General features: G+C 57.6%; 1 protein-coding gene across 1 annotated transcript; it reads left to right on the forward strand.

Annotated features, from left to right (window-relative positions):
- The first annotated feature begins 4,811 nt into the window (after window positions 1–4,811).
- Window positions 4,812–58,594, forward strand: TSPAN11 (tetraspanin 11). The gene is made up of 8 exons (XM_062195463.1): window positions 4,812–4,855; window positions 28,113–28,207; window positions 38,349–38,540; window positions 50,101–50,175; window positions 50,990–51,094; window positions 52,084–52,242; window positions 52,528–52,614; window positions 58,100–58,594. The coding sequence occupies exons 2-8, from the start codon at window positions 28,124–28,126 to the stop codon at window positions 58,157–58,159; spliced, it is 762 nt and encodes a 253-aa protein (XP_062051447.1). The 5' UTR covers window positions 4,812–4,855; window positions 28,113–28,123; the 3' UTR covers window positions 58,160–58,594.
- The last annotated feature ends 9,381 nt before the right edge of the window (window positions 58,595–67,975 follow it).

The raw sequence follows: 67,975 nt of genomic DNA on the forward strand, positions 1-67,975 counted from the left end.
CCAAGTGCTTGGGCCCCTGCACCCATGTGGGAGACCCAGAAGAAGCTCCTGGCTCCTGGCTTCAGATTGGTCCAGCTCTGGCTGTTGCAGCCATTTGGGAAGTGAACCAGTGGATGGAAGACCTCTCTCTGTGCCTCTCCCTCTCTTTTTGTCTCTCTCTGTAAAATAACAAAATAAATAGTTAATGTCTAGTCATTCCCTGGTCCTTCTGGAAGAGGGAAAGGTGCTGACCCGAGGCCAGTCTGCTTTATTTCTCACATGCATGAGAAAAACAAGTCCAGTTCCCACTTTCCGAGAGCATAGAAAAGAAAAACTCACTGGGCGTTTCTCCCTATTTGGGAATCCTGAGGGCCGTATCTCCTACCTGGGTGTTTCCACCTCCAAGACCACAGGTGCTTTTCCAGGAATGGCCCCAGGGAGCATCTACAAAGAGTGTCTGTTAGGCCACATCAGGCTGGGACTTACCCGAGCACAGAGGGCAGGGAGGCCGGGGTTGAGATTGTGGAGAGAGACAAGCATTGGAAGGGCAGACTTGGGCTCTGGGAGTGGAGAGCCCCACGTGTCACAGTTCCTGACCTGTGCGGATTATGGCACAACCAGCATGCTGAGCCAATGTGCCACCTGTCCTAGGGATGCCAGCAACAACAGGCCACACCCTTCATCTCCTGTGTGTGACCATGCACAGTGCAAAAACACCGCGGGGACTTCTGGGATCCCACTTCCAGGACCGGATGCAGAAGACACTGCAGGACTCCAGGCCCTGTGCCGTCCACCCTGTCCGCACCAGTAGCAGCAGATCAAAGGAAGGGAGCCTCAGCATTATTACCATGATTCTTACATCTCTGAGGCCCCACAACTTCCTCCCCACTCCCTGTGAGGATCTCAAGGTTTCAGAGCCTGGCTTGAGAGCAGAAGCTTCGCGCTTCCAGCCAGGGACGGACGAGGAGCTGTAGGCCCGGGGAAGAGGCACAGGCGTCCAGAGCTGGGGTTCATGCTCCTGTCTCATCGGCCCTCCCAGCTCTTTCCAAATAAGGGACTGCTCTCCACATTTCGCCCACACTCGGCAGCCACACCCCCGTGCCCATGACTCAGCCAGCATTCAGAGCCCAAGAAGAACTACCAAAATGGGCAACGGTGCTCCTCCCAGTGGCACAGGGCACCCCCAGACCTGAAGGACCCAGCCTGGCCGGTCTTCCCAGGAGCCCGGAACAGCCATCAGAGTGGAACGCCCCCGCGGTGTCTCATTCCCCTCACTCCTTTGCCAGTCCCAGTCTGCCTGCCACCTCCCTTTCCTGCGACGTTGGTTTCTCACTTTCTCCCTCATCGTCTTCAGGTGTGTCTGGGAGTTTAGATGGAACAGACAAGGCTCCTGTGCTGGTGCAGCCTGGGAGAGGGGTCCCACTCCCTCACAGTAGTGGCAGGGGGACAAAGCAAACACCAAAGTCCAAGAAACTCCGGGAGCCATTGGCCCTGTGCGGCTTTTGAGCACTGGAAATGCACTAAATGCACCTGCACGGCTGAGTTTTGCAATGTCACTCCTTTTTAACTAGTTTGACGTTCAGTGTAAAACTGACCATTTGGTGTAGCAGTTAGGATCTCTGTATCCTGGATCAGAGTGCCTGGGTTCAAGTCCTGGCTGCTCTTGTACACCCCAGGAGTAGCACATGATGGGTCTCTGTTACCCACGCAGGGGACTTGGACTGAGTTCCGGGCTCCTGGCTTTGGCCTTGCCCAGACCTAGCTGTTGTCGGCATTTGGGGAAATGAAGCAGTGGATGGAAGATTCTCTCTCTCTTTCTCTCTCTCTCTGCTTTCCAAATAATTTTTTTTAAACTGACCATTTGATTCAGTTATCAGAAAGCTTAATTATATGTCATATGACTTGGGTTTGTTAATCTCTGAGAAATCTTCAAAAAGTTCATGAACATGCATATTATGAAAAAATACACAGAAATTTTCAAGTATTTTTGCACCAAAATAAGCTTCTCATTTGGTTCCATTTTTTATGGGCTTCTTGAAGTACACTTATAGTTCCTCAAACAGTTCCTGTAACTGTTGTGAAATCTAAACATGGATCAGGTGTTTCTAATGAGAGTTCAGAGTCTGAAATTAGTTGTGCTCTACACGTACGGTAGAGTTGGGAGACTTAGTAGGGAAAGTATAAAATATATCACTAACAATTTTTATACTGCACATGTTGAAATGATATTTTAGGTATATTTTATTAAATAAAATATATCATTAAAATATTTCCCATTTCTTTTTTATATTTTTATTCATGAATTACATATTTATAAAGTATAGTTGTATATAATTACAGGATAGTGTTGGACCTCTCAGTTGTAGAGATGCCCACTTGCTCGAGAGGACGCCCAAAAATCCAGACTCCAGACCAGTTGATGCAAAAAGCATGAGGTATTTATTGTACGTTTGCGCAAACGGGCCCCCACCTAAGGCGGTGAGGAGCCCTGAGCGGCAGTTTCACACAGGTTATATAGTCAACAAATTAGCATATGGGATTGGCCGGTTCGGAGGGACAATTAGCATACCGGAGAATGCTGAGGAGAGTGCTGAGGGAACCAGCTGAGGAGAATGCTGAGGAGAGTGCTGAGGGAACCAGCTGAAGAGAATGCTGAGGAGAGTGCTGAGGGAACCAGCTGAAGAGAATGCTGAGGAGAGTACTGAGACTCTCCGAAGGGGGAGTGGCAGCTCTGCTCTGGGCATGCCTAGAGGTTCTCTAAAGGGGATAGACTTTTCCTTCCCAGAGAACGTGCCCGCTGGACCCTGGGGAACATCTAACCTCTTAAGAAGCCCCCGATATCTGCCCAGGCATAGTTTCTTGTCCCTCTCCCCCATAAGGGTCCTTCAATAGCAAATGAAGCAATGCTATGGTTTTTAAATACAATGTGATATGATAAAAATCAAGCTAATAAACCTATCCATCACTTCAAATTCGTGACATTCTTGTGATGAGACCATTTGAGATTTATATATCAAAATGCACATTCACGTGGCTCTGCAACAGATCTCCAGCAAAATAAATCAAAGTTTTTGTTCCCCTCTGGTGCTTCGTTCCCTTGGGCTGACCTTTCCCGGTTCTCCCACCCTCCACTGTCACCTTTTTCAGCGTGGCTCCTGGAACACTGCTAACCACATGTTGCAGTCCTGCTGGTTCCCACTCTGTGCACTGACTGTCCCCGGGGATAGTGCTGGAGAGGGACCACGGCCGTCCAAGGCTCCTCTGTCACTCACCCTCTGCTTTGCTTCCATGCCTTCCTCTCCAGCACACCCGGCAAGCTCAGCGACTGTCTTCAGCTGCACCTCCTAGCTCAAGTCTTCCTCTCCCAGGGACTGTGGCAATTTTCTTCCAAAGTCCTCACCTTAGGGCCCTTTGTTAACCCTTTCTCAGCAGTCAGCCAGGGCACATGGAACCCTGGGGCTCCAGTAGCCAGTGGCTCTGTCAGCTGCCTCCAACAGCTCCCCTGCCTAGCGACTTGGTAAATGGGTAACCTTGCTCTTTCCACGCAAAGGAACATGGTTGGATGAGCACAGAGCCGTTGCTGCTTTAGCAAATCGAGATATAGGCTGCTTGGCACCTCCACTGGGCCTGGTTGGGGCGGGGAGGCAGGGGACGGGGTGGTTGGGGCAGGGGGTACAGGGGAGATGGGCACCAGGGTCTCCTCTTCCTTTTTGCCCCAGTCTGCCTGGAGACTTGGATTCACCCTGGGCCTGGGGAATGCAAGAGAGCGACAAGGCAGCTATATGCATCCTCTACGAGCAGACTTCAGAAAGTTCGCGGAAGCTTGCAATGAAAAGTTTATTTGGGTTGAAAAAAAATTATGAAGTCCACGCATATGCAGGGTCTTCAAAAAGTTCATGGAAAATGCTTGTTATCAAAACACTCTGCATGGATTTCAAACTTGTTTTGCTCCAAAGTAAACATACAAGTTCATTTTTAAACAAAGATTTATTTATTTATTTGAAAGGCAGTTACAGAGAGGCAGAGGCAGAGAGAGGTCTTCCATCTGATGGTTCACTCCCCAGATGACCACAAGGGCTGGATCTGAGCCTATCCAGAGCCGGGAGCTTCTTCCAAGTCTCCCATGCAAGTGCAGGGGCCCAAAGACTTGGGCCATCTTCCACTGCTTTCCCAGGCCATAGCAGAGAGCTGGATCGGAAGTGGAGCACCAGGGCCTCGAACTCACTAAGCCACAGCAGCAGCGCCTACAAATGCATTTTCCCACGAATGTTTTGAACCCCCTCCAGGTGTCTGAGTTGGTGGGGGGAATGGTGTGGAGGGGTTCTTTGTCATCAGACAGGACCATCCCTGTGCCCCCTGGGAGCCCCCAAGGGCCAACTTCTCCCAGGACCCCCTGGCTTCTCCCATTGAAGATCCGAGAAGGAGGGTCAGGGCTGCAGACCGGCAGGTTTGAAAGCAGCTCCACCCCACCCCCAGTCCACCCCTTTCACCCACCCCGCCCCCGCAGGTTCCCCCAGGCAACCGCACAGCTGTCCCCAAGTCCGATTTAATTCAATGTGTGTGCTCTGAATCCCAGAAAGGCAAACTCCCAAACAAAGAGCCGCTGCCCGCGCCCCGCTGCCCGCCCCCACGGGGCTCTGGGGCCAGTAGCGCTGGCCTGTCTAGGAGAGAAGGCGCCGGGGACGCGGAGCTGGCCTCGGAGCGCAGGAAGCGCGGGGCGCGGGGCTGGGAGCCGGCTGCCCGCGCGCTGACCCTGCCTGGGCGGGCGGGACGAGCCGGGTGCGCGCCGTGGGCGGCGGGCGGCCCCGCCAGCGCCTCTCCGCGCCGCTCCAGGCTCCGGCTCCAGTCGCTGCGTCCGGAGGAGCCCCGCACACGGGTAAGTGAGGGTGGCGGCGGGGAACAGGGAAGGCAGAGGGGGTCCTGGGCGAGGCGTCCCTGCCTGTGCCACCCTGCGCCCCGCGCTCCCAAAGCCGGACCGGCCCGGGGCCGGGAGGGCCGGACGGGGGCAAGGGGAAGCCGACTTGCAGAGAGGCGCGCGGCAGGCGACCTCCAGGACACTCACGTGGTTGTGTGTCTGCAAGGCGTGTGCAGCGGCTGTAACGCTAACTACGTGTCCGCACTTGGGTCTTGGGAGAGAGCCCTGGGCCTCTGAAGGCCTTGTACTGTCCAGCGTCCCCGGGTGCCCGTCTGCCTCGCTTCCTGGTGGCATTCATTTGTCCACTCTGAATTCCAGGGTGCATAAACCCGGGTGACAGGTCCAGAGTCGTGCTAGCTGGACGTGTACCCCAGGCAACCCAGGTTTTGCTCAGTGCAGGGCTGTGCGTGCATTGGGTGGGCATTTGTGGGAGCGTGACTGGGTGGGCCCTGTCACCTGCCTCTGCGTGCCCGAGCCTGCATGTGCAGCTTGCTGGCTCCACATGGAGAACCCTGATGGGACTTTGTGGGAAGTGTGTGTGTGTGTGTGTGTAACCAGCATTGTGTGCAGAGTGGATATGTGAAAGTTGCCTGGAAGAAGAGGCAGGGAGGAGGGCTCCCCTGGACTGGACAGGGTAGCATGTTCACTGGGGCAGAAGCTGCACAGGGCACAGGAGTGAATGCTGCAGGGGTCCCCAGTAGGCGGCACATGTTAGGAGTCAGGGGTGGCCTGGCGGGATGCCTGATGCTCTCTAGGGAACCAGCTGGGGCAGAGAGCGAGGGTGGTATCTGTAGTCTGTGTTTAATTTGTGGCCAGCTGGGATGTGGTGGAAAGCAGCTGTTGACATCTGAAGAGCTGGGTTAGTATCAGAACTTAGCAGTTGTTTGTCAGTGGCACTGGTGCCTGGAGCCACCCTCTGGGTCTCTGTGGCTTTGTGTGCACAGTGGGACCCACAGCCCCTGTCCTGCCTGTCTCCCGAGGTGGCTGGCGTCTGAAATGAGTGAGCACGTGGGAAGTGCCAAGACAGCAGCGCAGCCCCTGGAGCAAGGTCGCTGCCGGCCCCCACGTGCAGCCGGGCTGGTTTCGGGAGCGCGCGGGTGGCCCGGAGTTGTTCCATCTGGGGTGGTAAGGGGAGACATTGGCAAGCTGCTCCATGTGATACTGAGCGAAATGGGAGTGCCTGCCCAGAGCCAGCTTTTTTGGCCTCTGGATGTGGAAAGTCTGTATAGGCCTGTGCTTTCCCACAGTTACTGCATGAGTGCCTTCTGCGGCCTGGCTTTGAGGATCTTTAGAAATATTTTTATATTCAACAGAGAGAGACAAGAGCTCCTTTGGCCAGGTTTACTCCCTAGACACCCACAGGGCTAGGCCAAAGCTTGGAACTCCTCAGTCAGTCCAGGTCTCCCATGTGAGTGACAGGAATGTAATTACTTGAGCGGTCACCAGTGCCTCACCAGAGAGTGCATTGACAGGAAGCTGGAGTCAAGGGGCCAGAGCCGGACACTGAAGCCAGCCGCTCCCAGTATGGGACGCAGGTGTCTTTTTTTTTTTTTTTTTTGACAGAGTTAGACAGTGAGAGAGAGAGAGACAGAGACAGAGAGAAAGGTCTTCCTTTCCGTTGGTTCGCTCCCCCTAAATGGTTGCCACGGCCAGCGCGCTTCTGCCGGCACTGCGCTGATCCGAAGCCAGGAGCCAGGTGCTTCTCCTGGTCTCCCATGGGGGTGCAGGGCCATCCTCCACTGCCTTCCCAGTCCTCAGCAGAGAGCTGGCTTGGAAGAGGAGCAACCGGGACAGAATCCAGCGCCCATATGGGATGCTGGTGTCGCAGGCGGAGGATTAGCCAAGTGAGCCGTGGCGCCGGCCTGATGCAGGTATCTTAACTGCTAGGCTGTTACAGAAACCTGGGCTGGGAAAACTCCCTCCATTCAAACAGGCACCAGAGACAGTGGAGGACCCAAGCAGTTTACTACAGCAGCGGGCTCAGCTGGAATCAGTTCTTGAGAACTGAGCAACATCCCAAATTTCTTATAATATTTACAGGTTCATCAGCATCACACCTCAGCTGTTACAGCATTGGTGGGTTTAAATTGCAGCCTACGTGACTTAGGACCACACTTCCAATGGTCGGTGGGCCCGGTATGTTTGTAAAAAGAGATACCAGGGGCAGTTTTATTAGGACAGATTTATGACTGGAGTTTATAGAAGCAGAACTTAGGACGTCTTCCCTCCCTAGACCAGATAAGAGTGGGCAGCTGCTTCGCTAGTTAATTGCGAGCAGCGACTTAAAGTTTGTGTTGGGAGGAGGGGTCCGCGTTTCTTTCTTTGTCTCTGGTTGTGCCATGTTTCCTCTACAAGGCCACACACTGGCCCCTGTCGCTGTTTAAATGGCCTTGCAGCACCTGACTCTCCAGAGAGCCTCCCTCCAGATGAACCCAGCAGGCTGTCTTGCTTTTATCCTGATGCCGACGATGAAGCAGGAGGAGCACTGGGCACAGTTGGCAGCCAGAGAGATAGGAGATGAAGCAGTTTTCCCCACCAGGGCCCCAGGTCTGGATTGTCAGCTGTAGAGCTCCTTGGGGTTATGGAGCCGTCAGTCCCGGGGCCAACCCTGAAAAGGGCTAGGAAGGGCGGGAGGGAGAATCACGCACAGACAGCATTGCGCATTGGGATGCAATTAGGTGGTTGGTCCACCCCTGGTTGCAGAGACGTCTTTGCACCTAGAAGCTGTTTAGTGACTGTTTGTGAAAGGCAGGCGCTCTGGCAGGAGATCCTGGAAACCCCGGGTCAGGCAGTGGCTTGGCTCTCTGCCCATTACGTGCTGGGCAGAGTCACGGGACGCCTCTGGGTCAGCTTCTGCACTGGTCACGGTCGGCTGTCATTCCAGATTATCCTTCTGACCTCAGCTTAAGCTCCGCTTCACTTGCTCAGAGGCCTTTCCTAATCCCCCATCTAAAGTGGCCACCTCCCGGCCACCACGATGTGGCCCTCCACTGCTCTGAACTCTGTGTCCTCTTACCGTGTGAATGCTGGGGGGGCTCGGGGCTGCCTTTACCCTGTCACCTGCCACGGACACCTGCCACGGACACCAGCCCACGGACACCTAGAATGCAGGAGGTGCTTGAAGCAGTGTTGTGATGTGAGCGAGCGAGCAGATAAATGGATACGGAAGGGGTGCACCTGTGGTTTCTACCTAGTGCCCTTCAAGAGGGAGCAAAGTGCCACAGGCTGGGCCCCGACAGCTCAGACTTAATCTGAGTCGCAGGCTGGCTTCCCAGTGGGATTTCCTTTGGAGGAAAGGCTTCCCCACTAAAACAATGCTAGGACACCACTGAGACTCACAGAGTCAACGCCAAGGTGAAATAACAGTCCTGGGGTGGAAGCTATGGACACTTGGCCTCCAGCCGGGATGGAGGCACTGATTCCGACACCCCGAAGACCTTATGCCACAGATCACTGCTGCTTGGCCCGTGGAATTCATCCACTGATTCTTTTTCTGCAGCTGATTTAATTTCCTGACTTTCTGGTTTAGGTTAATATGAAAGTGATTTGTGGGAGCTCTGCTCTCTGTGAGACAAGCTCTAGGCAGGGAGAGGACATCAAACTCTACAAGGTGCGCAGGCCACATGCACACACACCAATCTTGGAGAGCCTACCCATTTAAAAATATTTATTTATTTGAAAGTCAGAGTTACAGAGAGAGACAGAAAGAGATTTTTCCATCTGCTGGTTCACTCCCCAAGTGGTTGCAATAGTCAGGACTAAGCTGGGTCGAAGCTGGGAGCCAGGAGCTTCATCCAGGTCTCCCAGATGGGTTCACGGACCCAAGCACTTGGGCCATTTTCCTCTGCTTTTCCTAGGCCATTAGTAGGGAGCTAGATTGGAAGTGGAGCAATCAGGACCTGAACCTGTGCCCACATGGGAGTCGGACATAACAGGCAGCGGCTTTACCTGCTACGCCACAGTGCCAGCCCCGAGAGCTACCTATTGAGGGCACCGTGTCTGTCATTGACCTCTCTTGGGTGTGTTACCAGGCAGACTGCCCAGATGTGCTGCACACCGGCAGGTGCCCACTGAGATGGTTTTCCTGGAGTAGTTGGCGTTGGAGAAGAGCCCTTGTGCCGAGAGCAGAGCCGAGTGCCGGGACGGCTGTGTCCTGTTTGGCAGCCAAGCTCCCTGCGGCTTCCAAGCGCGCCTCCGTCCAGCACACTCCCTCATCTCGTCTCTTCCTGTAAATGCAGCTGCAGACAGCAGTGGGACTGCTCTGCCCGGCACCGGGTCTGCATTTGGGGCACAGACCACAGGCTTGCCACCACCTTTCCTAAACCCCGTGGGAGGAGCGCTCGTGGCCAGCCTGGGTGGGGATGGAGGCTTTGTGGCTTTGGCTGGTTACCGAGGGCAGGTTGTTGAGGAGGGAGCCCGTGGGGGAAGGAAGGGCCGTGTACCGGAAGCTGGGATCCTCTCTTAATTCCTCTGGACTGCTGACCTGGCTTCTCGTGCGAGTCTCAGCTCTTGCTGACTCACGTGGGTTCTGCTTCCGGGACAGCGTAGAGCAGTGCAGAGGGGGAGGTGGGTGATCCTGTATACAATGTGCATATCTGAGGGGGCTTCAGGAACATCCTGGAAAGATGGAATTAAAAGTTTCAGGCCGGCACCACAGCTCACTAGGCTAATTTTCCGCCTGCGGCGCCGGCACACGGAGTTCTAGTCCTGGTTGGGGCGCCAGATTCTGTCCCGGTTGCTCTTCTTCCAGGCCAGCTCTCTGCTATGGCCCGGGAAGGCAGTGGAGGATGGCCCAGGTGCTTGGGCCCTGTACCCGCATGGGAGACCAGGAGGAAGCACCTGGCTCCTGGCTTCGAATCAGCACAGCACGCCGGCCATAGTGGCCATTTGGGGGGTGAACCAATGGAAAGGAAGACCTTTCTCTCTGTCTCTCTCACTGTCTAACTCTGTCTGTCAAAAAAAAAAAAGTTTCAGTTTATTTTGATGCAAAAATGAGTTTAAAATCCATGCATAGTTTTTTCATAATATACATTTTCCGTGTACTATGACAAAATGTTTTCAAAAAAAGTTCGAAAAACTTTTGCACCCAAATAAACTCATACTTAACACAAAAGTTCTTTTTAATTTTTAATTTATTTGACAGAGAGCTCCCATCTACTGGGTCACTCCCCCAAATGCCCACAACAACAGCCAGGACTGGGCCAGGTTGAAGCCAGGAGCTAGGAACTCTGTCTGGGTCACCCAAGTGGGTGGCAAGGACCCGACTACTTGAACCATCACCATTGGCTTCCAAGGTGCACATAGCAGGGAGATGGGGCCAGGAGCAGGATGTGGGGATTGAACCTAGGCAGTCTGATGTGGGACGGTATCATAACCCTAAGCCAACATCCCACCTCCCATTAGAACTCCTCCTGGGTCTCCCACACGCATGGCAGGGCCCAGGCACTTGCGCCGTCTTCTGCTTTCCCAGGCGCATTAGCAGGGAGCTGGATTGGGAGGAGGAGGAGCCAGGACTCACACCAGCACTGCCACAGGGGATGTGGGCGTCCCAAGCTGTGGCTTAATTGGCTCTGCCACAGTGCCCACCCCAACTCGTACTTTTTTTTTTTTTTTTTTGACAGGCAGAGTGGATAGTGAGAGAGAGAGACAGAGAAAAAGGTCTTCCTTTTTGCCGTTGGTTCACCCTCCAATGGCCGCTGCGGCCGGCACATCTCGCTGATCCAAAGCTAGGAGCCAGGTGCTTCTCCTGGTCTCCCATGCGGGTGCAGGGCCCAAGCACTTGGGCCATCCTCCACTGCATTCCCTGGCCACAGCAGAGAGCTGGCCTGGAAGAGGGGCAACTGGGATAGAATCCAGCGCCCCAACCAGGACTAGAACCTGGTGTGCCGGCGCCGCAAGGCGGAGGATTAGCCTGTTAAGCCACGGCGCCGACCCCCAACTCGTACTTTTAATTCCATTTGCCACCAACTTTTTGACCTCCCTGTATTCACCAGATACCTGGCTATGAACCTTGAACCACCAGGCCCTGAGAAACACGTAAGGACCTAACCCCCGACCTCAGCGCTTTAGTTGTTGAGCGTAATAAACCTCCCAGGAAGAGATGAGGAAGCAGCTGAGTGCAGACTGTGGCACCCGCCCAGGCCACAGCCCCAGCTCCGAGCAAAGGGGAGCTAGTGCAGAGTAGAGCAGGCGTGGGCCTGGTCCTGCCCCTCCCTGTGCGCGTGACCATCCATGTGTTGTGTGACCTGGCTGGGCTTCAGCTTCCGCATCTGTAGGCGAGGAAATGACCGCTACCTCCTAGCAGCCATTCAGTTCAGCCTGGACAGCTCAGCTTCCCAGAGGGCCACGGAGTGTCTGCTGACCTCACTACCGCAGTTTGGAAAGGGCTCCTGGCGAGGAGGGGCTGGCGGCCTTGTGTCTACTGTGCCATTGCCTTTAACACTGATCCGATCCTCCCTGTCGGTAGTTAGTGGTGGAGGGGCTCTATGACCTCCTGCTGGGTTGCCTGAGACCAACCCAGCACCCCTCTTTCCTGGGGTACCTTCCCAACTGGCCACGGCTGCTCCCCACACAGCTACGAGGAGGTCCTGTGAGCCTGCGCAGCTCCACACACAGGGAGTCAGCTGTTGGCCTCCCTTTTTGGATGGGGACCCAGTTAGGGCAGAATCAATCCTTTCCACAAGGGGACCATCTGAGTGCCCCAAGGTGCAAGTTGGTCGTTGGTTTCTTTGGAAATTAGGGAGGCTTCTGTTTCATATCCAGGTCCCTGCCTTTCTGATGACATCATTTATGTTATTTAAGAGTTGCTTTAGGTTGTTTACTACCTGGATGTGTTTAAAAGGCTCAGGAGAATAGAACAAAGGGTCGGAGTAGAGATGGGCATTGTCGCTTTTGTCTGAGGTCTGGCACTAATTGAAAAACAATAATCCTATAGGACTCACTCCCCATTCTGCCTTTATTAAAAAAAAATTGTTTGTTGGTTTGTTTGTAAGACAGAGTGACAGAAAGGAGTGAGATCTTCCATTCTGCTGGGTCACTCCCCACATGGCCGCAACAGCCAGGGCTGGGCCAGGCCAAAGCCAGGAACTTGGCAGGGGCCTTATCACTTGAGCCATCTTCCACTGCCTTCCCAGGCACATTAGCAGAGAACTAGATCAGAAGTGGAATAGGGGCCGGTGCTGTGGCATAGCAGGTAAAGCTGCCGCCTGCAGCGCCAGCATCCCATATGGGCACCGGTTGAGTCCCGGCTGCTCCACTTCCGATTCAGCTCTCTGCTATGGCCTGGGAAAGCAGTGGGAGATAGGTCAAGTTCTTGGGCCTCTGCACCCTTGTGGGATTCCCGGAAGAAACTCCTGGCTCCTGGCTTCAGATCAGCCCAGCCATTGTAGCCATTTGGGGAGTGACCCAGCGGATGGAAGATCTTTCTCTCTCTGCCTCTGCCTCTCTGTAACTCTGCCTTTCAAATAAACAAATAAATCTTAAAAAAAAAAAAAAAAGTGGAGCAACCAGGTCTCGAACCAACACTCCATTACGGGATGCTGGTCACAGGTAGCAGCTTCACCTGCTGTGCCACACTGGTCAGTGTTCCTCTAATGGAGAAGTGGAGCAGTTAGGCTGGGCTGGAGGAGGGAGGAGTGACTTGGTCATCTCTGGGTTGGAGCAAGGCACAGAGAAGGAACACGAAGGTGGCATGCAGCTATCACTGCCCACTCAGAGGCGTAGGGCAGCCAGGCCTTTCTCTCTGAGAGGGCCAAGTGAGGCAGGAAGTTAGTGCTGGAAGCAGTCCCAGAGAATGGAAACAGTAGGTAGATTAACCTGTAGGATAGCGCTCAGCAGAGGGAAGACTTCTGCTCAGCTGGAAACCTGCCCAGTCCCGGTGTGGGGTGCATGAGAAAGGTGTGGGGAAGTGGAATTACAAGACAAGCTTGTTTTCGGGTAGCATCTGGCACAGTGGTTAAAGAGCTGCTTGAGATGCCCGCATCCTGTATCCCAGGGCCTATGTCTTCTTCCCATCCAGCAGTGTCCTAACGCTGGCTTTGGGAGGCAGTAGATGATGGCTCAAGTGTTTGGATCCCTGCTACCCATCTGAGAGACCTGGATGGAGTTCAGGGCTCCTGCCTTTGGCCTAGCTCAGCCTTGGCCATTGCGGCCACTTGAGTGAACCAGCAGGTGGAAGAACTCTCTCTCTCTCACTCTGCTTTTCAAATATAATGAAAATCAATAAATTTTAAAGTTTCTTAAACTATGGAAATATGCAACTGTTTAAACAAGTGATAAGAGAGGCCCAGAAGTTTCTTTCAAAAAAAAAAAAAGGAGGGAGGGAGAGGATAGATTTATTTTGGTGTGAAACAATCCATGAAATCTATGTTTTTCTGTAAAATGCATTGTCCATGAACTCTGGAGAACTCTTTGTATGCACGAATTTCCAAAGTTGTCGCACCAGAATAAGCTCAATTCCATTTTCTATGAACCTTTTAAAGGTTTATTATTTATTTGAAAGTCAGAGTTGGAGAAAGAGAGAAAGAGAGAGATGGAGATCGATCTTCCGTCTGTTGGTTTACTCCCCAAGTAGCCACAACGGCCAGGGCTATACCAGCTCGAAGGCAGGAGCCCAGAGCTTCCTCCGGGTCTCCCACGTGGGTGCAGGGACCCAAGCACTTGAGCCGTCTTCTGCTGCTTTCCCAGGTCATTAGCAGGGAGCTGGATCAGAAGCAGAACACAGACCAGCGCCCGTATGGGCTGCGGACATCACAGGGGGCAGCTTTAGCCGCCGTGCCACAGTGCTGGCCACGATTTTCCATGCACTTTTTGAAGTGCCCTTATCTTGTACACTGGAAATGGACAGGGGGCAGGAGGAACTTCCCTTCTCCCTTTTGTGAGTGTAAGAAGGAGAACTAGGTTAGAAAAAGCAGTGATCAATAACAACAGTACAAACTTGGCAAGGAGAATCCGCATTCATCCCTCTGAGCTGGTCTGTACTCTACCCTGGTTTTAATTTACTGTCTACAGATACGCTTGGGTAGAGCCACTGCGTTTATTGTTAAATTCACTAGATGCGTGACCAGATGACGTGGGTTCCCCAGGGGTCTTCAGACTGTTTTTGTAGGACCTGCAAGCTAAAGCTGATTTTTACGTATGGCGGAGATCGAAACAAACAGGGGAAAAACAAAGAATATGCTGCAAGGACCATATGTGGCCTGCAGGTTCTGCACTGCTTACTAACTCCTCTTCCTGCAAAAATATTGGCTGAGCCTGAATCTCTCCAACCTCAGCATGGGATGGCCAGCTGCCAAGTGATCCTGTGGTACTGAGCACCGTGTCCCTGGGTACACTCTCTGAGGTGGCCATGAATTCCTCTGGGCTGCAGCCTGGCAAGCCAGCACCACCATCATCATCATTATTGTTGTTTTTGCACTCTCCAGGTCCTCCTAGTACACGTCCAAGGTTGAAATGCCCTGCCCCAAGGCCCCCGTTCCCAGGGTGGGGTCAGGAACCAGCAGCATCCGTATCCCATAGCTTGTTAGAAATGCAGGATGCCAGGCCACACCGCACACTTGCAAACTCGGAAACTCATGGCTAGGGGCCAGCTGCCTGCTCCCCACGTGATGCCAATGCACGTTCAAGCCGGAGAACTCCAAGCCTCGCCAGACCTGCTCATTGCAGGCAAACCTCACCAAGGGGTGAGGTTGAGAGAGGGGGACCCTCAGGGCCTCAGCTGTGAGCCTGGAAGCAGCCCTGGTCGTTACCTTAGACACAGCCCCGCCGGAGGCCAGAGGCAGCGAAGGGAGCTGCGGGCGCCAGGACTTGGTGCTGGAATCATGTCCCAGTAACAACAGAATCATTCCCCAGTAGCAGCCGTGGACTCCTGCCTACAGCGTTATCAGTTACAGGAACTTCCGCCTGGGGCTCTGTTCTTGTGACGGCAGGTATGCTTACCTTTTAGTAAATTAACTTATAGAGGGGCCCCAGTTGGTGGCTATTTGAACATGACCACTGAGCTGTCTCGGAATAACGTACAGGCAGCAGTTTAGCCCACTTTGCCAGAGCGCCGGCCCCCCAAAATAAGCCAGCTCTTTTCATACCTGGTCAATTTGAGAATGGAGGCGTGACATGGCCTTTCTGGCCAAATGTGGGAGGAGGCTGACTTCGAAGCTTCTTTGGCCACCTGGGACGTGCAGTGGCTTCCCGAACCTCAGAAGCAATGCTGTGGCAATGGTGTGGGTGGTGCCTGATTAGGGAGTCAATCCGGGTAACACCGAGAGAGTTCTGGTCCAAGTCCGTAACGTCTTCCCTCCGGTGGTTGTGGGTTCATTGCCATGTGCACGTGCTGTTGCCTTGTCTGAAAGGTCAGGTTCCTTTAGACAAGAATCTGTGTGCCTGGCCCGCCTGCATTGAGAAGATTCTACTGCTTTCCAGAGGGGTTCTTAAGCCCCTAGAAACTATGTCTTACAGACTGGGATGAAGAAAGGTAGTTTATTTATCGGGGAGCTCAGCAGCTTCCAACCCTTCTTCAGTAAATGACATCACCTTGTAGACTTCAGACCCACCAGATTTACACCCAGGTCCCAAAGTGAACTCTGGAATTTAAATTTGGATGCATAAGTGTTCTCTCCCTCGGTCATGCACAGCGACACATGGATTTATGGATCTCTGTGGTGTAGGGGGAAGCCAGCTAAGTGGGGCCTGGAGAACGGGGAGACCTGGCTTCATTGCCAGCTCGGCCTCTGGAGGCATCCCTGGGGCCCGTGGAGTCTCTGAGCTTGTGTTTGAGACACGGCGCTTCTCCTGGGCACTGGTAGTTGAAGGCTTGTGTGTGCCTACCCAGTGACGGGAATGTTGAGAACCAGTGGGCCCCTCTGCGAGCTTTAGAACCCCAGTCATCAGTGGTCAAAGCCTTCCCTCCAGTTTCAGGGCCCCTAAGTTACAGCTCCCTGGGAAGCTGCTCTTTTAGGCCAGCAGCTGAGCCACGGTGTCTTGTCCCAGAGACGAGACAGGCACTGTTTAAAAGCCAATGGGAACTATACAGTTTCAGCTCCTGCCGCCCGGAAGGGGTTGTCTGTCTGCTCCCGGTTCCCGGAGAACAGGTTGTGCGTGTACTTGAGCACGGAGCGCTGTAGGCCGTGATGAAGGCTTTTATAGGGAAAACCCCAACCCCTCCCCAGAGCAAACTCTCCTCCAGCCCAGCTGAGCCCTGCCGGAGCCACAGAAGCCCGGGCACCCGCCATTCCTCTTGTTGCTGCTGCTGGCGTGTGGAGGAGGCGGCTGCTGCCCATTCAGCCAGCCTTTGTGGAATCCAGGCCTCGGCTCGGGCCATCAGGGTCACCGCCTCAGCCACCTGCGCTGTCTTACCTCCTCCAGGGAGAGGAGGCAGTGGGGCGTGATGGCTGTGCTGCGCTGGTGACCGACCCAAGGTCTCACTGCCAGTTAGGGCGACGTTGGTTTTCCATCCGTGTGTGTGCCAGCCCAGTCCCCCAGCCAAACAGCAGAAGACCAGGCTCAAGGTCAGTGTCGCCCTCCAGCCCCCTCCTCCTGGCACCAGAAAGGGTGGCGGGGGAGGGGAAGGCCGCCTCCTGCCTGGACTCAGGATGCCCACAGGAGCCTCTTCCTGTGAGCTCCTGGGTGTCCTCTGCAGATCCCAGACAGGGTGCTTGCCCACCCAGCCCTCAGAAATGGTTTGATCCCTCAGCAGTGGCTGCACGGTGGACGGTGAGGGGCTGCCTGGGGAACTTGCACTCAGCTGGGCATACCTCCCTGGGGGAGGGGTGGCTGTTTCCACCAGCCATGGGCAGGCCCTCTTGCCATCTCCTGGTATGATGGGGCCCACTTGCCGGTGGCAGGTGCCATATTTTAAAAATGGAATGAGGGGCCATGGAGCACAGTTGGGACCCAGCAATTCTGCTCCCCAGTGTTACCCCAAGGCATTGAAAACAGGTGTTGCAAACAGCGACATGTGCCTGAATGTTCACGCAGCCCTGTCTGCTGTGGCCAGGAGGTGGAAACAACCCCAGTGTCCATCACAGACGAACAAATAAGCCGAGCATGGCAGCAGCACGCATGGAATATTATTCAGCTAAGAAAAGTAGTAGCATCCTGATACATGCAACAGCACGGAGGAACCTTGAGATAGCTGTGTTCACCGAGAGAAGCCGGATGCTGAAGGCCGGCCATGGTGTGATTCCATTGCCATGCGCTATTAAGAATGGGCCATGGCCGGCGCCACGGCTCAATAGGCTAATCCTCTGCCTGCGACCCTGGCACCCCAGGGTTCTAGTCCCGGTCGGGGCGCCGGATTCTATCCCGGTTGCCCCTCTTCCAGGCCAGCTCTCTGCTATGGCCCGGGAAGGCAGTGGAGGATGGCCCAAGTGCTTGGACCCTGCACCCGCATGGGAGACCAGGAGAAGCACCTGGCTCCTGGCTTCGGATCAGCGCGCTAGCCATTGGAGGGTGAACCAACGGCAAAAGGAAGACCTTTCTCTCTCTGTCTCTCTCTCTCTCTCTCTCACTGTCCACTCTGCCTGTCAAAAAATAAAAAAAAATTAAAAATGGGCCAGTCTACAGGGATAGCGGCAGATGTGTGGTGTCCAGGGGGCGGGAGGAATGGACATGGGGTCTCCATTTGGCTGTGGGAATGTTCTGGAAGTAGATGTCACACAGCATTGTGGCTGTAATGTCGCTGGCGTGTACACTCTGAAATAGTTACCGTGGTAGATGTTGTGTGTGGTTCATTCCAAGAAAACAGAAAATCGGGGTGGGTTGGGGCCAGGTGGAGATCAGCAGAAGCAAAACCATCCAGAACGTGGAGGGTTTTTTGGATCATCTCAGGGGCCACTTCCAGCTGTAAACCCATCTCCTGGGGTGCCATACTGTCCCAGCTCTCCCCCGGCTCGTTTCGGCCATGGGCTTATAATACGCCATGGAGGAATGAAAAGCCGACGGCTGGTGGGGACTGTGTCCAGTGCTAGAGTTGGGTTCCTTTGCAGTCCCAGCTTTGGAGGTGGTAGGAGGTGAGGAGATGTGATCAGAGGAGTATAAGGTTGGCGGAGGGGTGGGGGCTTTAACACACCCCATCAACCAGAGAAGCTGTACTTGATATATTGAGGGCTTCATGAAAGTTTGCTTGAAAGAATCTTCCAGAATGCCAGTTTTCTCATCACACACAGGAAGAAACTGTGGCTCCAACAGGAGCGGTGACTCCCCAAAGGTCAGTGCTTGGCTATCTACTCAAAACCACACAATACACCTGTTGCTAGTGTCACTTTGCAAGCCCCTTTCTTTGGGGATCATGGGAAAAAAGAACGTCCCTCCCCTCGCCACTCCTCTCCTGGGATCCAGGAGCACACACTTCTCCCCCATGCTCAGCACCAGCCTTTCCTGGGAGGTGGTGGGCATGTAGTGCCTGCCTGGCTATGGCCTCGTGCACCTGCCTCCTGCCCAGGCAGATTTCGGTGGGAATCATACACGCATTCATCCAAGGAGACAAGCAAATTAGAGACCCTCCTCTGAGTTTGGAGAAAAGGATGGGCTGTATCCTTCTCTGTGATTCAGCTGGTGTTAGTGAGAGCGGAAACACTTTCTTTGTGAAAGTCATCTTTGAAACCCAGTGTGTCCAGATGCAAACCATGTGTGCCTGGTGCCCAGGGACAGGGATGGTCCTGTGCGGGAGGGGCTGTTAGGGTTTGATGTCTCGCCATCAGCCTCCTCTGCTCCTCCAGCTGAGACCACCCATGCAGTTAGGCAGCCTGGGCCAGCTGCCCAGCGTGGGGGCTGCTGGGAGGAGGCTGGACCGGCCAGCCCTCGCTCATCCCAGGCAGCCCAGCCTGGTCTCTGCCGTGGTCTTCCAGAGTCACGGGAAATTGACTAACACATGCCTGCTACTTCTGCCAGAGAACTGGGCCCCTGGGTGTTGTTTTAGAATCCACTTAAATGAGTGCTCATTCCTTAACCCCAGACTCGGGTTTATAACCTGCGAGACCGTTTGGGTTTATTTAATTTAACCTCCTAAGTGATGACTCTCATTCGCTGCAACAGGAAATCCAGTTCCCCGTTGCTTTGCAAATTAAACCCAAGACTCTCTCCTGGCGTATTCCTTCCTGGTCACCTCCTCACCTAATCCCTGCTCATCCTCTAAAACTCCTACCCAGAGCTTCCTTGTCCACACCCCTGAACTTCAGACTTGTGCTAAAGTGACCTTGATGTGTCTCTCTCCCCAGCTGTGAGCTCTTTGAGGTCAGGCACGGTTTCATTCATTCTCTTCTCTTCATCCTTTGGGGGTTTACGTCTCCAGCACGTAGCACATTGTACGCCACGCAGATGTCCCACGAGTTAATAGATTAATTATTGTGATTAATTCATCCCAGAGGGAAACAGATACATGAGCAACCAGACCGCTGCTCTGATGAATGGGGGGGGTGGGGCGTGAGGCAGGCAGGCTTCCCGAGGATTGGCACGGGTAGAGGCAGGAGATGTTGACTGCGGGGGGGGTCAGGGAGGGGGCAAACTGGTAAAGCATTCTGTGCTGGGGTGGGAAATGGTGACGCGAGAAGGGGGCGGAGTGTGGCCAAGATGAGGGCCACAGCGTGGAGGGGTGCGGGGAAGGAGGTGGACTCAGTGTTGGACGCGCTGTGTGGGAGAGACCTGGCCCTTGTGAGTGACCCCAGAGCTCCGTGGACATTTCTGGGGCAGCAGCTGTGACCCGTTCCCCACCCACGCTGGGCAGAGGGCCAGCCCGGAAGAGATGAGCTGTGAAGACAGTCTCATCAGTGAGACGAGGGACAGGGGACAGGAGTCGGAGACTGGGTGGCCATGCTGTGTGGTGTCACAGTCCACTTTGTTCTGCTGGCACAGAACACCACGGACTGGGTCATTTATCATGAACGGGAACGTGTCTGGCTCCTGGTTCTTAAGTCCAAGAGCATGGTGCCGGCATCTGGCGGGGACCCCGGTGTTGCATCATTCCATGGTGGAGGGCGGAAGGGCAAGAGACAGTGAGAAAGAGCAGACAAGTGGGGGCCACGCTCACTTCTCTAACAAATGCACCCACAGTAGCTAAACTACGCCTGAGAAGACAACAGGAATCCAGGGCCTCGTGAGCCAGACGCCGTGTAACTAGGCGCCCACCGCCCAACCCTGTTCCCCTGGGATCACGTTTCCAGCACTTGAATTTGGGGGACACAAGCAAATCACAGCATTCAGACTGGGGCAGGCGGGAGACAGGGGAGAAAAATCCAGAAAGAACAGTGCCGTGCAGCCAGTGGCGGAGAGAGCGCTTCAAAGGGGACGTGTGATCCACGCTTCAGACTGAGAGCAGAGAAAGCGCCTTTGCTTTGGCCATCAGCAGTGACCTGGGAATGAGTGGAATGGAGTCAACCAGTGCGGGGCAGACTGACCAGAGTGGGAGTGGAGCCCAGGGCCTTGGTGGAGAAGAGGACAAGAGAAGCCTGGTGGTGACTGATGAGGGATACAGACCCAGGAAAACGTGGGAGACTGGAGACACAGAATATGTATGTGTCCTGAATCTGTAGGCTGGGACTCCTGCTCCTCACCCGTATCCTGGCTCCGTATCCTGCCCTGATAAAGGACTGATTGGCTGGAACTGCAGTTGCATTTTTCCTTCCTTTTGGAGAGGGACTTTCTACCGAGAAGGTCAGAGCCTGAAACACGAGGAGTCTTCATAAGGTTGATGCATGAAAGAACTGTGTATGGATTGCAACTGTTTTTGCACCAAAATAAACTCATCCTTTACAATATATTTTTTAATCTGCAAGGCAGACAGATGGGTGTGAGGGGGAAAGAAAGAGACTCCCATTCACTGGTTCCCTCCCAAAATGCCTGTGGCGGCCAAGGCCAGGGGCCGGGAACTCAGCCCAGGTCTCTCACATGGGTTCCACTCTCTAAGGCATCGCTGCTGCCTCCCAGGGTCTGCACCGGCAGGTGGCTGGAATCAGGAGCGGGAGCCAGAGTGCAGACCCTGGCAGTCCACTGAGAGATGCAGCACTTTAGCTGATGTCTTGCCTGCAGGACGAGATGCCATGAGCTTTTTGAAGGACCCCTGTGTGGAGAGAAGGCTGAGCTGTTCTAGCAGAAAACCAACAGGATAGCGGCTTAGAGACCAGGGAAATGTCTTGTTCGCTCATGGATCAGTCCAGGAGATACGCGCTCTTCTGCTCCACACAGTCACGCAGGGATCCAGGCTCCGGCCTCCCATGTCCCTGCCACCACCGCCAAGGGCAGCTGTGGTCTCAGAGTGGAATGGCCAGACGGCAGCATCCGTGTCGCCTGGAAGCTTGAGGGCAGTGCGGTTTCTCAGCCACACTCCAGGTTCCTGCATCAGAATCTCAGGGAGGGGGAGGCCAGGCCCTCTGCTTTCGGAAGTCTTCCCGTGATTTCAACACAGCCTGAATTTGTCCTTGCCTGTGTGATTGGAGCTGGGTTTCAGGCTTGTCTGTGGCTGCCGTTCTCAGGAAGGGGAAAGAATGGGGAAGAGTGCAGAGGCAGTGGCTTAAGGTCCAGGCAGCGAGTGGCCCTGCTGCTCCTGTTCCATTGTCAAGAAGACAGTATGGGGCCGGCGTGGTGGTGCAGCGTTGGGGTTAAGCTGCCACTCAGGAAGCCGGCGTCTCCTATCCGTGTGCCGGCTTGCATCCTGGCTGCTCGGCTTCTCCTCTAGCTTCCTGCTAATGCACTGGGGAAGGCAATGTAAGACGGTCCAAGTGCTTGGGTCCCTGCACCCACACTTGGGAGACCTGGTTGGAGTCCCTGACTCCTGGCTTCCACCTGACCCGGACGCAGCTGATTGGCGGGCATTTGGGAAGTGAACCAGCGGATGAAAGATCTGTCTCTTTCTGTCACTCTGCCTTTCAAATAAATGAATAATTTCCCTTTTTAGAAAAGGATATGGGGCTGGCGCTGCGGCTCAATAGGCTAATTCTCCGCCTTGCGGCGCTGGCACCCCAGGTTCTAGTCCCAGTCGGGGTGCCAGATTCTGTCCCGGTTGCCCCTCCTCCAGGCCAGCTCTCTGCTGTGGCCAGGGAGTGCAGTGGAGGATGGCCCAAGTGCTTGGGCCCTGCACCCCATGGGAGACCAGGATAAGCACCTGGCTCCTGCCTTTGGATCAGCGCAGTGCGGCGGCTGCAGCGCGCCTGCTGCGGCGGCCATTGGAGGGTGAACCAACGGCAAAGGAAGACCTTTCTCTGTCTCACTCTCTCACTGTCCACTCTGCCTGTCAAAAAAATTAAAATTAAAAAAAAAAAGAAAGAAAAAGAAAAGGATATGGAAAACAGGAGTTTTTAAAAAAGGAACTACTGTCTGGCCAGCCCTCACTGTGTGGAGGAAGGAGAGGAAGGAGTGTCTGAAAAAGACGCCCAATGACCCGCCCGCCTGCCCCAGATCTGCCATTTGACTGCCTACTGAGCTTCCTGGGATCTGACACGCCTGCTCTCAGTTTCTCACAGCCCCACCCCTGCAGGGCCGGGTTCTGTGGCCCTGCCGGCTCCGGGTTTCCCCAGCCTGTGTTGGAGGTCGGTTTCCAAGAGCTGGAACAAATGTAAGAAAGAGCAGGTGTGGAGTTAGGCTAAGGGGGCGCCTCCCTGCCCGTCTTCAGTATCCCTCCACACTGCCCTCCATGGAAGAACCTAATGATGTCCCAGGTGTTTCCCATCAGTGGAACCATCCTGGTCCCATCTGCGCCTTGTTTGGATGATTCTCAAAAGGACTTTGTGCTTTGATGGGTCTGCGTTTCTCCTCTGAGGCTGGAATTGAAAGAAGACGAGGGGGAAGAGAGGTCAGTGCAGAGAGGACCAGGAAAGCCGGGGAGGAAGAAGACAAGGCCAAGTCCATGGCTGGTTTGTGCTGGACTTTCCAGGGGGCCGCTGGCCACTGCCTGCCCTGAAATGGTCTACACAGCCCTGGAGCAGGAGCAGCCGCAGCGGTGTGGCCGAAGGCTCGCTTCTCCTCTCCGCTCCCTTTGACAGGTTAGCCCGGGACTGGACAAGAGCAGAGTAGGCTGGGAAACACCCTGCTGGGTGGGTGGCGGGGACTCACGTACTTGAGCCGTCATTCGCTGCTTTCCAGGCACACTAGCAGAAAGCTGATCAGAGGTAGAGCAGCTGGGCTACAAACCAACGCTCTGATATGGGATGCAGGCGTCCCAAGTGGTGGCTTACCCCACTGCGCCACGGAGGGAAATAGTTATGTAACTCCTGAGGAGTCCGGGAGCTTGCACGTGGCTCTGTGGTGCACCTGTCCATTTGTCCACTCCTTTGTTCATCCGTTCTGCAGCTGTTGACACCTGCACATCAGGTACTGTCTTAGGTGTTAGAAAACTGAACCGGGGGGTGACATTTGGCCTAATACTGAAGTCGTCACTTGGGGACACTTGCATCCCACATCAGAGTACCTGTGTTCAGGGCCCAGCTCCGCTGCTTCTGTGCACCTTGGGAGACAGTAGATGGTGGCTTATGGAGCCGGGTCCCTGTACACATGTAGGAGACCTGAATTGAGTTCTGGGCTCCTGTCTTGTCTCCTCTCTCTTTCTCTTTCTCTCTCTCTCTTTCTCTTTCTCTCTCTCTCTCTCTCTCTCTCTCTCTCTCTCTCTCTCTCCCCCTCTCTCTCTCTTTCTGTCTTTCAAATAAATTAAACAAATAGCTTTGTTTTAATTGAACTCAGATGTTAGCAATTCGTGCAATGAGTGGCATGCCTTGGGCTCAGTCATGGGGGTTGGTGACAATGGGGGTTGGTGACAATGGGACTAAGAACAGGAAGTGGACTGGTCAAACCTATGAACGTGGAAGGGGTGAGGCAGAAGGACTCGGGGCTTGAGGAGGACTGGATGCTGTTAGCAAGTGCCATGTCGTCGTGGGGAAGGGCCAGGATGTGACATCCAACCAGGGACATTTTGTAAGAGACATGGGGGGCCAGCGCCGTGGCTTAACAGGCTGAATCCTCCACCTTGCGGCGCTGGCACACCGGGTTCTAGTCCCGGTTGGGGCACCGGATTCTATCCCGGTTGCCCCTCTTCCAGGCCAGCTCTCTGCTATGGCCCTATTGTGGATGTTTGGGGGAGATACTCTGCTGCACCCCAACACCAACCCTCAGTCCTCAGTTTTTAAAAAGGCAAAGACGTGCCCAGGAAGAACATAGCAGAAAAGGACAGTCTGTGGAGGAGACAAACTGTTTGCCCAAAGATAGGAGCAGAGCCCTGACTAATACATGGAACGTGTGTTGGTCCTTGCAGATAAAGTGACGCTTAAGAAAACATGTCACCTAGGGCAGGAAGACTGAGAATTCTTTGCGCTAGGATTTTAATTCAAGTTCCACCTACATCACCAGCCACGGGACTCTGTAGTTAGCAAGCAAACCCTCATGTGGCCCACATGGTCCACTCTGCTTCTGGGCAATGGCCCTAGCCTAGCGCCCTGCCCTGCTCCCGGGCTCTGCTAGGCACATCTGGCCACGACTCCCTCTGTGCATGGGGGAGAGGGTCCTGGGTCTGCGGAGGAGGAGGAAGCAGGCCTCCCCCAGTGGCACAACCCGCCTCATGGCACACCAGGCCCTGATGGAAGTGCCTAGGGCGTAGCTTTGCCAGCAAGGCGTCTGCGGCTGCTTCTCTGAGCTGTCCCATGGTGCCAGTGCCGGGCTGACTGCTGCCCCGGGACCCCAGCTTTGTTCCACAGGAGGGACAGGACCCCCGAGGCTGCCTTACCAGGGAGTCACGGCCATCTCAGCAGAAACCGGGGCCTGACCGTGACTTTCACATAAGAGGGCCTCGTGCCTGACTTGCACCTGGCCCTACCCTGGCTCAGCCGTGCCTGATGCACACTTCCACGGCAGGGCTGAGGGCCGGGGACTTTCAGGGGTGGAGGGGACTCTGACAACTCCAGGTGTGGCCCCCTCTGAGAACAAGCGGACCAACCATCCCGGTTTTCCTGGGGTGTTACCCAGGGTTAGCACTAAAAGCCCCATGCTCCGAGAAACCCCTGTGTCCCGGGCAATTCGGGGTTGTGAGTCACCCTGCCTGGGAGCAAAATCTCCAAGGTCTCACCCCAAACCTAGCAAACCAGAACCCCTGGGGGAGGGGCCACGCATCTGGGCTCTGGGGTCTGATGCGTGCTCAGGACAGCTGCTGTCAGCAAACACCCAGAGAAGGTGGCGACTTGCCCGGGCACAGGTGGTGAGTAAAGAAAGGGCGGAGCCGGAGGAAGAGTTCCCAGCACTGCCATGGCGCTGCCCGCACCACAATCAACAGGGTCGGAGCAGAGTCCCCGAGGCAAGATCATCACGGACGATAGCGTCCATCACTAAGGCCTGCCAAGACCGCATCACTGCTGTGGTCTGCGGGCTGCATAGGGACAGGTGCCTCCAGAGAGGGTGGGAGCCGCTGGGCCCTGCAGCAGAGGGGCGGCGGGGGGAGCGTCCCCGTAGCGTGAGCAGACGCCTGCAGCAAAGACCACCCAGGCTTGAGAATCCCCGGAAGAGCACAGCTGGGTGCGTAAGGAGCAGAAAGACCACCTGCTTCCCGCTGGGCTGCTGCAGCCTTGGCATGGATGTTTTTCAGTCGCCAGCCACACCAGCAGGCCCCAAATCAGTAAGGTTATAGAAGACGCAAAAATTACCCAACCTGAGCCTGGTCGGCAGCGTTGTGCAGCCTACAGGGGCAGGATTCGCGCTCTTTCCAGGGGGCCCTGAAACATGCCCCACATTGAGACTTGGACAATGCTGCCTGTACTCCTTATGTCTGGGTGCCGCTTGTCGGCCAGCAGTGACTCCTGGCTCCACACCGAGCAGAAAAGGAGCCTGGGAAATGCCCCTTCCCTGGATGGCCAAGGACCGAACAAGAGGAAGGGGAAGGCAGCAGCATCTGGCCCTGCTTCCTCCTGTCCCCAGGCAGCCGGGGCGCTGAGACGCTTCCTGCCCCCTGTCCCCAGGCAGATGCCACACTTCCGTTCTGCCTTTGCCACTCCAGAGCGGACCGCTTTCCAGGGGACCCATCTAAGCCTCCGTGTGCCAACCTTGCAAACCGAGAACAGCCCCACTTGGAGGGGACGGGAGGGGGCGGGGGGGGCGCCGACTGAGCACTGGGCCTGGGCCTGCAGGTCCTGGGCCTGGCACACACTAAGTACTTCATGACAGCTGCACAAAGAGGTGCAGGAAGATGCCCAGGGTCACAGGCCAGGAAACAGCACGGCTGGCTTTCAGACGCAGGCGCAGGCGTCTGGCCCCTCGCTGGCACGCCGCCACCCCCGTCACAGAATGCTTAGTAGTGGAGGACAACCACCAGCGAGAGAAGTTGCTCTCACATGGGCGCCTGAGCTCAGACATGCTAATGCCCTCAGGCCTCCTGTACAAGGTTGACAGGGGCCCAGAGGGTTTCCTCATCCACCAGTCCGCGGTTCTTCCATCTCCACTGCGAATGGCCACACTGTGACCATTCGATGTGCGTTCCTTGGTTAAGTTCCGTCTTCTGCTTGGCATCCTTCTTCCCTCTCGGGCAGGCTCCTTTCCTGCAGGGCTGGCATGAGTCCAGGGGGTGGGGGCCGTGGAAACGGAGGGAAGGCTGCAGGCCGAGGGCCGCCCGGGGGGCCGGTGGCCCGGTGACCACGGGAAGGCCCTCTGGGGGTCAGCCCCACCTCCTCCGAGTCATGACTTCCTTTTCTTGCCTCTTTCTGCAGTCCTGCCCCCACCCCGCCTGCCTCTCCAATTAAACTGCAGAAAAATGGGTTTTGTCTTTTTTTAACAAGAACTCAGAAACTCTTAAATTACCTTCTTCAGGGTCTGCAAATAGAAAACCCAAATAAGCCAGCCACCTTTTCCTCCCCTGCCTTCCCACTTCTGTCTTTGAGAGCCTCTGGGCCTGGGAGAAGGGCACGGGCTGTAAGGGGGGGGCCCACTGGGGGTTGGCAAAGATGGAGATGGCAAAGCCAGCACCTCAGGCAGTGGCGCTGAAAGGAGAGAGGGTCCCACGATGTGGACAGCACAGCTGTCGAGTGAGGTCAGGCAGGGGCCCAGGGTTCGTGCCGCTCGAGAAGAACCACAGAGGGTTCAGGCTGTCCGAGAAGCAGGTGGGATTGGCAGGCATGGGGGCCTTCGCTGCCTCTGTACCACCGCTGGTGTCGCAGCTGCCGGGGAGTTCACCGCCGGGCGTCAAGACAGGGAGGGTGTCCTGGCAAAGACTGGGTCCTAATACTGCTCTATGGCGTGTCAGAAAACTAACTGGGGTTACTGAGCACTTACTCTGAGCCGAGCCTGTCCGTGGGTTATCTCATGTAATTGTCAAGATGATCCTACGCCGGAAGTCTGATGGTTATTCCCCATGTACAGATGGACTCTGAGGGCTGGGTGTGACACATCTAGTGACAGCTCGGTGTCCTGCCAGACCTCCGGCCTATCTGCACCTGCTTCCTTGTGGGGGGAGTCGAGATGCAGGGGACAGGACGGGTGGTGGCGTGAGCAGTCGCTGAGGTCCTTTCCCACACAGGTGTTCTGATCTGGGGCTCGTGCCACACCTTTGCATGCAGGGATGGTGTTGAGAGGATGCTGAGTGCAGGGTGCCAGTGCAAAGCAGTAACACTGAGAGAGACAGAGACAGAGAGAGAGACAGAGAGAGAGAGAGACTCATGTCTTGCGATGCTGATGAGATAGGACAGGAGAATAAGAACACGAGACCAGTGCAAAGTCTGGAGAAGATTTGCAGGGACGGGCGTGTGGTGTAGCAAGTGGGTCACCCGTTGGGATGGCCGCCTCCCATATCAGCATGCCTGCTTCATTCGATTCCTCTGCTCCCCCACTTCCACTCCAGCTCCCTGCCACTGTGCACCCTGGGAGTCAGCAGGTGACAGCTCAAGTACCTGCTACCACTCACGTGGGAGACCCAGATGGAGTCCTGTGGCTGTTGCAGGCATTTGGGGAATCGGTCAGCAGATGGGAGAGCTCTCTGTGTCTCTGTCTCTCTGCCTTTCAAATAGAATGCAAATACTTTTGTAATTTAAAAAAATTGTGTGTTAGACATGTGTTGAGAGGACAACACTGAGATCCAAAGGTCTAGAAATTTCTACGCCAATTCAGCTGCATTAGATGTCCAGAAGCCGCTGCATTGCCACCATCTTTCCTCTATACACCCCCCTACCACCACCACCCCAGGGCCAGATGATGGCTAAGGCCTTGGAAGGCGACCTTGGCCATGGGGAGGCCCGGCTTCCCCCGCCCAGCCTGTGCATCTTCTTTGCAGGAGAAGCGGCCATGGCACGGTACCAGCTAGAGCAGGACGACTGGCTGGTGGTCTACCTGAAGTACTTACTGTTCGTCTTCAACTTCTTCTTCTGGGTGAGTGCGTTCGCCTTCCCCAGGCACGAGTGAGTCAAGCCCCTTGGTGCTGTGTGAGTCACCGCCGCCTCCTCAAAGACCACCCAGGGGCAGCTTCTGCCCACTGCAAAGCAAACATGTACATTTGCCACCAAGGGGGAGGAGAGGAAGGCAGTGTACAGGCTGGCATGGAGCCCCCACCCTACAGTGACTCAACAGGGCACGGGCGTGATGAGTAGCCGCGTGTTCCTGCACCAGTACAGAGAGTCCAGTTCCTTCCTCCCTGCCGACTTGCTGCCTGAGTGCCTGGGGGCAATGTGATAGCCCGAGATGGATGATGGCTGGTTCCCCGCTGGGGCCCACTGCCCTCTCGTGGTTCACAGCCTCTGAGCTGAGGACACAGAAGCACAGGTCTTGGGGGCCCCAGGCTGCCGCTGCCAGCCGTGAGCACAGTCTCTATGGTGACCCCCCAGGAAGCCTGGGTCTGCTCCCAGAAGGCAGTGGCCTTGGTAACTGGAGGGTGGACATCCATCACTGGCCCAAAGGGGCAGGCCCCGGATGGAAGGCGTGTGTTTTGTGTTGTGATGGCGCCATGTCTGGGGAGGTGGGAGGGTGTGAGGGCGGGGGCTGCTCCCTTCTGATGCGGTGGTCTTGGGTGGGGCCGCTTGCCTGGGTTCCAAGGGTTGGTTTTCCCAGCTGTAACTCAAGGATCGTTTCTAGTCTTTTGGGGTTGCATTCAGTATATGGAGCATTTTGAATCTATGAAGACACTTCAAAAGAAATGAATGGAAGATGGATTAACAGGTGCCTTGGGCATGGGTGTTAGCCTAATGGTCAGGACACCCACGGCCCATTTCAGAGGGCCTGGGTTCGAGTGCCAGGCCTGGCTCCTGACCCCAGCTTCCTGCTGTGCAGCCCCTAGGGGGCCGTGGGGATGGCTCAAGGAGTGGAGCCAACCACAGTTCCCAGCATCCAGCTTTGGTGTGTGCTTGGTCCCGGCTGTTGTGAGCATTTGGGAAATGAGCCAGTGGACGAGAGATCTTTCCCTCTTTCTCTCTTAAATTAAAAACAAAAAAAAAAATTTGATGCAAAAAATTTTTGACGTCTATGTAGCTTTTACAAAATAGGTAAATTCCAAGACCCCTGCATATTAGGTATTAAATGTCTAAAAATACCACCGAATCAGGGCTGGCATTGTGGCACAGCAGGTCCAGTCACTACTTGCAATGACGGCATCCCAGATGGATGGCCAGTTCCCGTCCTGGCTGCTTCGCTTCCAGTCCAGCTCCCTGCTAATGCACCTGGGAGAGCGGAGGAAGATGGCCCAAGTGCTTGAGCCCCTGCCACCCACATGGGAGATCCACATGGAGTCCCTGGCTCCTGGCTTCGGCCTGAGTCAGAGCTGGCTGTTACAGCCATCGGGGGAGGGAACCAGTGGATGAGAGATCTCTTTCTCTCCGTCTCTCTGTCACTCTGCCTTTTGAACAAGTAAAGTAAGTCTTTAAAAAAATTATACTGCCAGATTAACTGACAGCGTGCAGCTGGGTTTCCTGCAAACCACGGTAAGGGGGCGCTCTCTCGCTTGATGGCACCTTGGAAACTTCCAGAAATGCATGTGCACCTGGAGCTGTGTCTGCAGAGACGTGGTTACGACTGGGGAGGACCGTGGTCGAGTAGCTGAGGACGTGGACACGGCCAGGCAGGAGCCGTGGAGAGGCTTGGAGGACAGAGTCACCAGATGCTATCAGCCTAAAGCTGCACAGTCAGGTCATTGTTTCCGTGCGTTTTGCAAAGTTTCTGAAACAAACAGTGAAGTTATTTGCAACTTTACTCTTCTGAGCGAGACTCTCCTGGAATAGTGAAGCCGAGATGATGAGGACAGGAGAGTAATAAAGCCACACTGCGGGCCATAAACCCTGGGGGTGTGGGTGTGGGTGGCTTCCCTTCCCAGAGATGAATCTGATAGTGTGCTTCGGATGCTTGCTGAGTGAGCATTTCTTTTTCAGAATAACTGTCTTCCTGGATGATAAAAGTCTCATGTCGCCACTGTAGGCAGTCTCCAAGAGATTGGATAGTATAAAAAATAAATAAACTGCCCATATCTCATTATATGAAGGTACTGCAGGTGGGGAGCTGGGTGTTTGGCACAGTGGTTGAGTGCCTGGCTTCACTGCCACGTCCAGCCTCCTGCTCATGCACACCCTGAGAGGCGGGGTGAGGGCCCAAGTGCTCGCTGCCACCTGTGTAGAAGATTCAGATTGAGCTCCCAGCTCCTGGCTTCCACCTGGCCCAGTCCTGGCTGCTTTGGCATTTGCATCAGCCAGCACCTTGGCCTTGGCCTTGGCCTTGGCCTTGAGCCTCCAGAACTGTGAGGTGCGGTGCTGTCCAGGCCACGCTGTCTGTGGGATTCTGCTAGGCAGGTGGTCCTTGCAGACAGAGATGCTGGGCTGGCCGATCTCACGGAGCCTTGCTTTTGTCCTGTGTAAGATCAGAGTGCCGATGCCTGTGAGAAATGGAGGTGAATATGCAGAAAACCGCTTGTGTAACTCTCAGGATCAGGCTGATGGGCAGGCCTCAGCCTGTCCTGGCCCATGTAAGAAACGCCGGGAAGTATAGGAAATGCTCATGTGAGACATGGAGCACGAGATGACCTCACACGTGCCCCGCACTCCGATGGCTGTAATTTTTTTTAAAATGAAAAGAAGTGTACATGTTTTTTTTTAAAGATTTATTTTATTTATTTGACAGGCAGAGTGACAGAGAGAGGTAGAGACAGAGAGAGAGGTCTTCCATCTGCTGGTTCACTCCCCAGATAGCCACAACGGCTGGAGCTGCGCTGATCTGAAGCCAAGAGCCAGGAGCTTCTTTCGGGTCTCTCACACAGGTACAGGGGCCCAAGGACTTGGCCCATCCTCTACTGCTATCCCAGGCCATAACAGAGAGCTGGATCGGAAGAGGGACAGCCAGGACTAGAACCGGTGCCCATATGGGATGCTGGCACTTCAGGCCAGGGCGTTAACCTGCTGAGCCACAGCCCCGGCCCCTTTGCTGGAGGATACAGCTCACTGAATTCTTATTTCACGACCCTAATGGCACCAGAGGTTTGGAGTACCCAGAGCTGTGCCACCATCCCCTGTCACCCTGTCCTTGAGACACCCTTGGACGTAGCTGCGGGTCAGGAACCACCAAGGCCACAGCCCTCACTTCTCAAAAGAAAATGTGGAGGCTGGGGCTGTGGGTTAAGTTGCTGTTTGCAACATTGGCATCCCATATCAGGGCACTGGTTCAAGCCCCAGGTGGTCCACTTTCCATCCAGCTCCCTGCTAAGGCACCTGGGAAAACAGTAGATGATGGCCCGAGTGCTTGGGCCCCTGCACCCACATGGGAGACCTGGATGCAGCTCCTGGCTCCTGGTTTTGGATCGGCCTAGCCTCAACTCTTGCAGCCATTTGAGGAGTGAACCAGTGGATGGAAGCACTCTCTCTCTCTCTCTCTCTCTTTCTCTAACTTTGCCTTTCAAATAAATAAATCTTTAAAAGAAAGAAAACATGGTCCAGGCTTCCCTCTCTGCTGCCATCCTCCTCGCTTTTCTACAAGGCTCCCTACCGTTCCCATCTCCCTTGCGATGTCGCTCTCTGGTTTATTAGTTAATTAGCTGCCTGGCCATGTTAATAATCAGGACTGCTCCCACCTCCCAGGAGCTCTGCCAGGCTACGGGCAGAACGAGGAAGCCGTTCTTGACTGGACGCAGTGGGGGTGCCTGAAGCCCTGGCCTGCCCTTCCCCTGGGGGCCAGGAGGGCTCAGCCTCCAGGGAGTCCTTGGATCCTCTCCAGGGAGACCTGGGGCCGAGGCAGGTGGCAGAGAGGGTGGAGGGCCCCAGGCCGGCCAGGAGAGGCCTGGCAGGGAAGAGCCAGAACAAGGATGTACTGAAGGAGACTCACTGCCTCCATTGCCATCCGTGGGCTCGGCCAAAGACCGCTCTCGACACGCTGAAATGGCTCAGCCTCCCCCCGGCCAGCTGTGGGCTTCAGGACACCTCTGCCCTCTGTGCCAGGGACCAGGGGCACACCCTGTCTGCACAGGGACGTGGCGGGCCAGGACAAAGCCTGTGGTCAGTGCTCTGAGCCACCCTGGCGTAGCCTGGACACCAGGCCACTTGCCTCATGGGCAGGGCGGCTTTGGTGAAATGGGCGCCCAATGGGAAATTAGGCTTCTTGTGCCCTTCCCGGCTTGGGTGACCTTGGAGAAGTCCTGTGACCCTGGGCTTTTATGTCTGCACCCAGAACAGAAAAGGGGCTAGCTCGCTTCTTCCCCTCTTGCCCTACTGTCCACTTGGAGTCCCAGGGCATCCACCCACTGTGCTGCTCCTCTGGGGATACCCACATGTGTGAGGCTTAATTGGGATGCTCCAAGTGGAGACACAGATGGCAAATCTAACGGAGACCGTGATGGGTGTGCATGCACCGTGGAGTGAGTACAGAGCGCAAGATGGTTTGCTGGTGTGGGGACAGGGATGGCTCCAAGGATGCTTTCCTATGAGTTCTGAGCTGGGTTTGAAAGAGGATGCGGGGTTGGGGTGGGGGTGTTGTGGCCCTGTGGGTTAAGCCACCACCTGTGACTCTGGCATTCCGTATGGGTACTGGTTCAAATCCCGATCCAGCTCCCTGCTAGTATTCCTCAGAAAGCAGTGGCTGATGGTCCAGTGTTAGGTCCCCTGCCACCCACGTATCAGACCTGGATAGAGTTCCTGGCTCCTGGTTCCTGGCTCCCATCTGGCTCGGCCCTGGCCGCTGCAACCATTTAGGGGGTAAACCAGCCTAAGGAATCTCTCTCATTCATATTCCCTCTCATCCTCTCATCCATTCATATTCTCTCTCTCTCTCTCTCTCTCTCTCTCTCTCTCTCTAACTCTGCCTTTCAAATTTCAAAAGGAGAAAGAGGACAGGGAGAGGGGTCATTTAGGTTCTCTCCCATCTCTGATCCAGTCTGTCCCATGTGTCCTAGGCTATGTGGGGTTGATGGCAGGGGGAGGTAGGGCCCCAATTTATTTTCTCAAGTGCTCTTTAAAACCAGAGAGCCTCAGCATGGGCGATGGCCGCTAGCAGGACCAGCCTGTCCTGGAAGCTTTAGTGCAATGGCTCTGGGACCGTAGGCAGGGCTGGGGAGCTGTGCTCACCTGGTGCCCTGAGAGCTGTGGCTAAGTGCCAAGAGCATACCTGCTGCCTGCTCCCTGTGCTCTCTGTGGGAGCTCAAAAGCTGGGGTGCAGGGCTGGGGAGCCGCCCACCCCACATGCATGTGCAGTCCTGGGCCCCGCCCTTCCTGGGCTGCATCCTGGGGCCATTCTTCCAAAGCAGCCCAGCCAGCCCCAGGGGACAGAGCCTTGCCGAAACCCAGGCTCCCGGGCTCCTGGAGCCCCCGCACTGTCTGCTCCCCAAACCAGTGACTTCCTGTTCGTTCTGTTGAGGTGGGACTCACCAAATCAGGTCTCCCTTCCCAGTCCCCTGCATGAGACGTGAGGGCAGGGGCCGTGTCCATCAGATGTGGTGCCCATGACAGCTGGAGAACCTGACAGGGCACAGTGGGTGTTGGTTGAGACAAAGCACAGCAACACATCAAGCTGGCATCTTAAGGCCCCTTGGATGCTACTCCAGGCCTTGCTGGGAGCATCCTAGTGGCCCGGAGAAAAGAGCATCCCAGCCTGGGACTCTCACTGCCACTCTGTGTGTAAAAGTGGCCATGCAGCTGGAAAGGAAGTGCTCACTGGTGCCCAAGCGGGCAGCAGGTGGGGCCAACACAGGGCGTTATTTCCATGGCCTTCAATGTTGCCATGGCAACTCCTGTGTGCTGGGCCCGAGGACTCTCGGGTAAGTGCTCTGTATCTCCTACGTGCGCACCCAAGGCTGCTGTTGGGAAGGGAACAGGGCAATCCAGGCATACAGTCCAGAAGAGAGAAGAACTCGTCTACCCAAGAGGTCCAAGCAGGTGCACCCTTAACACGGGCCTGGAAGGATGAGTAGGCGTTCAGTGGCCAAGGAGGAGCATGAGAACAGGCGAGAAAGGCGGCAGGGGTAAGAGAAGCGGCCTCTGAGACCCAGAAAGGCTGTGTCACAGACCCACAGGCACATGGCCAACAGAGCGAGGAGTTTGAGCCTGGACATCAGTGCTGTGTCCCCAAGTTCACCTTCTCGGCCACTGTCCTGACACCACTGTGGCTACCGGGCATCCACAAAGTGTTCAGGAAGAGCCACTGCTTGCCTCTTAGTGGTCCAAGCCCAGGTGTGGAAGAAGTTGAGTAACAGAAGGTGAAGCCTAAAGTCAAGTTGAGGTCATGCAAAGACTTTGGACTTGGCTCCCTGTTCTGGGAATTTGTTGGGGGGGGGGGGGTGGGTCTCAGCAGGGAGTGCTGTGGCAGATCAACATGGGAGGTCCCGGGTGCATCTGGGTGGCGAGGAGCTGGGGGCTGTCCCGGGGACAGGGAGCCAAGCGCGGTGTCACACGGGGGAGACCCAGACAGGCCTGAGAGCACATGGGAAGTGGCAGGTGGCTGTCACTGAGGGGCGAGGCCCCGGTCAGTGTGACCCTGTGGTCTGCGGTGGTGGGCGATGGTGCTGTTGATGAGATTGCCATGGGGTAGGGGGCGCGGGAGACCAGTGCGGTTCTCAGCAGGTGAACGCCATTCCAGCCCTGTGCCCTTCCAGTCCCCGCTGTTTCTTGGTGCAATGTAGGTGGCCGGCAATCAGCACGGTCACCCTGTGCACATCCTGCCCACCCCCCACCATGCCATAGCTCCTCCTGCACTGAAGACTGGGAACTCTCCAACCCCAGGGACCCTCCCTTTCTGCGGGTCCCCTGGTCCTGACTTTGCTCCCAGCACAGACAGAGAAAAACCCTGCAATCCCCTGTACCCCCTCTGCCTGCTCTCCTTCAGGTCTGCTACCTTTCTGTCTCGCCCCAGGGGTGTGCAGCTGCTCGGGCTAATCCTCCCCATGACATGCCCAACATCGGGGCAGTGTTTCTCTTCTATAAATGGGCAGTTCCTAAAATTACCCGGCCTGGGTGACCTGCTCTGCCCTCTTGGCCCGCCTGTGTCCTCATTGTCCTGCTTCTCTCGCTGCAGGGTTTGCTGGTTCATCGGCCACAGGCTGTGGCTTTGAAAAATGTAGTTAATATTCTACAGGAAAGCAACCTAGTTTCTGGAAGGAGCCAAATACTGTTGAGTCAACTCTATGCAGATGGCTGTGGACACAGCTCATTGGGGTCAGGGCTCTCCCCGCCCCCATTCCTCCTCCTCTTCCTGCCCCATCTCCTGCCCTTTCTGCCAACTTCACGGTTCCCACGTGGCTTGAGTGACAGGCATGAGCCACTGGTCCAGAAACACTGGGCTGGGGGTGAATGGACAGAGGTTGTCCCCCTGGTGCTCACAGGGACATATTACCCATGTGGAAGGGGCTTCGGAGATATTCCTGCCAGGGCCCCCAATGTACAGATGGAGAAACTGAGGCTAGGAGAGATAAAGTATCTGTACCACAGTCACAGGGTTAGTCAAGGGCACAGCCAGGACCCGAACCCAGACCCACAGACTTCTGTCTCCTTTGATACCATCAGGTGGTCTATTCCAACATTTAGCCATTGTACTCTTCTTTTTCTTTTTCTTTTTTTTTTTTTTTTATTTTGACAGGCAGAGTTAGACAGTGAGAGAGAGAGAGATGGAGAGAAATGTCTTCCTTCCGTTGGTTCACCCCCCAAATGGCTGTGTACCGGTGGCGCTGACTCCTCCTGCCTCGGCGGGGCTCCACATTCTCCCTAATCCTCCTGACGTCAGAATCGGGGTGGACTCTCCCAGACCTGCGTCAGACCGGCCTGCCCTTCCAGATCCCTCACCCCGACCTCGCGCTGGGGCTGGGCACGTAGCCGTCACCCTGGCTCACCTGCCGGCGCCGTCTGCTTTGCCAGATTCCAGGCATGTCTGTATGGCCAGCACGTGCAGTGACCGAGGGCAGCCCCTCCATCAGCGGCATTGCCCTGCTCCTCTCCCAGGGCTGCGTTCCTCGGAGCCTCCCACCCCCACCCCTTCCCCAGGGAGCCACACTTATTTTTTTTCCTTTTCTATATAATCAGGGGTTTGCCCCCTTTAGACTGAAAACTGCTGCGCAGTATCCTACCTTGTACCCCAAAGCCGCTAGCAAAGAACGGGGTAAAGGGCAGAGTTCCAGCCCTGAGCAAGTGTCGGCTGGGCCGCAGAGCTTTAAGTAGCATTGTGCTCTTAAACCCGTAGATAGAAAATACATGAAATTTGTTCCTTTTATAAAAAGAGCCACCTCCAGGGACTCACACCCAGAAGCCCAGTGTATTCTGAGATTTGGCACAGCGCCACCTACTGGGGGGAGAGGAACAGGACAGTTGCATCCCCTGGACAGCCTGGGAACTCTGTGAATTTTCCTGGCCCATCCTACTCCCAGAAACCTGGTAGTTAAAGCCAGGTCTTGGGGGGGCAGAGGGAGAGGAGGCCTTAGAGACTCCGGGGGTCCACTGCAGCCTCTGAACTGGAGCATGACATTTGATGTAGATGACCTTTGACCCAGGGAGCAAAAGCTTTTTATCAGGTTCTCAGCAGTGGGTCCCATGTCTCTAACAGGTGACTTCTCCTAGGTCAATCCAGACATCTCTGTCTCGGTGGCACCAGACCCGGAGCTCTGGTTTGGGGGTGCCGAGTCAGCCCGCCTGCTGTGTGTGTTGCTATAGAGATCAGACCCCACAAAGAGCCAAGTTTCTCAGCGTTTTGCTGGGGTTGGATCAGCAGAGTGTGGTCACGTTGACTGTCTCGTGCTGCTCCAAAATCTCTTCCTGGCACTATTATGTGCCTTTGATTAATAAAAAATGAGAGATGAATTATTGCTTAATTAATGCACTGTGTTTGGTAGGCAAAAGCCCTCAAAACACAAGGGCCGTGAGGAAAAGCAATCAAAGGGCCCTCTAGGAACCGCTGGTCTAATTCCACTCCGTTATTTGGAAGAGAAAGAAACTGGGGCCCAGAGGGGTTCGGGACTATCATTTGGTCACACAGCTGGTCACAGGGCATTGTGACCTCACCCATGCCCTCCAGGTCAGCCAGAGGGGCCAGAAAGAACTCTGAGCAGGACATTCTGCCAATCACCTCACTGGACACAACCTCATTGGCCCAGACTCGGGAGGGCCCTCCCTGACCGTGCAGGTTGGCTGGGCCATAGATAATCCACACCCTCAGAGAGTTTTAAAAACCTGTTGCAGGGTGAGCGTTTGGCCTGGTGATAAAGACCCCAGTAAGGCACTGGCTCTTGACTCCAGCTTCCGCTGACACAGAGCCTGAGAGGCAGCCGTGATGGCTCAGAGACCCTTGTGGAGAGCCTGGATTACATTCCCAGCTACTGCCTCAGCCCTGCAGCCCAGAGCCGCCGTGGGCACTTGGATGGGAGCACTCTCGCTCTCTCTATTTGCCTCTCTCTCTCTCTAATGTTTTGTTAAATGAGGAGCCATTTTTTTAAAGATTTATTTAATTATTTGAAAGCCAGAGTTACAGAGAGGGAGAGGTCTTCCATCCACTGGTTCACTCCCCAGATGGCCACAACAGTTGGAGCTGCGCCCATCTGAAGCCAGGAGTCAGGAGCTTCTTCTGGGTCTCCCACACTGGTGCAGGGACCCAAGGACTTGGGCCATCTTCCGCTGCTTTCCCAGGCCATAGCAGAGAGCTGGATCAGAAGTGGAGCAGCTGGGACTCGAACCGGTGCCCATATGGGATTCCAGCACTGCAGGTGGCAGCTTTACCCACTACACCACAGCGCCAGAGGGGCAGCTTCTGAGAGCTCCCCACCACCAGGGAAATATGGACAAGAGCTGAGGTGGGGAGGGAGTGCTGAGGGCACTGGGAGCTGGGGAGGCATGGGGACTCCGACTCAGGTCACTCGTGGCATTGGGAGTCACACCTGGACTCAAAATCTGGCTCTGCCATCCACGGATGTGTGACCTGGGACAAATCTCCCAGCCGGCCTCAGTTTCCCCATCTGTATAATGGGAACCAAACTCTTCTTGCCGGCTCCCCAGAAGCCTGAGTGAGAGACGTATAGACATGTAGGTGGCAGGTGTGCAGGTGTCCTTGCCCCGCCCTAACTGGAGGTGTCCCGCAGGTGGGAGGGGCAGCCGTCATGGCCGTGGGTGTGTGGACCCTGGTGGAGAAGAGCGGCTACCTCGGCGTCCTGGCTTCCAGCACCTTCGTCACCTCTGCCTACATCCTCATCTTTGCCGGCGCTCTCGTCATGGGCACCGGCTTCCTGGGCTTCGGCGCCATCATCCGGGAGCAGAAGAGCTGCCTTTCCACAGTGAGTGCCACCTTGTGCCCTGGGGTCCTGCCTGCCCACCCCAGTCCCCTCAGCTTGCCCACAGAGGAGAGGGGAGAGTCACGTGGGCGGCTGCTCTGGGCTACGGCAGTTCCCTAGCCCAGGCTCCCACGGGTTCCCTCTTGTGGCCAATCCTGGCTCAGCTACACCCCTGCCCCATCCCCGTGTGGAAGGCAGCCCCACACGGGTCATCTGTCACTGTTTGAGCGTGTGCCTCAGAAACTCCAGACCCCTTCTGGCTCACTCCCCCAGATGGCCACAACAGCCGGGGTAGCCCTGGCTGAAGCCAGGGGCTTTGTCCAGGTCTCCCATGTGGGTGGCAGGGGCCCAAGCACTTGGACCATCCTCCACTGCTTTCCCAGGCACATTAGCAGCGAGCTGGATCAGAAGTGGAGCAGCTGGGACTCGAACTGGCGCCCATATGGGATGCTGGCTTTGAAGGCAGTGGCTTTACCTGGTACACCATGATGCCGACCCTAAATAGCCCCCCTTTCTAGAAAACACAACAGCTATGCTACCATCACTGTTCACAACCTTCCCCTAACATCACAGAATAGCCCAGCCGTGCCCAGTCTCCACAGGTGAACCAGAACCCGTTGTTTTCTTTTTGAGTTAGAATCTGAATGAGGCCAATGTGTTAAAATTGGTTGGTTTGTCTCCTCTGTCTCTTTTAGACTCTAAGCTCCGCTCTCTGCCTCTCTCCCTCTCCCTCTCTCCTCTTGAATGTATCTGTTGGGGGAAGCAGGTGATTTTCCACTGCCTGTCCCCGTCGGGATGTTCCGACGCCGTCCTGTGAGTTGCTAAGCCTGCTCTCCTGGCCGTTGATCTGGAAGCTTGAGCGGACCCAGGTTTGATCTCTGTGGCCAGCGTGCTTCCTGGCTGGGGTCGGAAGCTCCGTGGCACGTGAGACGGGGGACCCAGGGCACAGAGAGGTGAAGGGGTTTGCACAGTGCTGCACTGCATTCTAGGGCTTTTCAGTAGTAGTGGGTCAGGTGGGGAGCGCAGGAGTGGTCCTAGACAGAGTCGCTGTGTACCCTGCCCGGAGCGTCACAGGCTGCAGGCCCAGCCCTGGCAGTGGGACCAAAGAGCAAACAGTTAAAGCAGGTGCAGGGGCCTCCCTGGTGCACTGGAATACTACAGGGTCACTGCAGGGACCAGCCGTGTCCCCCTGCTGTTCCTGGCCCCTGGTGTGCATGGCCTCTTTTGGGGGATACTGAGGCAGCAGGAATGTAGGGAGTTTTAAACTTGCTGGTACACACTGTTTGGGAGCCCACGCTCTGGTCCACGCACCCCAGAAGGCCCCCAAAGGTGCATGATGCACCCCACTTTACAGATGCGAAGGCTGCGTTCCACCGTGGAGGGGCTGGAGCTGGGCTGCGAATTCCAGCTCATTGGAGTCCCCTCCCAAAGGCTGCATCCCTGGGGGAGGAGAGGGGCAGGAAGCCGAGCAGGGAGAGCCTGCCCAGGGCACGTGGCTCTGCTTCCCGGGGAGGCAGCACCTGGCTGGACACAAGACCGGAACCAAGCGCAGGAGACCCCAGGCGTGACTGTGGCGCTGGAGGCCTCTGTGCCCCCACGGTGGAAAGGAAGGACCAGCACGCGTGGGTCACAGCAGATGTGGTTTGGAAGGGGACATGAGGGCCGTGGAGGCCAGCACTTCATCCAGAGGTTCTAGGCAGAAGGACCCCAGTGGGTGAGAGTGTGGGTCACCCCGGCACTGGCAGGGGTTACTCAGGATGATTGGCTGCGCTAATAGTCCCATTGTGAGCGCTCTCCCCCTGGCTGTGTCATAAAGAATAAGTGTGAACTCCCCCATCAGTGTCCTGTCTCACCCGCTTCCTCTGTTTTTAAGGATTTATTGTATTTATTTGAAAGGCAGAATGACAGGGAGAGACAGGGAGAGCTCTTCCATCCGCTGGGTCACTCCCCAGAATGGTCATAACAGCCAGGGCTGGCCCAGGGCTGAGTCAGGGCCCCGGAACTCCATCCAGGTCTCTCACATGGATGGCAGGGACCCAAGCACTTGGGCCATCTTCCAGGGCCCTCCCAGGCACATTAGCAGGGAGCTGGATCGGAAACAGAGCAGCTGGGACTTGAACATCAAGATGCTGGCATCGCGAGTGGCTGCTTAACCCACTGTGCCACAACACCAGTGCCACCTCATCCACTTCGAACGCAACGTATCCCATCCGCCCGCCATCCCTGCTGGTCCTCCAGCCTCCCTGGCCGGGCACAGCCTGGCTGTCCCGCCCACAGAGGACCGCACCTGGGACCATGCAGGAGAGATATGGAATCTGAGTGCAGGACCAGGGTCTGGTGCAGCCTGGGGGCCTGGTGGGCACCCCTTTGCCACTCCTGCTGCTCCTCCAAGGCAGGGCTGCTAGGAGATGCAGCCTCCTTCCCTCGCTCTATGGACGTCCCTAGACGGGCACCTCTGCAGGTGGCCACGTGAAGCCCAGGCACACACGCCAGGGGCCCACAACCAGCAAACTCCGCAGCCTATAATCTGCTTTCCCTGCACCCCTCCGGAAAAGCCCAGGCCAGACGGGGCCCAAGCACAGACCACAGGCTGAAGCAGAGGCACCGAGAAGCCCCCAGCCTGGCCCAGCAGCCCCTGCTCTGTGGAGCCTGGGCTTGTTGAGACCAAGAGGTAGCCGGCCGGCCTTCCTGGGGCTGACACAGCGGGTGCCTGCAAAGCCGGCCCTAATTTAGCGTCCCACCCATGGGGTTCGGGCACTTTGCTGCCATTCCGTGGTTCCTGGAGCTTCCTCCTCAGTTTCATTTCATTCTGCCCCTCTCTGCATCTGGTTTCCTTTTGAACTCTTAAGACAGCTGTGCAGGAGAGATCTGGCGAGTGTAGCATGACCCAAAGTGGTCCCCTGTCCCTCAGTGCGAGAGGACTGGGACAAGGGGAAGAGCGGGCAGCTGCACGCCACTGTGCGTCCAGCTCGGACTGAGAGGAGGGAGAGGGAGAGCACCGGCATCAGCAGCTCCCAGGGCCTCGCCCTCCGGGGCCTGTACCGCTCACGCACTGCCAGCCTCAGCCTCTGTCCCAGCCTCACCCTTCCTCCCCACCACTGTCAGCAGCCCCTCCGAGTCACTGTTGCTGGTGTCGACAGCAGGATGAGTGAGCCATCGGAAGCCTGCACAGGGGGCGAACAGGAAAGCGGCCCTAAATTATTCACACCAGACCTTTTTTACCCAAGACAGCATGAGCAAGACAGAGAATCCAGGCCATCGACCAGGACAGGTGTCACCCCAATCGAAGGAGAGGGATATTTTTAGAGTCTGGAATATGGGCTCGCAGCACTGTGGACATCTACAGCCAAAGGATGCTCGTGACGGACGGTCCCGAGGCAGCCCGGCCTTTGTCAGGGGGCTCTTCTCTACGTCGGGGTGGATGGACTATCAGAAGTTCTAGAAACTGATTTCTGAAGGCGAGGGGACCCAGAGTTGCAACACTGCCGTTGCGTCTTCCCGCCGAGCTATGGCTCCCAGGGCAGTGAGCCCCCTAGTGAGGTCTAGGATGGGGGCAGTGGTGTGCACGCTGGGGCACTGTGTAGCTTGCCCAGCCAGCTCTGCGCCCCGGGAAGTCACCCCGCCCCCCGCCTCTCCTAGCTCCCCGGATGTCCCCATCTTTGTACTGGGTGAGGCCAATGGGGACAGGTTTTCAGGTCTCGGGAAACGAGTCAGCATGACCTAAAGCATAATTGTGAGTCTCATTAGCATCTATATCGCCGTGACCAAGCTCCTTTGAGAAGGGACCCAAATACACACATCTATTCTTAGGGCCTTTCCTCCAGGGTCCGCATGGCCCAGGGTAGGGACTTCTACTGAAGAGGCTGGTGGTGGTGGCAAGGTGGGGAGGCCGCCAAATCCCACACCCAGGTCTTGTTCCGCCAGCCACCCAGCCCCGGGGTGGTCACCACTTCATCTGTTGAATGCACACTGTGGCTCATGCTGTGGGGTCAGAGAAATGGACACAAGGCGACGTCTTTTCAGGCGCTTCAAGAAGCAGGGCACACATGTCCCAAGAGCTGGCCTTGACATGGGTCATGGTGGGCTCCGCCTGCCCCAGCTGGACCCCGCTGAGGTCATTCAGCAAAGGACATGGGCTGACGTGGGCCGTGGACGCGAGCCAGGCAGCCGCCTGCGGACCACGGCCCCCTGCTCTGAATAGCCTGGCGACTCTCTCCATCGGCCTCCTCCTCGCCGGCCTCACGCACTCCAGGGCTGTGCAGAAGGTGCAGCCGGCAGCTTCCAGATGCACCTTGTACCTGTCTGCTTGGCCAGAAAGAGCCGGGCCTCAGGCCACTCAGCGAGAGGCTGGCAGAGCCTGGCCGGGGCCCAGAGCTCCAGGCAGGGCTGTTTGTGGTGTTGCAGGCACGTGCTGGCCCCCTGTGCCTGGGCACCTCTGACACAGGAATGGGCACGCGCCCCATTCATGTCTCAGGATCCGTGGTTTCTTTCCAAATGGAACACGAGCCGCCGAGGGGAGACCTCGAGGTCGGGTCCCTGGCTGCCTGGTCCACTCCGACACGGAGGGCAAGTGTCGGGGTGCTGGCATCCGGTCTGTTGGGTGCCACAGAAAGTTTGTCTCAGCCCTGTGTGGGTGGGTGATCGCCCCCATCCTCAGCGGGGGCCCTGAGCAAGTCTCAGAGCAGGGCTGAACCAGGAAGGCGGGTTGCAGTGTGCATGTGTGTGTGTAGTGCACACACCTGTGTGTGCACATTATGTGTGTGTGTTTAGCAGGAGGAGGGGCTGGTAACAGCTCCCATTTGCCTCCCAAATCCAGGAGTCTCTTGTGGCATCGTGCAGTGCCTCCCCTCTCTCCATGTTCCAACTTCCTGTCCCTGGCAGATCCCAGCCCCAGCCCCAGCCCCAGCCCCAGCCCCGGAGATTGACATAAGCACGTCCCTCCCGCCTCCCTGGGCAGTCAGGACCCTGATCACTGAGCGCCATGAGCAGAGGGGCCCCGCTGACCCTGTCACTGTGTGCCATGTACAGAGGGGTCCCGCTGACCCTGTCACTGTGCACCGTGAGCAGAGGGCGTCCCAAGGAAGATCTGAACAGGAAAAGCCCACGGACACAGGCAGAGGGTTTTCCTCCCTGTGAGGTTTCATCGCCCTGATGTCGGGACAGCGATCCGCCCCTCCCCCTTGCCTTAGTCCCTTAGGCAGCAGCTTCCTCTGTGCCCTGGGCCAGGTGTCCCCATGGGGAATCTGGTCCTCATCCTGCAGGCAGCCAGCCAGGCCCCGCGGCTCACGCTGCTCTTCCCTTCTCTCTCCGAGCCTGTGCGGACTGAACTCTTGAATAGTCTCAGCTTGAAGCTTAGCAGAATCTGTCTTGGGCCTGTAGCTCCAGAGATGGGGCCCTCTGTGACCCTCCCGCCGACACGTGTGTGCACCTTGGGAGCCCCTTGGACCCCTGGCTTGGCCTCGGGCTGCCCTTGGCTGCATTTTCTCCCCAGGCCTCTGGAATGCTGCCTGTCTCCCGGGGCTCAGTTTGCTTCCTTGCCTGGTCGACCAGCTGTCCTCGGCCAGCCTTGGGCCTCTCCCCAGCCCCCAGCCTCTCCAAGCAGCACTGGATATTGGCGCCAGCCATGGGCCAGAGGGCCTCCCCGGCCCCCACTCACAAACGGCTCCCAGGTGGAAGGGCTGAGGCCCAGCATCTGCGTGGTGGGGACGAGGAGTGCTGGAGGTCATGATCGGCTCCCAGGTGAAAGGGCTGAGGCCCAGCATCTGCACGGCTGGGACCAGCAGGGGGGGCCAAAGGTCATGGTGACGTCTTTCAGGAGTGGCTTGAGGCTCCCAGACCCACATCCTCTGTGTTCGCACGAACAGCCTCCAGCTGGCCTTTCGTTGCCAGAACCTGATTCACCCAGGGGTCCTTGCTGCTACAACAGCTGGCTCCATCTTTTCCTGTTTGGCCCTGCGTGCTCTGAGCTCCCTGACCCGATTTGGCTGCTGTCTCCGTCATCCTCACCCAGGGCCAGCTGGGAGCCTTCTCCTTGCAACACAGCCTTGGCAGCAGCTTGATCCTCCTGTGACACTAAGGTGTGCACAGTTCTGAGAACGGGCTAGCGCCTCCCCCCGAGCCTGCCTGCCTACACCGCGAGGGCCCGCAAACCACTTGGGTCTAATCCGGCAGAACGTTGGGGTGCATGGAAGGGGAATGCCTCGGCAGAGCACACTTCTTTCCCATCAGCCCAGTGGAAATAGTGTGCAGCTCCAATGTTACTGAGTCCTTAAAATGTATCTCAGGCCAGCACCACAGCTCATAGGCTAATCCTCCACCTGCGACCCTGGCACCCCGGGTTCTAGTCCCGGTCGGAGTGCTGGATTCTGTCCCGGTTGCTCTCTCTTCCAGTCCAGCCCTCTGCTGTGGCCCAGGAAGGCAGTGGAGGATGGCCCAAGTGCTTGGGTCCTGCACCTGCATGGGAGACTGGGAGGAAGCACCTGGCTCCTGGCTTTGGATCAGCGCAGCGCACCAGCCATAGCAGCCATTGAGGGGGTGAACCAATGGAAGGAAGACCTTTCTCTCTGTTTCTCTCTCTCACTGTCTAACTCTGCCTGTCAAAAAAAAAAAAAAAAGAAAGAAAAAGAAAAAGAAACGTGTCTCAAAGGCGACGCCAGCTGAGCCTCCCTGTCTCACACCAGCGAGAGTTTCCGGGCTCCGCTTACCCCGCGCGCTTTGTAATTACTCACCTGAGTGTCACGGGGGCGCTATTCCTGCATTTCCCGCAGAGCATCTCACAAACGAAGGCTCAGCTGGGCTCAGAGATGCCTCACCCTCAGCTCCCTTTTGGATCTAGTGTTTTCCATCGTATCCAACTTTGGGTCTAATTCAAACTATCCCAGTAAAGAATGAATTAGCAAAAAAAATACCTGACCCAGGGTGGTGTGGGGGGATTAATGTTTGGGGCCACACTGATTCCTTCTCTTTAGGGTCAAGTGTGGCCTCATAGTTAAACTGCATGTAGGGGCCAGCGCCGTGGCCTAGCGGGTAAACTTGCTGCCTGCAATGCCGGCATCCTGTGTGGCTGCCGGCTACCCCACTTCCAATCCAGCTCTCTGCTGTGGCCTGGGAAGGCAGTAGAAGATGGCCTAAGTCCTTGGGCCCCTGCACCCGCATGGGAGACCAGGAAGAAGCTCCTGGCTTCGGGTTTTGGATCGGCGCAGCTCTGGCTGTTGTGGCCAATTGGGGAGTGAACCAGTGGATAGAAGACCTCTCTCTCTCTCTCTCTCTCTCTCTCTCTCTCTCTCTCTCTGCCTTTCCTTCTCTCTCTGTGTAACTCTGACTTTCAAATAAATAAATATTTTTAAAAAATAAACTGCATGGATTTCAATTTTGCACCAAAATGGCCGTTATCTTTTCGTTGCATTTTTCCATGAATTTTGCGAAGTACTCTTGGACTTTGAAGTGGAGTTGTTCTCGGGCAGAACTCGGGCGGTAGAAGAGATGAGAGATTTCTTGAGAATTCTCGTTGCTAGTTTCCATCAGAGCGAACGAAGCAGGTTGCTTCTGCAAGGACCTGGGCAGGCTGGGTCTGCAGGGGTAGAGCGGCCTCAGAATTCAGCGGGACTGGACGTGAGCAAAGCAGGTTCAAGTTGTAGGGCAAGGGGAGTGTGACAGCAGGACCAGGGAGGCCAGCAGCCATCATGATTCACCGCGTCCTCATGGCCCAGACAGGTAGTGAGATCCCTATCCAAGGGAGGCTCAGAAGCAAGGACGCTAGCCACAAGCTTATGGGTTGGAAACTTGGGGAGGCCTTCCTGGAGGTGGTGCCTGAGTGTCAGTGGCTGAGTAGCCGATGCACAGAACACGGGCAGTGCCCAGAGCCAGTGGAACAGTGAGAGCCAAGGTCCTGGGGCTGGAGGTTTCCCTTGTGTGCAGGTGTGGACAGAGTGAGCAGCTTCCTAGGAAAGGCTGGGCTGGGTACTGTGACGGGACGGGGCCGCCAGGGCAGGCAGGGGGATTCGGCCCATGAGTCTTGGCCCTGGGCTGTCCTGCTTGCACAGAGGTGGCCAGGGATGCCCGTGCCCTGTGGCTCTCTCCATCTCCTGTCCTGACCTCTGTCCTTCCGGGAGGCACCTGACACCCCGTGTCCATACCGAATCCACCCTGAGTGAGCTCAGCCAGTTCATCCAGCTGCCAGCAGCCGGGAGCCCGCCTTGCTGCTTCCTTCCTCACGGAGCCCTGGACCTGCAGGGTGACCTCCGGCGGGCTGTGCAGCGTCCCCGGGCACCTGTGTGCGTTCAAGGGTGCCTGGCACTCTGCTGGCCTGGCAGTGAGATGAGTAGTGAGTGCTGATCTCCCAGGGCGGTGGGGACAGAGCCCGTGAACGGGGCCGGTGGAGAGTGTGGGAATGCTGGCTCTTGCTGTCAGGGAGCTCCCATCACGTGCCTGGCTGGGCCTGGCACCCCGGCTCCACGGGTGAGTAAGGTCCCAGCTCTGCCCAGAAAGGGGCTGTGTGTTTTAGAGAGGATGGGAGGGGCCTTTCCCCTGATCCCGGGAAACGGGGCATGCGCTCTGCTCCCTAGTAGGTTTTGAGGCCCAAGATCCCGGGTGACCCCTTGGAGAGGGGGGGCTCTGGTGGTGGAGCCTGGGCTGTCCTGGCATGGCCGGCTGGGAGGAGCTAGGTGGCACGGGGCCTGGCGAATGCTAACCTGCAGTGGACGCCAACGCCAGCCAGTGGCACCCAGGGGATTGGGGACGTCCTCACTCTTGGCGGCGGTGATGAAAAACTTAGCCGAGCCAGACTCGAGGGAGGCAAAATGTGGCTGCAGAGCCTTCCTCGGGCTTGCCGGCGTCAAACAGACCTGCTGGCAGCACAGCCCTCCCCAGAGGCTTCCAAACCAGATCGCCGCTGGGAAGGCACCGGCGTCCCATGTGGGCAGCGGTTTGAGTCCCAGCTGCTCCACTTCCGATCCAGCTCCCTGCTAATGCACCTGGGAGAGCAGTGGAAGATGGCCCAGGTGCTTGGGCCCCTACACCCGCATGGGAAACCTGATGAAGCTCCTGGCTCCTGGCTTCGGATCAGCCCAGCTCCGGCCGTTGTGGCCATCTGGGGAGTGAACCAGCGGATGGACGATCTCTTTCTCTCTGCGTCTCCCTCCCTCTCTCTGTAACTCCGCCTTTTAAATAAGACAAATTAAAAAAAAAAAAAAACTTAAAAAGCCAGCAGACTGAAGGGTGGGCATTGTGGCACAGCAGACTGAGCCACCACTTGGGATGCTCACGTCCCACATCAGGTGCCAGTTTGAGTCTCGGCTGCTCCACTTCCAATCCAGCTCCCTGCTGACACCCCGGGAAGCAGCAGAGGATGGCCCAGGTGTTTGTGCCCCTGCCACCCACGTGGGAGACTCGGATGGAGTTCCTGCCTTCTTACCTCCAACCTGGCCCAGCTCTGGCTGTTGCAGGCATTTGGGGAGTGAACCAGTGGGTGGAAGATACCTCTCTCTCTCTCTCTCTCTCATTCTTTAAATCCCCCCCCCGCCCCTTCCACTCCCCCTTCCTCTGCCTTTCAAATTAAAAAAACAAAAAGAAAAACCAGATTGACTCCAGAGAACCACTCAGAACTCCTGCACTATAGCCAGGCTACGGGCCTCACTCCCCACCCATCCCGTGAGCTGAAGCAGAACAGGCCTCCCTGATCCTTGCTCACCAAGGTCAAGGTGAGCACCTGTGTGCTGCAGAGCTGCCCTCCCAGGCTGGTGCAGGGTGAAACCCCGCCCATGCTTTCTGGCTGTGTTCACGTTCTGGCTTCACATGAGCTAAATAGCACACCCCAGATGGTCTATGTGCGCCTCCCAGAGTGCACAGGGGCCCCTGTGTGGCTGATCCAGTCCCAGCCGCAGCCGTAGACCCTGAAGGTCAGTGTGGCCCCAAGGTGTGCAGATCCTCGGCTCCGCCCCTGCATGCTGGATGGTGAGCGGCTGCTGGCCGTGCCCCACTGCATGCCGGGACTTCCTCCGGGGGTAGTCTCCAGACGTTGCCACATGGGCCTGGTGGACAGCCAGTGGCATCAGTGTAGCTCAGCTAATAGCTCTGTGCTCCGCTCGGATGAGCTGCTGCCCCCAGCGTGGGGCTGGCTTGCTCTGGCTGGCTCTGTCTCCCCGGCGTGTAGAAGGGCCCTGCTCTACCTCCCTCAGGAGCTGTCTGTGAGCACGGCCCGGGATCCGGACCCAACGTCACACCTGTGCAGGGGCAGTGGAGGAGCCAGGAGAAAGCTGCGGTGTGGCCTCTGTTCCCCGGGAGCTCACAGCCATTGTTGGGGCGGCGGGAGGTGGCAAGAGTGGAGGGCCAGCTGCGCCAGGCCTCCAGGCCTACATGGAGGAGCCGTGGGGCAGGCAGGAAAAGGGCACAGTGGTGGGCTCGGGGCCAGTTGAGAGCAGAAGCAAGCAGGGGTGCACATGGGTGGGTTTGTGGAGCTGTGACTGCGCTGGGCAGGCAGAGGGAACAGAGGGCAGAGACACGGAGGCTTGACAGTGTGGCCTGTAGGAGGACAGTGCATGCCGGAGTGCAAGGAACGCTTCCCAGGTCTGCACAGACAGCGCCCCCTGCAGTCGGAGGCCTGACATGCAGCCACGGCCCAGAGGGAGTCCGAAGCAAGGCAAGGCAGGGCGGTGGCCCGAACCTCCCTCGGAGTGGGGCAGCTTCAGCCAGTAGCACTCCCTCCCCTGCCCTCTTTCTCCTTCTCTCTCCTCCCTCCCTGTCCCCTCTCCTGCCTCCTGCTCCTTGGCTGCCGGCGGCCTGGCCCATCTCCCTGTCCCTGTGCCCTCCCAGCTGCATGGGCCTGGCTTGCTGGCTCCTGTGGGAACACACCAACAGCCAGCAGTGTCCCCGGAACCTCCGGACACTGCACCGCTGGGGGCACTGGGGAGGGGGGCTGAGCCTTCCTCCGGCCCTCGCAGCCAGGAAACCAACCCTGAGCCCAGGAGGCCAGGCTGCAGTGAGGGGACCTGGGAACCCCTGCAGGGCTGGGAAGGCTGGGAAGTGGGTGTGGGGCTGGGAACTGCTGTGCGCCCACCACTTCTGCTTCCTCCTGAGCCCTGCCTGCTGCTGTCCGCCTGCCCCTGCAACCCCGCCACACCTGTGCTCCCTGAACACGAGGGTCCCGCACTTAGTGCAGGCTTCTGGCTTTGAACTCACTCTCCCTTTCCACCTGGCAAATGTCTACTCATCCACAGAGATGCCTCCCCTGCACAGGTCACCACCTCCAGGAAGCCTCCCTGACTGCCCACTCCTCGGGGACCCTCCCCCCATGTTTTCCAGGGCTTATGTTTGTAATACAACATTATAGTGGCTTATCTGTCTCCCAGTAGCGATGATTTTGAGGGTAATTGCTGGTGGGGGTGGTGGATTATGGAGTTGGCAGGGCAGTCAGTGAAGGGGTGAGTGGGGAACCCTCGTTCCCAAGGCTGGCTGGTATGTGCAGAGCTAGTGACGGGAGGGGGCAGAGGTGCAGGGCTCCTGGCAGGTGCCCCTCCCACCTGACTCTTGTCCAGGGGTGGTGACGGTCGTGTCTCCGTGCTCCTAGTATTTCTGCCTGCTGCTTGTCATCTTCCTGGTGGAGCTGGTGGCAGGAGTCCTGGCCCACGCGTACTGCCAGAGGGTAAGTGGCAGTTCCCTCCCCCTGTGTCCCCTGCCAGGGCCCCAGAGAGGCAGCGGCAGTGGGGAGGGCCACGGGGCTGGGGGAAGAGAGACAGACACGCAGGGGCGGGTCCTGTGGCCCAGGCCTCTGCACACAGCCAGGTCCCTGCTCGTGCCCTGGGGCCGGCGGGTCTCAGCCACCTCCTCCAGTCCCTTGTCTTCAGTGGGGCAGCTGGGGAGAGAGAGCCCCGTGGGAGGTGGGGTCACCCCCATCCCTTCCAAGTGTAGATGGAGGAGGCTCTGCCCAGCAAAAGCATCCCAGGAGGACGGCTTGGGCTGAGGTCAGCCAAATGAGAAAAACAGGATCCGCCCTCGCCTGCCTGCACTGCACAGGGCTGAAGTGGCCAGTGGGGCCCCATTCCACCCGGGACCCTCTGAGTCCGGGCTCAGGTCATGAGCTGGGCTGGTAGAGACAGCATGACAGTGTCTGTGGCACCCGCGGGGTATAAGTCGCAAATATTTTGAATAGCACCTCATAATCAACATGGAAACGCGTCCCCCTGTCCAGCCTCTGGCTGTGCCACGTGACATGAGCTGCCCCCAGCCGCCAGCCTCTCCCCTCCACTCTGCCCTCGCGCCAGGCTCCAGTTTCTATGACATCCTATGCACGGGTGTCCCCTGACCCCTGGAGGAGCCCCTGCTGTGCCATCACCCATAGTCCATGGCATCCCAGAGCAGCCAGTGTGGGTTCGGGGCAGGCCTGGGCCCCAGAGGGCAGGGGGTGTAGTGGGGGGGGGGGTCCTGCTGATGTCACTTCCACTGTCCCCCGTCCTCAGCTGAGTGAGGAGCTGAAGCAGCACTTGAACCGGACGCTCACTGAGAGCTACGGGCAGCCCCGAGCCGCGGACATCACAGCCTCGGTGGACCGCCTGCAGCAGGACGTAAGCCGGGTGACCCCGGGCCAGTGACACAGCCTCCTAGGGTGGGCGGGCGGTGCCTGGGGGGGTCCCTGGCCACCGTGGGAGGTACCACTCCTTCTCCACCATGGCTCTCCCCGAACAACCCCTGCGGACCCCACCCCTGCGGCCTTCTCACCCCAGGCCCTGGAGCAGAAGCCGGCCATGCCCGGGAAGGACTCCATGTCCTGGGCATCTTCCCTCCAGGGCTGCCCCCTCCTCCCACCGCCAGGGAGCAGGGCACTAAGGCCCCATCGTGCTCGCTGTCTGGGTGTGGCCGCTGCGTCAACCTGCCAGGTGGGAACCTGCAAGTGGGACTCGGGGACAGGAGATGGCCTCTCCTTTCCAGGACCCCTCCAGTAAGGCCACGGTCCTGGGCAGACATGGGGGGACAGGCAGATGCCGCCAGGCTGTGCACGCCCATCGGTAGTCACGTGTGACATCTTACATTTAACGGGAAATTAAGTACAGAGCTCCATTGCCCCATCCCAGCAGCCTGGGAGCTGCACACGCTAACGGCACAGGATGCTTCCGTCAGAAAGGAAAGGGCTACAGCACGCTGCTCTTGGGCTCCTGATGGCTGAGTTGGGAAACTGAGGCAGCGCTGCCTGCCTGCCCCGGTCTCCCTCCTCCCTGCCACCTGGCCCACCTCTCCCTGGACATGAGGCTTTGCTCCAGGGGCGTCACACTTAAGGGCAAGTCCCTCCCCAAGACCCCGGCTTGGCTCGCAGTCATTGCTGCACAGAGGAGCTCGTCTCTGAAACAGTGGCCAGGGCTTGGGGCTGGACGGCTCCCAAGGTCTCTGCCAGCTTCCGCCGCTGCAGAATGCCCCAGGGGATCTACACAGGGCTGAACCCAGGGCCATGGGATTGAATTTGAAGGACACCCCCCCCCCCGGCAGCGCTGGGACCCAGGGCTGGGAGCCCCCAGCAGGCTCCGCTCACCTCCAGCCTTGGCCTCTCTCTCTCCTCCAGTTCAAGTGCTGTGGGAGCAACAGCTCAGCCGACTGGCAGCGCAGCCTGTACATCCTGTCCCGGGCGGCAGAGGGCCGCCGGGTGCCAGACAGCTGCTGCAAGACGGTGGTGGCGCGCTGCGGCCAGCGGGCCCACCCCTCCAACATCTACAAGGTGGAGGTGAGCACCCAGGTTCAAGGGCCCAGGGCCTGGCCCTACAGGAGCCCCCAGCCTGGCCACCTCCAACAGATGGGGGTGGGAAAAGAAGAGACCGCTTAACCTTGGCCATGGAACCACAGTGCCCACGGCCTTCAAGGGTGTCTGCAAAGCCCTGGGACAAACAGCTCTCTGGGGGAGGGAGAGTCTGCACCCCGAAGTCTCTGGCCCACTCGTCCCGGCAGCCCTTTCCGTCCCACGCCTCGCCTGTCATGGCCAAGGCACAGGTAACGAGTGGCTACCTTCCAGGGAGGCTGCATCACCAAGCTGGAGCAGTTCCTGGCCGACCACCTGCTGCTGATGGGGGCGGTGGGCATCGGGGTGGCCTGCCTGCAGGTGAGTTAGTGCACGGGGGCCGGGCGGGGAGGGTCAGGGAGGAGCTCTGAATCCCACCCCCTGGGCTGAAATGGCCAATAGCAGGACTCACCCCTGCCCTGCCCCTGCCCCCGGCCCCAGCCCCGGCCCTCATCTGTGCAACCAAGGGCAGATCCCATGTTCAGGCTCTTCCCCTTGAACTTGTAAGGAACAGGGACCTGAGAGGAGTGTGAGTGTGGGCCCAGGTATGTGCCTGTACCCTATGTGTGTGCATGCGGGACTGGTGCACGCATAGCTTGCCGTGTCATGTATGGGGCCCGGGTACACCTGCATGTGTGTGGGTTCGTGTGGGTGGCAGCTGAGCAGGTGTGTGTGCATGTGTGTGCATGTCGTGCGTTTTTGTGTGCACACTCTCCCCTATGTACACCCAGCCCTCTCCCTCCCCCGGCCACCATCCAAAGAGACAGCATCGCTCTCACAGGTCGATTTGGTCAAGGGTCCAAGGGAGAAGCAGAGACAGAGGCAGTGAGCCAGGCCCCTGTAGTCCCCATGTCACTCGGCACTCCTGCGGCACCAGGAGCCGCGTGGGTGCTGTCTCTCCTGGGGGCCGGGCCATCCTGGGTCCTGCCGGGCCCTTCACACACCGCCTGGGGCAGGGGGAAGGGGCTTTAGGGCCAGGGGATCTGGGCCTGACCTGGCTGTGCCCTTGTGTGACCTTCAGCCGGTCCTTAACTCCCCTGCCCTTCCGCCGCTCGGCTGCAGGAAGTGGATCATCTCCCGGCTCCTGCGGTCTAAATCAGAGCGGGGTGGTGCGTGTGACCCACTTTCCATGCCCAGCACACCGGCAGGCCTCTGCAGGGGAAGCTATCTTTATCCAGCTCTCTGGAGGCTGTGGAGTATTTTCAGATCCTTGCCCTCATTGGATCCCCCAGAGCCACCGGAGAGCCAGGCCAGGTGATGAGCAGCATTCTCCCCATTTCACAGATCAGACAGTTGAGGCCCAGAAAAATAACTTAGCCTGGGATCCTGGGTGGGACCTTCCTGTGCACACTTGGAGACCACTGTGCCCCCTGGAGGCCCTGGCTGCAGCCCAGCACACTGGGAAGAGGGTGCCCAGCCCCTGCACAGGGACCCACCTCGGCTCTCTCACCTGCTAGCCCCATGGCCCAGGGCTGCTGAATTGACCTCCGAGCCGCAGTTACGTATCTGTACGCACGTATCTGTATGTACGTATCTGTACGGCGCAGCTGATCAGCCCTCGGTTGGTGCTTGGTAGTGAGAATTAGATACGAGGCTACTTCCAAAAGCTTCATGGGAAAAATGGAACGGGAAGTATGGGTTTATTTTGATACAAAAAACATTTCATTACCAGGTGGAAAGTGCGCATTATGAAAAACTAGGCGTGGGCTTCAGAGCTGGTCCTGCTGTTGCACATTTATCACAAGCAGATAGCAGGTACGCCCTAAATGATGCCCACTCTGCTTAGCCTGTGTGGGCACACAGGTGCTCCCTACAGTCCCCAGCTGTCCCCTGGCCAGGATCAGAGCCCCCACGGGCATCGCCACCCCCCTCCTTGCCCTGCCCCCCGGGCGGGCCCCGAGGAGTTGCCACTGGGCACTCCCCTCAACTCTGGGACTTATGGAGGCCAGCTCTGTGTGGACACTGACCAGGCCTCCTCTGCTGCTGTCTCGAGAACCTGCAGGAGCTACAGACGAGGGCAGGGAGTGGGACTGCAGGTGCTCTGAGCCTGTGGTCAAGGCTGCGGCAGCAGCCACAGTCTGAAGTTAGGGAGGCCAGGTTTGGGCAGTGCACCTGCAGGCCTGAAGACTCCGCCTGCCCGCTCACAACCCCCACCGTGAAAAGTCCTGCAGGCAGCCGGCGCCGTGGCTCACTAGGCTAATCCTCCGCTTTGCGGCGCCGGCACACCGGGTTCTAGTCCCGGTCGGGGCACCGGATCCTGTCCCTGTTGCCCCTCTTCCAGGCCAGCTCTCTGCTGTGGCCCGGGAGTGCGGAGGATGGCCCAAGTGCTTGGGCCCTGCACCCCATGGGAGACCAGGAGAAGCACCTGGCTCCTGCCATCGGATCAGCGAGGTGCGCCGGCCGCAGCGCGCCTACCGCAGCGGCCATTGGAGGGTGAACCAACGGCAAAAGGAAGACCTTTCTCTCTGTCTCTCTCTCTCACTGTCCACTCTGCCTGTCAAAAAAAAAGAAAGAAAAGAAAAGTCCTGCAGGCTTGCTGTGGAGCCACCCCTGGGGGCCCCGGGAGGCACGTCACCTGTGGGGCCACTTGCCAGGTTTTCTCTCTGGTGCTGCACTGAGCCAGTGTGGCAGCAGCCAAGCCGCGGGTCAGAGCGCCCTCTGCCGGCCAATGTCAGCCAGTGCTGGACATCCAGCCACCCAGGTCCTGGAGACAGGCCCCCAGGAAGTCTGAGAAAGGGCTCACACCAGGCCGTCATTGTCCCAGCCAGAGGGGACACGGGGCACCTCCCTAGCCCTCCAAGCCTGGCACCCAGGACCCAGGGAATAGCAGCTGCTTCCTGGTCCCCGGAACTGGAGGAAACCTTGCTTGGGGGTCAGAGGGACTGTATTCGAGACACAGTGTGACCTTGGGGAAATCACATTCTGTCTCTGAGCCCAGAGTTTCCTTACCTGAAAATGGAAGATCGGGCATGTGTGGGCTTCTTGTAGGCAGTGGCATCCTCTCTTCAAGAGACATCTCCCCTAGGAGCTCATTCTGTCAAACAGAAGGCGGAGCTGTTCGCATGGGAGCAGGGCTGGCCGAGCACAGAGGGCCCGCTTCTCTGCTCATGTGGCCCTGGGATGCACCTGGGGGTTCCAGGACAGTGTGAAAACCCTGGGCTGGCCCGCCTTCTAATGGGGCAGGCTTTGGGGAATAAGATCCCCGCCTCTGTGACCTGTTATCTCAGGACTGATGCCTCCCAGCATCCCGGCTGCTAGAGCAGGTGGTTTGTGAGCGCTGAAAACCAAGCAGAGAACTCCGTGGTGCAGGGAACCCTGCCTGCAGCCCGGTGTGGGGCACATGGGGGCCAGGCATGGCTCTGCTTAGGAGAGCTCGGGGCAGGGGGGAGGTGGCCCCACTGTGGGAGCGAGATGAGAGGGTTAATGCGAGCCCAGCAGAGGGTCTGCAGGGGCAGGCTGTGGCCTTCAGCCTCGGGGTCATTTCTCCAGCATTATCCTCAGTGGTCTCAGGGGAGACCACGCTGCTCAACTCCTGCTTAGCCACATGTGCAGTGGCAGCTGTGTGTGCATCAGTAACACCGGCATGGGGGGGAGCATGATGGAGGGGGCAGGCTCCTGGTGACAGCTTCAAGCAGAGCCTGGTGTACACCAGGTGCTGTGCCCAGGGCTGGGTCCCCGTCTCGGGCAGGGTGTGACTCTTCTCCCAGGTAGCTTTCACTGGAGGGAAGGTGACAGGTACACAGGCAGGTGACAGGTACACGGGCAGTCACACAAGCAAGCTTAGCAGGCTCTAACCAGTCACATGAGGTCAGGGAGGGCTGCCTGGAAGAAGTAGTACAGAAACCCTAGAGGAGGAAGGAAGATCCGTGATGGTGGAATGGTGTGTGCAAAACCCTGGCTGGCTGGTATGTGTGGGGCCTTGGGCATGATGGCCCTGGGGAGCCACTGCCTGGCCTCAAAGCCTCAGGGTGCTGGAGGGGCCGGTGCTTTGCGGTCGCCTCTGGTCACCCTAGTTTTGAAGGACTCTCTCCAGGGAAGGCCCTGGGCCAGGGAACAGACTGGAGGATTTCCCAATGACGGGGAGGGATTTGAGGCTCAGAGACAGGTGTAGATGTCCCCGAAGCCACACAGCCCCCCACCACCCAGCGACGTCCCACCCAGTGGAGCTCTGAATCCCACCCCCTGGGCTGAAATGGCCAATAGCAGGACTCACCCCTGCCCTGCCCCTGCCCCCGGCCCCAGCCCCGGCCCTCATCTGTGCAACCAAGGGCAGATCCCATGTTCAGGCTCTTCTCCTTGAACTTGTAAGGAACAGGGACCTGAGAGGAGTGTGAGTGTGGGCCCAGGTATGTGCCTGTACCCTATGTGTGTGCATGAGGGACTGGTGCACGCATAGCTTGCCGTGTCATGTATGGGGCCCGGGTACACCTGCATGTGTGTGGGTTCGTGTGGGTGGCAGCTGAGCAGGTGTGTGTGCATGTGTGTGCATGTCGTGCGTTTGTGTGTGCACACTCTCCACTATGTACACCCAGCCCTCTCCCTCCCCCGGCCACCATCCAAAGAGACAGCATCGCTCTCACAGGTCGATTTGGTCAAGGGTCCAAGGGAGAAGCAGAGACAGAGGCAGTGAGCACGAATGACTCAGGGTGGCGCTCGTGTGTGTGTGTGTGTGCACGCGCACTGTGACTCAGGCTGGCTGTGTGTGTGTGTGCATGAATGACTCAGTGTGGCACTGTATGTGTGTGTGTGTGTATGCCATGACTCAGGGTGGCGCTCGTGTGTGTGTGTGTGCACACTGACTCAGGCTGGCTGTGTGTGTGTGCACGAATGACTCAGTGTGGCACTGTATGTGTGTGTGTGTGAGTGTGTATGCCATGACTCAGGGTGGCGCTCGTGTGTGTGTGTGTGTGCACACTGACTCAGGCTGGCTGTGTGTGTGTGCACGAATGACTTAGTGTGGCACTGTATGTGTGTGTGTGTGTACACCATGACTCAGGGTGGCGCTCATGTGTGTGTGTGTGCACGCGCACTGTGACTCAGGCTGGCTGTGTGTGTGTGCACACACGAATGACTCAGTGTGGCACTGTATGTGTGTGTGTGAGTGGGTATGCCATGACTCAGGGTGGCGCTCGTGTGTGTGTGTGTGTGCACGAATGACTCAGTGTGGCACTGTATGTGTGTATGTGTGTGTGTGTGAGTGTGTATGCCATGACTCAGGGTGGCGCTCGTGTGTGTGTGTGTGTGCACAGCGTGACTCAGGTTGGCTGTGTGTGTGTGCACGAATGACTCAGTGTGGCACTGTATGTGTGTGTGTGTGTATGCCATGACTCAGGGTGGCGCTCGTGTGTGTGTGTGTGTGTGCACACGGGGACTCAAGCTGGCTGTGTGTGTGTGCACATGTCTGTGAACTTGGAGACAGAGCCCTGGGAGGCCCCCTGGGAACACACACACACATCCTACCAGAGCAAGCGTGCTGGGAGCTCCGCCCCCCGCCCGTGCCGAGAGATGCTCACTGTGGGAGATGCACACGTGGTTTCCAGCAGGGGTTTGTGCCACCCAGCAGCTCCCTTCTGGCTCAGCAAGATCCAGTAACCCCACGGGAAAGGCATCCAACCAGGAGGTGGCAACAGGACAGGAGGGCGTGCTCCGTGACGCCCGTGACAGATGCAGAGTCCCAGGCCCACCCAGCACCCCTCACTGGGAAGGGTCCCAGTGGGAGCGGCTTGGCGCCAGAGGCGGCACTGTCCAGGGCACCGCGAACCCGCAGCTCCGTGGGCGTCTGATGGCTCTGCCCTCTCCCCGGCAGATCTGCGGGATGATCCTCACCTGCTGCCTGCACCGGCGGCTCCTGCGGCGTCCTTACTGACGGCCACGCTGCCCGCTGCCCGGCGCCCGGCGCCCTGAGGACGGGGCTCGACGGGGCTCCCGTGCTGTCCACCAGCTCTGCAGTCAGCACCGGCTCCACGCGGGCCACAGCGCCCCCTGCTGTGTGCCCCGCCCCTGCGAGCCCTCGGGGGGCTCTTCCCACCTAAGGCAGAGCCCCTCGGCTCCATCCCTCCGTTTCTCACTGCGGTGCCAGACCTGGGGCCGGCGGCCCTCACCAGGCAGGAGGGTGCCCGTGGGTTATCGGAGGGTGGGCGCTGGCCTCTCTGCTCCCGCCAGCTCCCAAACCTGGAACAAAGGCCTGAGAATTGGTCCCTCAAGGGCTTCTGCATTGCATTCAGTGCACGGCTTCCCCTGCCGGTGCTGAGCAGCTCAGCTCTCTGGGAAATGCCTGGGCGGGGGGGAGTCAGTTAGGTTTAGCTCTGCTCCCCTTTCATCTGCTGTGCCCTGCTGTCTCACCTGGACAGCAGGGTCCTCCTGGCCCCACAGCCTTGGGAGACAGAGGCCTGAGATGGGGCAGCTGTAGGCTGGTGGTGCTGCAGGCCAGGGGCAAGGGGGCGCTGCTGTGGCCACCCCAGCACATCCTGCACCAGCAGCAGACCGCTGATCCCCACCTGGAGCCCTTCCTGGGAGACCACGACCCCAGTCCCAGCCCCTAGAAGCGTGCCCCGGGGACCTCCTGTTCCAAGGCCTGATTGTCAGGAACGCCAGGTTTCTAAGCCACGTGCAGCTCTTTGTGCCAGTGATAGTGAAAAGCGTCCCCCATGGAGCACATTGCGGGCCCTGCAAAGTCAGAGCCGCTGAGACGGGAGCCCGGTGGCAGGTGCTCTGCCTGCCCCTCGCCTTCCCTGGGGCCTCTTCCTGACCGTGTGGCCACTGCCACGTTGCTCTCAGGGCCTCCTTTGCCTCCGTCCCAGGCCCGTCCTTGGGTCTCTCCCTGTCCTGGGCCATGGAGAACAAACAGGAAATCCTTGACAGCCCAGGGTACAGGTGCTGGCAGTGTTCCAGAGAACAGGTGTGAGAAAGCAACCATAAGGGACCCCCAAATGGCATGTTAACACGAGGATGCCACACCCAGCTTTTGTCCCTCCTGGGTCCTGCCCGGGGGACGCCTCACCTCCCCGCTGTGCGGGGCCGGCCACCGGAGGCCACACACCCCGAGCTGTTCACCTCCAGAGAGGCACAGCTATTGCTGAGCTGGGTCTAGGAGAGGCACATCCTTGCTCGCACACCCGGGGCGTGGCCTTGTCTTGAGTTCTATGGAGAGGGAAGGATTGCCTGTGCAGTCTTCAGCAGCCCCACGTGGGCCCCCTGCAGCTCGGACAAGCTGCTCCTCACCCCAGACACACCAAGCTGCCTCCCCCCGCCAGGCGATCTGTGTCGGGGCGTGGGGGTAGGAATGGATCAGGACCTTTGGTGAGGGGGAACACCTTTGGGCCGTTCTCGTCTCTGGCTCCAACTCCAGGTACCCCCTGGGCATAGCCATTTGGGGTGTCCAGAGGATTGCACTTGTGCTTGGCCTGCTGTGCCCTCAGACCGTGCTGGTCACCGTGACTGTGTTAGCTTGCAGTCACCGAGCTACCAAGGAAGGAATTACTTCCCCATGTCACAGATGAGTTCATTAAGGCTCAGCTAAGTTGAGCCACTTGCTGGTCAGTGGTGACTCACACGGACCCAGGGGAAGCTGGGCTGGCAGCCCCCTCTCCTGGGCACCTCACAGTTCTCACCCCTACAATAGGCCATCCGCCTGGCCTTCGGAAATCAAGCATCCTCAAGGGACAGTGCCCCTGCACCCCCACCCAACTCGGACTGGGCCACCCCCTCCGCCTGGTGCCGGGACCCTGCCTACTTGCAGTCGGCACAGTGGTCTGGCTGATTTCCCAAGTAGGAGGGAGCCCAAAGGACCATGGCTCCTGGGAGGGGCCCAGCCCAAGCCTCAGTGGCCAGTGCTGACCAGGGCTTCACACAGAATGTGGGTGGGATCTTAGGCCTAAGTGCGGGTCATGGTCTAGGCCAGGAAAAGCCTCTCCCTGCCCACCCTGGAGGTTAGGAGAGAATCTGAGATCACGGCCACTCCCAGGGCCCCCTGGGAGGGAGCAGCACCCTGGGGATGGTGATGGCAACACCTCCCGTACACATGACCCCCTTTCTGCCTCCTTCCTGGCCCCACCCCCACAGCACCTGCTAGGGCTGGGGCTCTGGGGTGGACCCGGAGATTGCCTCGGGAGCTCCCCCTGTGCACAGCCATGGGCGAGCAGATGCGGAAGGGCCCAGTGTGGCCCTGGGGGTGGGATATGGCAGGCCAGCGGGCCCAAGAGCCGTGGTGGTCACTGGGACCTGCCTGGACCAGCCGCTTTGGGCCTGGAGCAGGAGAGGAGAAGGAGAGGGTGGCCTGACTGGCCAAGGAGAAAGCCAGGTTTTGGAGTGGTCGCTGGGTGGCGCTCACATCCGGCGAGGATGGTGGTGCTCCAGTGTCGGAACTGCTGACTCAAACCCCCGGCGTGCGTCAGTCAGGTGGGGGGGGGGGGGCGGGCGGCTTTTCAGGACAGCCTGCAGCCCCCAGCCCTGCAGTTTCTAATGGGAGTGGATGGGCAGTGATTTGCCATTCTGACAAGTCCCAGGTGAGGCTGCTGCTGGCCCTAGGACCTAGACCACAGCTCGGGGGCACAGCGCCACCTTCCTGTACACGGGGGATCAGGCTGCCTGCCTGAGTTCCATTTGCAGCAGCCCAAGACCATGCCCACCACCCCCCACCGCAATGAGGGGCTGCAGCCCGCCGCTGGGGGACGTCCACAGCCCGACGGGAGCGTCTCCCAGACCGCCAGTCCCTGCTGCAACTGCCTGGCCCTGAGGGCTCTCCCATGAGTCTGTGACCTTGGCCAGGAGACCAGGTGCCTGGAAGGGGACACGAGATCCCCACCCCTACCCCACCACGGCTTCCCATCTCCCTACCAACTCCTTGTACTCTGGGGGGGCCCCGACATATCCTCGCTGTTCCCACTTTCAGTTTCAGCACAAGCACCCAGCCATGTGGGCGGTGCCCCCGCCCCTCCTGCTTGGGCTCCTGAGAACCCCTGCAAATGCGGCCAGCCATTGCAGCCAGCCCAATGTTGGGGGAGCCACGCGGGCTCCTGGAGGCAGCCAGCCGACGCATGGACCATCACACGTTCTACACACAGTCCCCTTCCCCTACCGCATAGAGAGAAACTGCTCAGGCTGCTCGCATGGCCCCTCCTTGGCTGACCACAGAAGCCCAGCTTCACGTGCAAGGGGCATGACAATAAAGGGCTGAGTCCAGGACTGCCTTCTGTTGGCGCTGCTTTTTGCTACTCTGCAAGGCACTCCCAGGGGATGAGTTCACCAGGTGCATTGCTGCCCCCTGCTACGTCCCAAAGCCTCCGTGGCTTTCATGGATCCTCAATTAGGAAACTCATCGACCACATCAGTTAGGGTCCTGCTCCCCTGTGTTTGTCAGCTGATATCAGTCATGTGTCGGACTGGCCCTCCCCTAATCATGAGCAACAGTAGCTCCTGGCTGCAGGTGCTGGACTTCTGCCGTGAGCTTCCTGCCTTGGGTCAGTCAGTATTTCCTCGGCATTTGCCATAATGCGCCACCAGCCTCTGCTAATGAGCCGGCGGCGTGAGCGTCCATGCTCTGCCTCGCTGTAGCAGTTGCCGACAGGGCAGGAGCGAGGGTCCTGTTCCCCACCCCCACCCCACGGAGACCCACCCCCGGTGCTGCCTGGGCTGCCAGGCCCCATCACTTGAGCGTGATTGGGCTGTCCACCTTGTGCCAGCTCATTTGTCTGCATCCCCAAGTGCAGTTGATTCCTTTTCATCTCCCTGCAAAAGGACTTGGTGTCTTTGCTGAGGGCCGAGGGTTGCCTGGTGCAGAGCTAAAAGACATAAACCCTCCTTCTGCTTAAGTCACGCTCCCTTCAAGAAACTTGCTGGAGGTGGGCTGGGGGAGCCTGGGCTCAAGGGGCCCCCGAGAGAGGGATGAGGGGTGGGAGGATCCCCGCGCACCTGGTGCAAACCTGGAGAGCAGCCTGCAGCCCATGTCTGCCAAGCCTCTTTGGTCAGGCTCGGCTCTCTGAGCAGTCGGGGCAGAGGCCCATGGTGGCCTGGGTCTGGGGGGGATGGGCATTCCCTTCCTAGGGCACCTTCATGTCGCCTGTCCTGTGGGGCCAGGGCGTCCACACCATTGAGTGTGTGGACATCCTATGAGTGCACAAACTTATGGACAGATAACAAGCACCACTCCACACCTTCCCCGTGGCCAGCAGGCAAGACAGTGCCTCGACTAAACAGTGCCAGTGGCCAACAGGACCCCTGGCAGGCAGGCAGCGCGAGGCTCTCGCTGCAGCCATCTCCCAGTGGCTGCCGACTGGCAGTCCCAGCAGGTGTGGATGCCTTGTGCCAGCCCAGGGCCAGGCTGGCACTGCTGACTCCGTGTGGGCTGCTTAGAGCTGGGGACCAGGTTCCCACTCCCTTCTCCACTAAAAGTAGAGAAGCTGGGGTTGGGGGGTGAGGCTGTGTCTGGCCTGGTGATTAAGACACCTGTGTCCCGTACCTGCCGTGCCTGCATTCAATTCCCAGCTCCAGCTCCGGACTTCAGTTTCCTGCGAAGGAGACCTGGGAGGCAGCAGTGATGGCTCAAATAATTGGATGCCTGCCCCCCTCCCCCTGCCCAGGGCTGGAGACCCAGCTCACAGCTTCAGCATCCACCCTGTCCCTGGGCTGTTATGGGCAGTTGAGGAGTGCACCAGCAGATAGGAGTTCTGGCTCTCAAACTAATACAGTTTCAAAAAAAAATTTAAAAGGAGGGCTGCCATGGGAGGGAAGGGCACAGGAGCCAAAAGCCAAGCTCCTGTCACTTAGCGTCTTCTTAAAAGCAAACAGAGGCAGGGGTGATGGCCCAGGGGGTTAAGCCACATAGGAATACCTGGGATCAAATCCTGCCTCTGCTTCCAATCCAGCTTCTTGCTGATGTACATTGAAGAAGGCAACAGGTGGCTCAAGTACTTGGATCCCTACCACCCATGTGCGAGACCTAGATGGAGTTCCTGGCTCCCAGCTTCAGGCTGGCCCAGCCTCAGCTGTTGTGGCCATTTGGGGAGTGAACCAGCAGATGGAAGATCTCTCTTCCTTTCTCTCCATTTTGAATGTTAAAAATAAACTTTAAGACAGGCAAATACAGCAGCAGCCCCTAGTTCCCCTCCCTCCCATCCCCACCTCTAACCGGAGCCCTCTCCTGCAGTGACTCCCACAGGGAGGAGAGGGCGCTGCTGGCCCAGCAGCTGGGAGCCTTTACAGCAGGCCAGGCCATGGGTGGGTCTGTCCTGTCCCTCTGCCAGGTGCCAACGTCACTGAACCAAGGACAGCCAGAGCCGGCCAGAGCCAGGAGGTTCAGGGTTCTGTGATGGGTCGATGACTCCACTGAGCAGCTCGGGAGTCCCTAAGTCCACGTCAGAGACCTTTGGGCGGGGGTCGGAGCGCAGCCCCTCCCTCGGAGCTGCCAAGGGGTAAACAAGAAGGCCGAGTCCTTCTGAGAACTGCGGTCTCTCGCCGAGGAGAAAAATCCTCGGAGCATCTGTTGGGATCCCAGGTCTTCAGCGAGGGGTGAGTTGGGTTGGGGTGGGGTTGGGAGGCAAAGGTCCAGGAGCTCCCTGGGGTCACCCACAGACTGGGCTGGCCCTGCTGCAGGTGCTGGGTTAGGCTAAGTTCCAGAACTCCCTAACCAGAGGTCTCTGAGCACCGGGAGCTAACCATAGACCTGGCAGAGACCTCTGGGTGGTCCTTCCTCTCCAGTGCCCCTCTCTGCTTGGCACACAGGGCCCCCAGGGAAACAGGCCAGGGCGCTCGGTTCACCCCAGTGAGCTCTCAGCTCTCACGCACCCTCCAGCGTCATGATGGGGAAGTCCCAGGGGGCAGCCCCAAGGCGGAGAGCTCAGCTGTCCGTGCCCCGTGCATGCCCGTGCCTGGCATTCTTTCTGTTAGCTTTAGGAGACAATCGTCCATCTCACGACTGTCATTAAACTCAGCGCATACGAGATGGCTAAATCGATTGCCTTGCGATCCTGCCGAAAGCTTTAAGAAGGCACCGCCACAGTGCCAATATTTCTGTGTCCACGGTGACATTTATTTAATCTGTTTTTCCTCGTCCTGCTGTGCCTTATTGAATGCTGCTGCTGAGCCAGCCCTGGGCAAAATGGAGGCACAAGGAAGCTGCCCCCCCCCAGCCCCCAGCTCCATGAAGCACCCACTGCCCCCATATACACTGATGCCCTGCCCAGCTCACTCTCCTGGTCCTTGTACTCAGCCAGGGGGCGCTCTTCCTTGGGGTCCTGCCTTTAGCTTGGGCACCTGATCCCACCAATTTCTTTTTTATTTTTTTAAGATTTATTTTATTGGGGCCAGCGCTGTAAGTTAAACTGCTGCCTGCAGCCCTGGCATCCCATATGGGCGCCGGTTCAAGTCCCTGCTACTCCACTTCCAATAGGGCTCCCTGCTAATGCACCTGGGAAATCAGTGGAAGATGGTCCAAGTGCTTGGGCCCCTACCCTCATGTGGGAGACCCAGAAGAAGCTCCTGGCTCCTGGCTTTGGACTGGCCAGCCATTGTGGCCAGTTTGGGAGTGAACCAGCAGATGGAAGCTCCCTGCTTCTGCCTCTAACTCCACCTTTCAAGTAAAATAAATAAATATTTAAAAAACAGATTTGTTTATTTGTAAAGGCAGAGAGACAGTGAGAGAGAGAGAAAGAGCGAGAGAGCAAGATTCCATCTGCTGGTTTAGTCTCCAAATGGCTGAAATGGCCAGGGCTCCTCCGGGTCTCCCACATGGGTGCAGGAGACCATGCACTTGGGCCATCTTCCGTTGCTTTCCCAGGCATATTAGGAGGGAGATAGATTGCAAGTGGTGTAGCCAGGACTCGAATAAGCACCCTATATGGGATGCCAGCATTGCAGGCAGTGGCTTTACCCACTACACCACAGTGCTGCCCCCCCCATGAATTTCTTGCCAAGATCCTAGCCCAGCCCAGCCCAGGAATGAGCTGGCTGTCTTACACAGGTGTGTGTCTTTAATGCTCACGTCAAATCTACATAGGTTGTGCCCTCATTTTACAGATGACAAAGACAAGACAGGTTCAATGACTGCCCGGGGCTCCCGCAGACATCAGCTACAGAGTGGGAATTTAATCAGGGGTCCTGGCTCTCCCAAACCAGTGGGCTTCCACCTCGTCCCGCAGTGCAGCTCCAATGGGGACAGCTCGGGTGCAGTGACAGCCGACAAGACAGCGGTCAGCGGAACCTGGGTGGTACAGATGAAAGCATTGTGCGAGCTGTGAAGCTCGATAGAAATAAAAGGGAAGATTTAATTATGCCGGGCTGATGGCTGCTCTCCTGCACACGAGCACCGAGCCAAGACGACAGAATCATCCATCCACTTGGAGCAAACAATTAGTCAGCTACCTGTCCAGGGTGCGAGTGTCGTGCCGGGTGAATGGCAAGAAGCCTTGTTAGATCTAATTAACCACCAAGGTTTGCAGATTCTCCTGCGTGTCTCTCAGATCCACCCCGCTGGCCACCTCCCTGCGGCTCCGTCATCTCTCAGCCACATCACAGCAGCAGCCAGTGCCTGCTGCCGCCATCCTGTCCCTCTAACGGCTCTCCCCACCGGTGCCCACGGTCATTGTCCCCAAAGGCCAGACCTGAGCCTGTCATGCTTGGGCTTAAAGGCTTTCAATGAACCTGTTGCCCTTAGCTTCAAGTTCAAGTGCTTGCATCTGGACTTCAGGTTGTGACTGCACGGCAGCTGCCTTTTCCAGACGTTGCCCCTTCACCCTGTCTGCAGCTCGGTGCACGTCCACAGACAGGCCACGCCTCCTCCCGCTCCTTCCGCCTTCTGCTCTCACGTAGCCATCACCTCCTCTGCAGAGCCTCACCTGCGTCTCCCACCCAGCTGCCCAGCCCTGCGACGATCACCATCCGCCCTGGGCTGCAGTCACCTGAACTTCTCTGCATCTCCACCAGGCTGCTGGCTCTGTGATCTGTCGTTGCCCATGGAACCCAGTGCCTGGCACAAAGGGACGTTCAGTGCCAGTGGGCAGGCTCCAGGCTTGGCCACACTGGCGGCTGGCAGTAGCCTTGGGCAGGCTGGGACCAAACCTCTTTTGAGGCTGCTCAGAGACCAGCCTTTCTCACTTGGTCCTTTGCTGAGCACAACAGGGAAGCAGTTTTCTGAGCACCTCACAAGGGAATGGGGGTGCAAAGCAGGGTCCCTGGAGTCATCATAGCCACCCTCCCTCTCATGGATGCAAGAGCTCAAGACCCGAAGAGAAACAAGCCCCACTGTGTCCAGCCAGGGCCACCTGCCACCCACGGCTCAGCTCACCTGACCAGAGCCTTGTGCTACAGAGCAGTCTGGGGGGTGGGAGGTGCAGGACACCCACGAGAGCAGCAGAGATGAAGTGGCCTCCACCCAAAAGCCTATGCCTCGGCTGGTTCTCAGCAGCCATTGGGATCACCTGCCCCTCGGTGGGGACCAACTCTTGACCCTGAAAGCCCCGGGGAAGCCCCTCAAGAACCCCATTCAGGTACCACTGTTGGACGTGGTATCCCGAGGGCTTGGTCCCCAGCGTGGTGACAAGAAGTGGTGGGGCCTTTAAGACGTGGGGCTTAGAGAGGTCACCGAGGGGTGCCACCCTGGAAGGGGTTAGTGCTGGTCCTGGAGTGGTTACGAGCAGTGAGGCTGGCCTGCCCCTCTGCCCTGGCTCCTGTCTCACCTGGTGTCACCCCTTTGGCATGCGCTCCCACCGTGGTGATGCCACCACTCAGGTCCTCACCAGGGCTGGGGCCATGGCCTTGAACCCTCAGGATGGTGAGCTCTTTTCTTCACAAGGGACCACACCTCAGGTATTTCATTATAGTAACAGTGAATAAGCTAACACAGGGCTGAGTCTCTGCAGGCTTGGCCATAACAGCTGCAGGGTGTGGCCCTAGAGGCTGATGCGTAAGGACCGTTCTGCCTGTGAGGGGGCTGGACCTCCACACATGGAGGGCTTCTGCCCGCAGGCCATGGTGCCCACACGTTCATTCTTGCCTCTGAGCCAGGCACATGTGGTGCAGCAGCGACCAGGCCAAGAACTGGGAGCCGCTGTCTGGAGCTGGTCATCCTGACAGCTGAAGGAACCCAGAAACCAGAACCCAATCATAGCCCAGAGACCTCCACCTGCCCCCTTCCCAGGGACCACCCTTGTACCGTGTTTCTATGCCTTCTCAGAGGCCGTCTCAGTGCCAGCCTGTGCCGAGTGACATCAGAGGGACCGGGAGAGCCTGCACCTGGCGCAGGAGGCCATGGTGACCTGGGCTTCACCTCCATGCCCAACACACTTGGAAGCCTGGCAGGCAGCCTGGCACCGTGACAGGCCAAGGGCACCAAGGTACAGCTGGCCTCTCCTGCCAGTGCACGGCCAGTGCACAGCCTCCTGGAGCAGGTCACCAGGGAAACAGGGGTGCTAACGGCAAAGACGCACCCGGCTCCAGTAGCTCTCCAACCTGAGCTCTGGAAGGCAGCTGCAGTCCCGGTTGGGGGCGTGTCTAGAGCAGGAGGACAAGTGTCTGGTCCCCTCCTGGGTCCCCACACCAATCACTCCATGAATCACGAAACACATGCCAAGGGACAGCCTGCCTGTGCTTTGACACGTTATCAGTTTTTATTTAAAAACATGCTAAAAACATGGTGTTCCATAAAGCCAGGGTCAGGATGAAGGAAACCCACAGATGCGGCATTGCAAGC

Source organism: Lepus europaeus, chromosome 6 (genome assembly GCF_033115175.1).
Source record: "Lepus europaeus isolate LE1 chromosome 6, mLepTim1.pri, whole genome shotgun sequence".
NCBI lineage: Eukaryota > Metazoa > Chordata > Mammalia > Lagomorpha > Leporidae > Lepus > Lepus europaeus.

Coding starts and splice junctions, on each gene's coding strand:
- TSPAN11 (XM_062195463.1), top strand. CDS start 28,124: ATGGCACGGTACCAGCTAGAGCAGGACGACTGGCTGGTGGTCTACCTG. Junction 38,541..50,100: donor AGAAGAGCTGCCTTTCCACA/GTGAGTGCCACC, acceptor CCGTGCTCCTAG/TATTTCTGCCTGCTGCTTGT. Junction 50,176..50,989: donor CCCACGCGTACTGCCAGAGG/GTAAGTGGCAGT, acceptor CCCCGTCCTCAG/CTGAGTGAGGAGCTGAAGCA.